Consider the following 70,852-nt stretch of genomic DNA (forward strand, 5'->3'; position numbering starts at 1 on the left):
TTATATAGAACAGGCAGGAGGCACCCCCGCTCCGCGTTACGCCGGGGAAACACAAAGGATCCAAACCCGAAGACCAACTTAGGTCTGGCAGATCCAGCAACGCGCCGGGGGTGGGGCCCGCGGTAAGCAGATGCCCCGCCCACTCCCCTAGACACCGCCCCCGCCCCGCCCCCGCCCCTCCCAGCACGGCCGTTACGCATTTCCGGCAGACCCGGAAGCGGATCCGGAGAAGTGGCAGTCTCCCTGTCTTTCCGGCTCAGGCTTGAGCCCTGTGGCCCCTCAGTCGGCCGACGTCCGAACGTGGGTGAGCGGGTCGCTAGGATACTAAAGCCCCCGCCAAACTCCGGTGGTGAGCTGCCACGTCGCAGCCACACGATCCGAGGGCTGGGATCCGCGTCCGTTGCCGGTTAAAATCGCCCCTGCTTCTGTGCCTCTGGCGTGGTGACACCACCTGCCTCGTTCTTCTGCTGGGGACCCTTGGCCGGCCGCCCTGACGTAGCCGGTGCCGTGTGACGGCCCCACTGGGTGCCGGGATTCTTCCCCCTCGAGCCAGGGCCCTCCCTGAGGGCGTCGGGCCCCTGCCGGCTTTCCTCCCTGATCCTGGGCGTCCGCACACCTCACCCGGTCCTGAGGCGCCACCCCCGCAGCATCACAGCCCGCCCCTTAACCCCGGGCTTCTCTTCACCGCGGCTCCCTCTGCGGAAGGTGACAGGCTCCTGTCCCGTGAAAAGTCCCGTTTGTTCCGTCCCTAGCCTCATCTCACGACCTGGCTGGTCGTGGTGTGGCTGGGGTGCAGCGTGCAAGAGCAGCCTGCTGTAGGAAAGATGTTAGGGTTCCAAGCCCACGGCCAAAAAAGGATCCTTGAGATGGCTTTGGTGCAAAAAGGTGGTTTAGTTACAGCCCGGGGGCAGGACCCGTGGGCGGAGGGAGATGCACTGGGGTCCTGAGGAGTGGCCCATTATACACTTTCGAGTTGGGAGGGGGTTAGGGCTAGTCCAAGTGTCTAAGGAATTGTGGAAGCAAGGTTTCCGGGACCTTGAGGGGGCTAGCTGTCGTTGGGAAAAAGTCACTTACTACCGTCTAATGAAACCTGAGTCATGAGACCCTTCAGATGTATATGGTGGGCCATATACTTGGGAGGATGGTTGCCAGCATGTATCTTGGGGGGTAGAGGTAACAGAAGCTTCCAAAGGAATTTTTGTGTGTTAAAGTAGACTTAATGGGATCCAGGGCGTCGGGCTAGGATGGCCTTTTGCCCTTAGCAAAGTGACATCGAGGCAGCTGGGTTCCTAGAGGAATGTCACTCTGCCTGTTTTAAGGACTCGTGGATGGGCTGTAGGGTAGTAAGGGAATTTTAATTTCTCTTCTGCCTCTGTCCCACATCACGGCCGAGGGCTAGGATCCGCGTCTGGTGGGGTCGCAAACAGACCAGGTTCCGCCACGCCCAGTGACAAAATTCAAAGGCAGAGAAACCAGTGGTGGTGAAAGGAGAAAAGGGATTTACTTCCTGGAGGCTGACAGTGGGAAGACAGCAGCATAGCCTCTCCAAGACTTGTCTCCAAAGTGCTAAAAATAAATACTCCCAGGTTTTTAAGGAAAATGGAGGGCAAAGGTGGGTGGGTGAGTAGTGCAGGTAGGCAGTGGAAGTCAAAGCGATGGTGTCTGTGAGTCAATCACTGATGGGCACTTGCTGTCTGGCTCAGAGCCATCCTTACTGCTTGAAGGGGTAGTTTCAGTTTCCCTTGGATGCTTTGCCCTCAGGATCTTCCAGCAGATGCAGGAAAGGCACTCTGCTTCCCCATAACTGCCCAATACACACTGGAAAGGAGAGCCTGCAACAGGAAGACAAGTATTAACCGAGGCCCCTCATCTGCATAATAGAACAATCTTGTTTTTCCAAACTTGTCTTTTCACCTTGCTAATGAGTTTTCTCCCCTACCCCTCTCCTTAGCTCAAGTAGGCTTCGTGGTGCCTTGTCTTTGGACTTTCCGGTCTGTGTGGATTCCCTGTACATTCACCTGTTAATCTGTCTCATGTCACTTTGATTCTGAGGCCAGCTAGAAGGACCACAGGGCAAGGAAAGTCTTCCTCACTGACATTCTCAATTCTCTTATTAGTCTAACAGTCAAAATAGAATCTCTGCTGTTTCAGGTATGTCATCATGCTATCCGTGAGTAATAACAGTTCTAGCCTCCTGCTTCCCTTGTCTTGTTTCCGCCTTTGCCTGTTTCCTCTGGGTCCCCGCTCAGGCATCCTGTGGTGAATGGGGAGAGCCCTGACTGGGCCCCTAGTCTCAGCCTCACTTTCATGAAAATGCTCCCAGTGTTGACTGCTGATCATAATGTTTGCTGAAACTTTCTTGCCGAAAAATAATTTTTCAAATGCCATATTTGGCATGATTTAACTATCAAATATCTTACTGAAGGATCTACAGTGCTCAAATATGTTTTCTTTAAATCTGTTATTTTGATGTATCACATTAATCAGTGTTCTAATATGGAATCTTTCATTAATGGGATAAAGTGAATTTGGCTAATATTAAGTGCTAACTGGCTAAATTTAAATGGCTAAAGTCATATTTATATCTTTACATTATGCATTTAAAGGAGATTCAAGTTAGAATTTTCTCTTTTTTCATTTTGTTCAGTTTTCTTTTTTTAAGATTTCTTTATTTGAGGTGAGAGAAAACGTGGCAGGGGAGGGGGGCAGAGGGAGAGAGAGGGGAAGCAGGCTTCCTGCTCTGTCCCAGAAGCCTGAGATCATGACCTGAGCCAAAGCAAAGAGATGGAGGCTTAACTGAGTCAGAGCCAACAGGTGCCCCTCATTTTGTTGTTTTTTTAATAGCCTAATATAATAATGTGAACAAATTTTTCTTCCTTAAAAGAGTTTACATCACATTGGAACTGTATCTGGCTTAAAATGAATCAGGCCTTATTATAGTCAGAGACCTCCAATGCCTTTTAATCTGTATATTGAAATTGGTTATTCAGATTGTTTTATTTTTTTTAAATATTTTATGTTGTTTATTTGAGAGAAAGAGTGTGATAGGAGGGGCAGAAGGAGAGGGAGAGAGAGAATCTCAAGCAGACTCCCCACTGAGCATGGAGCCTGATGCAGGGCTTGATCTCATGACCTTGAGACCATGACCTGAGCCAAAATCAAGAATTGGACGCTTAACCTACTGAGCCACCCAGATGCCCCCACATTGTTTTCTTTTTCAGTCAGGATTTGGAACATAATCTAGAAAATAATGCATTTCCCTTAAAAACATAGATGTTTTTAAAAATAGAAGGTGCTTTACAATTTTACATTCTGAGCAGAAATACTTTCGGCTTCCAGTTTCTCCACAGCCTTCATAACGATGCTTCCACTCTTTTCCACTCTTTTTTGCTTCCACCCCTTGCAGTGGGTGTAATATTGCATTATGGTTTTGATTTGCATTTTCCTAATGCCTGGTGATGGTGAGCATATTTTCATTTGCTTATGAGCCATTCATATATCTTTGGTGACATGTCTATTCAAGGCTTTTTCCCATTTCTTTTTTAGTTGGGTTGGTTTCTTCATAAGTTGTAAGAATTCTTTGCATATTTTACACCTGGAAGTGTCTTCATTTTGCCCTAATTTTTTAAAAATATTTTATTTATTTATTTGACAAAGAGAGACACAGCAAGAGAGGGAGCACAAGCAGGGGAGTGGGAGAGGGAGAAGCAGGCTTCCCGCCGAGCAGGGAGCCCGATGTGGGGCTCGATCCCAGGACCCTGGGATCATGACCTGAGCCAAACGCGACGCTTAACCACTGAGCCACCCAGGCACCCTTGCCCTAATTTTTTAATGATAGTTTTGCTGAATATAGCATTCCTGTTTGACTTTTTTTTTATTCTTTCAGCACTTTGAATATTTTATTCCACTGCCTTCAGTTGTTTACTATTGCTGATGAAGTGCCAGGCATTGGTCCTATTGTTGTTACCCTCAATGTGGATGAGTCTCTTCTGTCACTGCTTCAGAATTTTTTCTGTCTTTTGCTTTCAACACTTTATGATGTATCTCTGACAACTTCTGGATTTTGAATTGTAGTTAGAAATGATCTCCTTATTTCCCTCTTATGTACACATTTTAAGTTTATGACTTATTTTTAAAATTTTTTAAATTTAAATTCAATTTAGTTAACATATAGTGTATTATTAGTTTCAGGGGTAGAATTTAGTGACTCATCAGTTGCATAAAACACCCAGTGCTCAGGGGCGCCTGGGTGGCTCAGTCATTAAGCGTCTGCCTTCAGCTCGGTTGTGATCCCAGGTTCCTGGGATCGAGCCTCGCATCGGGCTTCCTGCTCGGCAGGGAGCCTGCTTCTCCCTCTCCCATTCCCCCTGCTTGTGTTCCCTCTCTCACTGTCTCTCTCTCTCTGTCAAATAAATAAAAAATCTTTAAAAAAAAAACAGTGCTCAATGGTGCCCTCCCTAATGCCCATCACCCAGTTACTCCATTCCCCCACACCTCCCCTCCAGCAGTTCTGTTTGTTTCCTAGAGTTATGGTTTGCCTCTCTGTTTTTATCGTATTTTCTTTTTCCTTCCCTTCCCCTATGTTCATCTGTTCTGTTTCTTAAATTCCACATATGAGTGAAACCATATGGTATTTGTCTTTATCTGACTAACTTACTTTGCTTAGTATATTACCTCCTAGTTCCATCCACGTCATTGCAAATGGCAAGATTTCATTCTTTTTGATAGCTGAGTAATATTCCATTGTAGATATATATACACACACACACACACAACACATCTTCTTTATCCATTCATCTGTCAGTGGACATCTGGGCTCTTTCCATAGTTCAGCTGTTGTGAACATTGCTGCTATAAACATTGGGGTGCATGTGCCCCTTTGAATCACTATTTTTGTATCCTGTGGATAAATACCTAGTAGTGCAATTGCTCGGTTGTAGGGTAGTTCTATTTTTAACTTTTTGAGGGCTTATTTTTTTTACATTTACATCTCTGATCCATTTGTACTTTATTCTGATACATAGTTTGAGATAGTGAATGAATTTGATCTTTCTCCAAATAACTACTCTGTCATTCCAACACAATTTTTAAATAGTTCATTACTGATGAAGAAACATTACAGTATCTTGACTTTACCCATTCTTTTTTTTTTTTTTTTAAGATTTTAGGGGCATCTGGGTGGCTCAGTCAGTTAAGCGTCTGCCTTGGGCTCCAGTCATGATCCCAGGACCCTGGGATCAAGTCCCACTAGCTCCACACCGAGCTCCATAGTGGGCTCCCTGCTCAGTGGAGAGCCTGCTTCTCCCTCTCCCTATGCCCTTCCTCACTCCCCTCACCCTCCCCCCGACTCATGCATGCTCTCTCTCAAATAAATAAAATTATTTTTCGGGGCGCCTGGGTGGCTCAGTTGGTTAAGCGACTGCCTTCAGCTCGGGTCATGATCTCAGCATCCTGGGATCAAGCCCCACATTGGGCTCCCTGCTCGGCAGGAGGCCTGCTTCTCCCTCTCCCATTCTCCCTGCTTGTGTTCCCTTACTCGCTATGTCTCTGTCTGTCAAATAAAATCTTAAAAAAAAATAAATTTATTTTTCAAATAAATTTTTTAAAAAAGTGTGGGGACACCTGGGTGGCTCAATCGGTTAAATGTCTGCCTTCAGCTCAGGTCCCTCTGCCTACTGCGCTCCCTGCTTGTGCACTCTCTCTCTCTTTCTGACAAATAAATAAAATCTTAAAAAAAAAAAAAAGGATGCCTGGGTGGCTCAATTGGTTAAACATCTGCCTTTAGCTCGGGTCATGATCCCAGGGTCCTGGGATCGAGTCCCACATCAGGCTCCCTCCTCAGCCAGGAATCTGCTTCTTCCTCTGCCTGCTAATCTCCCTGCTTGTGCTCTCTCTGACAAGTAAATAAATAAAATTTAAAAAATAAAAATAAAAAATAGTGTGCCTACAAGAAAAAGCCAGAAATAACTTATCACTCAAGGTAGCTTTTAAAAAGACCGATTTCTCTAGAATGTTTTAATTAAAGAGGCAAATATGGTGCCTTTACAAGGGATCAATACTAGAGTGGAACCACATAGTCCACCTTTATAAGGGAAAGCCTTAGTTTATAGAAATATCCCAGTTAATGGATGTAGAAGGAATGTCAGAATTAGAAAAACTTTTTAATAAATCAAATGATGATCTGAGGGACAGGTCTCAGTCACTCTAAAATCAACCGTTCAGGGCTCCTGGGTGGCTCAGTCAGTTAAGCGTCTGCCTGGGGCTCAGATCATGATCCTGGAGTCCCAGGATCAAGCCCCCCATCGGGCTCCCCCCTCAGCAAGGAGGGTCTGCTTCTCCCTCTGACCCTACCCCTCCATACTCTCTCATATCTTTCTCTCTCAAATAAATAAAATCTTTGTTTTTTAAAATTTTATTTTATTACGTTATGTTAATCACCATCATTAGTTTTTGATGTAGTGTTCCATGATTCATTGAGTATAGCACCCAGTGCTCCATTCAATACGTGCCCTCTTTAATACCCATCACCAGGCTAACCCATCCCCGACCCAAATCGTTAAAAAAATAAAATAAAATCAACCGTTTAGCAACGGGTAACATCACACAGACGACTAGCCACCCTTACGTAAGGGACGGAAATGCATGTTGGGAGCAGGGCCGGCCTCCCATTCACTACGCAATTCTTTGCCCTGAACTACATTTCCCAGAAGTCTGTGAGGCACAGGTCCTTGGGGGCCGTGTAGGGTTGCATGCCGGGGAAGTGGACGACCGGGGGGGCCCAGCTCCGTGTGTTCCCGGGCTGCTGGACTACATTTCCCAGAGGCCCGTGCGCCGCCCCCGCCCCGAGTCGGAGCGCAGCGAGGTACCTGCTGGGAGAGGTTTATTGAGCCGAGGATTGTCTGGGCGCAGCATCCCGCGGCCCCGGTCCGGAGTTGACCTCAAGCCTTGTGCCCCCTCCTCACGCCCTGTGGGTCGTGGGGCCCCGAGCGGTGAGTGGTTGGCCTCCTGGGAGGGAAGCCACGCACTCTGCGGAGGGAAGGGCGGCCAGGAGGGCGCCCCGGGGGAGGAGGCCGGACGCGAAGCCCAGGCCCGCGGCCCCGGAGAGACGTACAGGGCTGCGTGGGGGTGTCGGGGTCCGGGGCCCCCGGGGAGGCCACAGGCCCCGGCTCTGTGGCTGTGACGCACTTCGGGGAGTGTGTGGGGGCGGGGCGGCGCGGCCCGGCGGCGACTGCGCGGCGGTGGGAGGGGCCCCTGCGCCGCCGCGGGGGTGGCCGCGGCCCCGGCCGGCGCCGTACCGCCTGCAGCTCTGAGGTCGCGGCCGCTTACCCCGGCCTCGCGGGCCGACGCAGGGGCAGTGGCCCCGAGGGAGGGCAGAGAAAGTGACCAGCAGGAAGGACCCAGGCACAGTCCTGAGGTGACTGAGGACGAGAAGCGCTCCTTCCAGGCACCCTGAGTAGCAGGACGGAAAGGGGAGACGCGGGCAGGGGGCTGCTGCCCGTTTCAGAACACCTCCTCACTGCGGCCTGGTCCCCAGAAGCTCTGAGATGCTCAGATCCCAGTTCCCCCTTGTTTCCGGTAGGTTTTAGTTGGGACGTGCGGGCCTGCAGGGTGCCTTCTGATCCCGCTTGTCCCCCAGAAAGGCCCCGGTGTCTCCTCTCTCCCCCAGGCCAGCCGTCCTCCAGAGCAAGCATCCTGAGGACGAAGACTTGTTACGCATCTTAAAGTCAAGGTTCAGATGAGTTACCTTTTTTGTTCAGTAAATGTCTTGTGTTTATAGGACTTCAGAATATTTGCTTTCCTTGGCCTGAAATGTTCTCCCCAACAGTGACTAATTCTTTCCGGAGAGGTGTGATGGGGCCGTGCAGGTGTCTGCAGAGAACACAGAACAGAAGAATGCGGTGGGGAGGTTCGTGTTGTGCTTCGTTTTAGCCTGTGATTTGGTCAGGAGGATACTTGTTTTAAGGTGGGATCCGCAGTCTTTCCCACCGGCCTGACTTCCAGAGCACGGTGAGAACAGAGAAGGTTTGATTGTTTTGGCCAGTAAATGACAAAGTTACCAGCTTGGTGATGCTTTTAAAAGTGGGGTTTGAGGGACGTCCTTCTGGCCCCGTCGGTAGAGTGTGCAACTCTTAGGAAATGTGCTGCTGGAGCGAGCACTAGAGCGTGCGGCTCTTGATCCCGGGGTCGTGAGTTCCAGCCCCAGGTTCGCCATGGAGCCTACTTAAAATTAAAAAAAAAAAAAAAAAAAAGTAAAATAAAATTCAAAGGAATTGAGCCATTATTTTAATAAGTAAATAAAAGTGGGGTTTGAGCAAAGGGGTTTGTCATCAAAGGCAGGGATTTTTTTTTTTCAGTGATCAGTAGAAATTTGTTGTATTATCCACATCTTGTTGGAAGTCTGACAGCTTCAGTCTGTTTCAGTTGCATTTTTGTATGAACTGCAAGAAGCAACATGGTTGGACGTTCAGTGTGAGTTCTGGAACTAGAGCAGAGGGTTTGGCAGAGTTTCTAAAAGGTCATATATTGAATAGTTCATGCTTTGTGGGCTACATATGGTTCCATATTCTTCTTTAATTGATCTTGTTAATGTTTAGGATGGTTTTAGATTTGCAGAAAAAAATTGCAAAGTTAGTACAGAGAATTCCCAGGTACCCTGTACCCACTGTCGCCTATTATTAACAACTTACATTAGTATGGGATGTTATTTACAATTGGTGAGCCGATTCTGATACACTGTCATTAACTGAAGTCCACGCTTTATTCAGATTTCCTTAGTTTTTACAGTAACATTCTTCGTGTGTTCCAGGATGCCATCCCGGAGATCACATTACATTTCATTGTCGTGTGTCCTTAAGCTTCTCTTGGCTGTGACAGTTTCTCAGACTTCCCTTGTTTCTGATGACTTTGAAGGTTTTAAGAGGTACAGGTATTTGATAGGATGCCCCTCTCTTGGAACCTGATGCTTTTCTCGTGGTTGGACTGGGTTTACGGTTTTGGGGGTGGAAGATCACTACTTTTATCATATCTTGGCAAGAACACAAACTGTCAGCATGATTTATGATTTCTGAGTGTGAACTTGATCATTTAGCTGAGGTGGTTTGTCCGTTTTCTCTACTGTGAACTTACTCCCATTTTTCAAAGACTGGGTCTCCCCAAGTGACAGCTGTGTGTTTCAGAAGCCCTGTTACTAGAGCCTAGTCAGTCTGACCCTGCTTTGGTGGTCACGTCTTTCTCTCTTCTCACCCCCTCATGTGCTTGTAAGGACCCCTACAGTTACTTTGGGCCCACCTGGCATAATTCAGGATACCTTCCTATCTTGAGGTCAGCTGACGAGCGACTTCCAAGTCCACCTGCAACCTAACTCCCCTTTGCCGTGTAATGTAACATAGTCACAGGCTCCAGGGTTAGGATACGGACATGTTTGGGAGACAGTTGTCCTGCCTGCCACAGGCCTATCCATCCACAGTTCCCCTGATGACCAAAATATACCCACTCCCCCATAACTGTGGACTTTTTCTTTGTTGATTTGTTTTAAATTTGGGACTATCTTAAATTATATTTCTTATCATGGAATTAATATAGGCCTGCAGCAAAAGGTTCAGCTTCCTAAGGAGCTCGTAAAGAAGAAACTCGAAATTACCCATAGCTGTACCATCCAGAGATAATTGCTGTTGATATTTTGGTATGTATGTTTCCAGCCCTTCCCTCCCTCCCCCCATGCATATGTGTGTGGTTTTGTCTCCAGAGCACTGGATCCTGCTAAGCGGTACGTAATTGAGCCAAAGACTCTCCAAATCTTAGTTTATAGAGGAATCCAACTCAGCTATGGCTGACATGATACTGTGTGCTTGTGGAGAGGAGAGAGGTATACCAGTGATCCCCGTCTTGCTTTAAAAAAATCTCTGACACATTTACACCTTAAAGGATTAGAAAGACATCATTTGAAAGTAATCCCATGAATAAATAATCAGTAAAGACAGGCTTTCAAAATTTGATTTTCTGGGATTTTAACTTTTCTTTCACAGAACATGACAGGAGTCACTGACTTACTACAAGTATGAACTGTACTATAACATTTCCATGGGCAGATATATGAGTAAGATGACAGTAGTTTAAAACATTCACATAAACAGAGGCACCTGGTTGACTCAGTCAGTGGAGCATGCAACTCTTAATCTCAGAGTCATGGGTTCGAACCCCATGTTGGGTATAGAGATTGCTTTTTTTTTTTTTTTAAATTAAAGTGTTCAAAGAAATCTTCCATATCACATGGAATACAAGATCCGGCCGCTTGCTAGTGTTCTCAATTTGGTATCTTCTCAGTTTATGTTTATCTTATTTATTATTTATTTCAATTTAATTAATTTAGTTTTTCATTTTATTTTAGTTATGACAGAGTGCGAGCAGGGGAGGGCCAAAGGGAGAGGGAGAGAGAGTCTCAAGCAGACTCCACGCTCGGCATGGAGCCTGATGGGGGGCTTGATCTCACAACCCTGAGATCAGGACCTGAGCTGAAACCAAGGGTTGGATGCTTAACTGACTAAGCCACCCAGGTGCCCCTCAGTTTACATTCTTTGAGCTGGATTTTCCATGCAGAATCATGTCTGTCCCTCTCTGCTGGTGGAGAGGGAACGTTTCCTCCTTCTATGTCTTAGACTTTTTTTTTTTTTGCTACTGTTAATTTAAAAGAATTATTTTTTTTAATTTTCTTATTGTTATGTTAATCACCATATATTACATCATTAGTTTTTGATGTAGTGTTCCATGATTCATCGTTTGTTCATAACACCCAGTGCTCCACGCAGAATGTGCCCTCTTTAATACCCATCACCAGGCTAACCCAACCCCCCTCACCCTCCTCCCCTCTAGAACCCTCAGTTTGTTTTTCAGAGTCCATCATCTCTCATGGTTCCTCTCCCCCTCTGACTTACTCCCCTTCATTCTTCCTCTCCTGTTATCTTCTTTTTCTTTTTTCTTAAAATATGTTGCGTTATTTGTTTCAGAAGTACAGATCTGTGATTCAACAGTCTTGCACAATTCACAGTGCTCACCGTAGCACATACCCTCCCCAATGTCTATCACCCAGCCTCCCCATCCCTCCCACCCCCCACCACTCCAGTAACACTCAGTTTGTTTCCTGAGATTAAGAATTCCTCATATCAGTGAGGTCATATGATACATGTCTTTCTCTGATTGACTTATTTCACTCAGCATAACACCCTCCAGTTCCATCCACGTCGTTGCAAATGGCAAGATCTCATTCCTTTTGATGGCTGCATAATATTCCATTGTGTATATATACCACATCTTCTTTATCCATTCATCTGTCGATGGGCATCTTGGCTCTTTCCACAGTTTGGCTATTGTGGGCAAGAATTTTATTTTTAAGAGTCTCTGAAAGTTTTTAGTTAGTGTGGATTATATAGACAGCAGGTGTGAGAATCACAAGAAGAAAGGAAAAGGCAGGCTTGAGTTTTTTCTGTAAAATCAGATTAAGGGTTGTGTAGTGTTACTGATTTTCAATCATAACTGCTAACTTGTATTAAGTAACTGTTAATATTATTGTGTTTTATGTAGATTATCTTCCTAAGAAAAGTTTGGTGCAGTTTTACCTGGCAGGTACTCTTTCTACCCCAGTCTTAACTGTGGGGAGCAGACAGTGTGAGGTTAGTAATGGTCAGAGCTCAGATTCACATCCTGAGGGGCGCCTGGGGGGCTCAGTCGTCGAGCGTCAGTCTTCGGCTCAGGTCACGGTCCCAGGGTCCTGGGGTCGAGCCCCGCGTCGGGCTCCCTGCTCCGCGGGAAGCCTGCTTCTCCCTCTCCCACTCCCCCTGCTCGTGTTCCCTCTCTCGCTGTCTCTCTGTCAAATAAATAAAAAATCTTAAAAAAATAAAATTCACATCCTGAATCCTGAAAAGACCACAGAGCCTTACTCTTACTTTGATCAAGAGCTCTCCTCCCAGATTATGCATACACTATTAGACCTACTTTCTTCACTTAGTAATTCAGCTTAAATTTCTTTCTCAGATAGTATGAATCAGTGTCGTTGTTAGTAAGTACGTTGGATGCCGTTATAGCAGACCATAATTGGATCATAATTTATTTACTCTGTCCTCTGCCATGAGATAAAATGATTCTCTGGAAAATCTGAATAAAATTGATGGATTACGTCAGTATCAGTGTCCTGGTGGTTATATTGTACTACAGATTTGTGATGTATTGCCATTGGGGTAACTGGGTAAAGGGTGCAGGATCCTGCTGTATTATTTCTTACAACTGCATGTGAATCTACACTTATCTCAAAAAAATTTTTGGAACATAGCCCTTGAACATTCTGGTATATATATTTGTGCACTACTGTACCTATTTCCTTGGGATAAGTTTCCAAAAGCAGAATACTGCATCAAAACTATACTTCTGTTAAGTGCTTACAGTATGATAGGAGTATTTGGAACAGCAGATGACTAAGAGGACATTGTTACCTGCACATTGCTTATGAGGCAGCCAGAAAGGGAAACTGGATGGAAGCCCAGGGCAGCCTGCGGTCAAGGCCTGTAGAGACTTCTAGGTGATTGTGCCCTGAGAGGTGCTTGGAAGGGGACATCATTCTTACTGTGGCCACTGTTGTCAGGTTATGACCAGATAATTATGAACACATGGGCTCTGTGTGGCATACAACGGAATTTGTTTTCTAAGTTTTATACCTTAACATGTTTTCTCTAATGACGTTGACACAAAGTGAAGACTAACAGGGTCAGGTGGTTTAGCATTCCACAGGACACCATGGCTGGAAGGACAAGCTCAGAAGTCAAGTTCACCCTCCCACCAAGATAGCTGTCAATATGTACAGGTTGTCCCTTGGAATCTTAGTCATTTTTCCAGTCAGTGCCCTGACATATGTGGGTATAGGTAGACATCAAAGAGTTAGTTTAGGTATTAAGCAAAAAGAAACAAAGGTTGTGTATAAAATAATGCAAAGGTACCTCAAAAGGAAACTGTTTAAAGAGAAGTTTCTCTGAGAGTCTGTCATTTATGAATTGAAAAGAAATAAACGCACACACATACATATGTCAGGCCAAAGCCTGGTTCTTGTTACACACCCAGTGAGGTATATTTAAAAAAGAAAATCAAGGTCAGAGGTGTGTCAGAATCACCAGGACCGCCACCAGGTTCTGTGATTGTCTAGGTGGACTCACAGGAATGATTGTCTAGGTGGACTCACAGGATTCACCACATAGTCCTTTTCCAGGCCAGGATTTATTACAATGAAAGGACACACAGCACCATCAGAGGGAGAGGCGCAGAAGACGGGTGACATCGGGAGGAAACCAGACACACGCTTCCCAGGGCACTTTCCCAGTGCAGTCCACACAAGACATGCTTAATTCCTCCAGCAGCAAGTTACAGCAACACATGCGAAGCCTTGTCCACCAGGGAAGCTCATCTGGGCCAAGGAGGCCAGGGTTTTTATCAGCGGTCAGTCACACAGACACCCTCTCTCTGGCACATACCAAAATTCCAGATTCCCAGAGGCAAGCAAGCGCCCAGCAGTATAAACCACATCTTTTATACAAACAGTTGAAGAGCAGTGAGCCACTCTTGTCAGTTAGGGAACAGCGGGGACCTTCTGGAAGTCCAGCTAAGGGCCAGTCTTGCAAGCAGTTTCAAACCTGCTCATTACTCTTTCTGCACAAGGGATCTATCTATCTGTTGATGTTATGGTTTGCTTCTGTCTGTATGTGTCTCTTCTTTCTCTCTCTCTATATATATATATACACACACACACATGTATCCTATATACGTGCATCCTGTGTGTATATATACATAGACACATATGTTCGTATATAGAATTTTACAAGTGTATTGTTGTATCCTGTTTTGGTAGCCTGATTTCTCTGCTGACAGTGTATCTGAAGTATTACTGTCTTGTAAGGATTTCTTCAAACATTTCATGATCCTTGACTCTCTTACATCAATACTCTGCATGTATTTCTGCAGTGAGCTTTTCTGGGCGCAGGGCGCTGAATGTTGCCTGGGCCTTTGCTTCTCCACCCTGTCCATCTGCCATGTTTTGACCAACCTCACCCTACCTAGAGGCCAGGAGAGGTTCAAGTTTGGATGGTGCAGCCCCTCTTCACCCTGGGTGGTGTGGCTAGAGGGAGTGGGATGTTGCTCAGCGTCAGACCAAGCACCCTAAACACACCCCATCTCAGGTCCAGAATCACAGTGCACCTGCCCAGAGTTAGCCAGACTGAGAGGTTTGGGACCACAGTATCCACACGAGATCACCTTCAGTTCTGGCACCCAAATCCATGTTCAGGACTTTCCTGAAACCACCCTCCGGACTAGAAGGATTCCTAGAACTCACTGAGAGCCATTCTACTCACAGTTCCAGGTAATTACAGGGAGAGGATGCAGATTAACCAGCCAGGGAAACAAGCACATAAGCTAGTGTCCAGGAGTGTCCCCAACATGGAGCTTCCAGTGTCCTGTCCCCCTGGAGTTAGGACTGGATGCTCTGTCAGCGTCACGATAGGACAATATGCATAGAGTATCGCCAACTAGGGAAGCTCACCTGAGCTTCGAGGCCCAGAGTTTCCACTGCGGCTTCAGCACATAGGCACAGTTGATTGATTGAATGACTGATCGTCCAGACATGACTGACTCATTGTCCACATGTTAATCTCAATCCCCAGGCCAATTGATACCCCATGACCCAAAGCACCCACCCTGAATCACCTGGTTGGTCTTCTTGGTGTAGCCAGTTCCCACCCTAAGACTGGTTGGGGATGGCCAGCTTCACCCAAAACAAAGACATTCCTATCAGGTACAATGTAGATTACCTCTTAGAAGTTGGGGGCAAAAGACAAAAAAGAAGGAGATCTTGCCATTTGCAACAAGATGGATGCACCTAGAGAATATTAGGCTAAACGAAAAGAGAGAAAAACCATATGACTTAACTAAATAATAAAGCATATGAACAAACAGAAACAAACCCATAAATCCAGAGAACAGACTAACATAGTTGCCAGAGGGGAGGGAGGCCCAGGCTTCCAGTTATGGAGTGAGTCACGGGGAAGAAAGTCACAGCATAGGGAACATAGTCCGTGGTACCGTGATAGCATCGTGTGGTGACAGGTGGCAGTACCCCTGTGGTGCACACAGCATAACATACAGACTTGTGGAATCGCCGTGTTGTACGCCTGACACTAACATAACATCATGTGTCCGCATACTTCAGTTAAAGAAACTATGTTGAGGGGCTCTCGATCTTAGGGTCATGAGTTCAAGCCCAATGTGGGGGATAGAGCCTACTTTAAAAAAAAATTTTTTTTTTTAAGTCATACGGAGAAATGACAGATGAAAGGTCTGACTTCAAGGCAAAAACAAATAAATAAAAACTCTTCTGTGCGCACAGCTGGGTTCCATAGGGCTTCAGGGAGAGCTTTTTTCCCTTTTGTCCAGATCCCTCTTCATCCTCTCCGATGTGTCACGTTGATGTGTGCGTGTTGGGGAGGAGGAAACGGCTAGGGTGGGGGGGTTTGGAAGCAAAGATGGAGGAACAAGAAGCTTGTATGAAGTCATTTTGGGACCAAGGTGCACTTATTTTAATGCCTCTTTTTTTCTCATATATCTCTGGCTTCTCTGGATTTTGTGTCTTTGGTAAAAGAAACCCCAAGAGGACTGATCAGTTCTTGATTCTAAAACTATGGCGCACGTAAGTATGTATTTCTCTTTCCTTCTTGAAATGTGATATTTAGATCTTGTGGCTATTTTTGTGAATTATCCTGAAGCCTCCTGCCATATAATTACCCACTGCCTGGTTCTTCCTGTTCTGGCGAACAACAATGCCGTATAGCCCTGTGCCCACCTGTGTGGCTAATGCCCACTTCACCACTGAGCTGGGGATTCAGGTTCTCCTCTGTGCTCACCTTGTCAAGAGTAGTGCTGGAGCAGTGGGGGTGGAGAGTCCTTTGAGAGAAATACTTGAGTCACGTGTGTGGCTTATGAGTTGCAGATGGTGGTCCCATTTGACCACATGCAAAAACTAAAACTCCCTGCTGTTCTCCACGGATGTTTTTCCCAGGCAGAGAGGAGGGAGTGCTCACGTTGTTTGGTCTCTGTGTCAGCTCCATGAGGCTCTTGGGATTGGATAGGGGTGTGGTTGGGGCCAGAGCACTGAGAGGCCATGATGTTACTAGGTGATCTAAGGGGTGCGTGTTGTCGAGCAGACCCTCCAGACCTCTGTGTGCAACCACATCATTTGACACCAGTATCCTAAATCAGAAGCAGAGAAAAGGCAGGGGTGGTGGGTCGTAATGGGTAAGAAGGTCACTCAGTATGTAAGTCCCAGGTGATCATACACCCCCAGAACTGGGGAAAACCTTAGATGTTTGGTTTTACCTAAGTGTACAACTATAAGAATGAAGTCCAGTTCATCCCTATGATGGAATAAGAAAATGCTTTTGTCGTTACATAGAAGACTGCTTAAAACCTTGGCAAAATGATGACCTTGAGGCTGAGAACATTCAGACACGTAAACCCTAGTTTCAAAACTAAAAGATCTCACTTCACACAACAGAAACAAAACCCTAGGCATTTTCCTTCCCTTGAAGGATGGAAAAGGTGCCACAGGCATCCACACTTGCCAAGATGTTGCCAGGTGGCGGGCTCTTCAGGAACATGAGGAGTTCTGCTCAGTCCCAGTCCCCGCTGTGCCCTCTGCGTGTCACAGGCCTGTGGTCTGCTGCCGTGTGCAGCCCAGCCCAGAGCAGGAGAGCCCTCTCTGTGCTGTCCTTCATCTCCGGGACGTGTGGGTTTGTGTTTTCAGGGTTTGGTGACATTCTCAGATGTAGCCATCGACTTCTCTCAGGAGGAGTGGGCATGCCTGGACTCCACGCAGAGGGACCTGTACTGGGATGTGATGTTGGAGAACTACAGTAACCTGGTCTCCCTGGGTGAGTTGCCTGCCCCCTGGAATGTCAGCTCCCTCCACTGGGATGTCAGGACTGACTTCCAAGAAATGAATTTCTTCTTCTTCTCAAGAAGTGTCTTGAGCCTTGTCCCATCTAAAATGGGCATCACGCACCTTCATCTCCTCGCCCCCTTCCCACCTTTGTCTGGCCCTTCCTGTAATCGTCTCTCCTCCTTAGTGACCAAAGGGTGGATTCAGATTCTGGGCTGTGGATTTCACACCCATCCTCAAAGAGCTGAACTTCATACTGTGATAGTATGTTCATGCCCAGACTGCTGCTGATGGCCTGTGGTTCTCTGGGGACCCCCCTTCAGGGAACTTGATTGCCTTCAGTAAACCAGCCTGCATTTGATGTGGATTGAATGGACAGCATTCACGTAAAACCAAAGCAAGCATTGTACCTGGAGTGAGGTTGAAAGTTACAATTCCTGAATTCTGAGTTACACGTTGGATGACATCTTGTAAATGTCTCCGGTTACGTCTTGTCTCTCTGTTAGAGAAATGACAGCCATAATAGTAACGGCTAATGCTGTGCTCACCCTGTACCAGGCATTGGCAGCACTGTGTGTGTGAGCAAATACACTTCACCTCAATCCCACCAGTTTATGAGGTAGGCACGATTGCTGAGTCTAATCTGTAGGTGAGTATACTCAGGCACGGAGTGACTTGATCAGACAGGGGAGGCCGGACCAAGAATGCACACTGTCACCTACCCTCTTGTACTTGCCTCCACGGGTAAGGCCCTCGGAAGCTTAAAATAAGACCTTTCCTGTCAGGTTTCCTGTTCTTTAATCCTTTCTCTTTTCTGAAGTCTTATCATATTGACTTTCAGCTTGTCATAAATTTGACTGTCTCCATCAAAAGTTTTTTTGTTGTTTTTTTTTTTAAGACTTTATTTATTCATTTGAGAGCACGACGGGGGCAGTGCAGGGAGAGGGAGAAGGAGACTCCCCGCTGAGCAGAGAGCTTGACCTGGGGCTCGATCCCAAGACCTGGAGATCACGACCTGAGCCAAGGGCAGACACTTAACTGACTGAGCCACCCAGATGCCCCTACAATGAATTTTTGAGCATATAATTTTTTTTTTTAAATTCTGCACCAGGTGGCATTTCTTTTTTCGAAAGCAGGACCTTCCATTTCTAAGCCAGATGTGACTTGCTGAGGAGCAAAGGAAAGAGCCGTGATGGTTGAGAGGGAGGACAGTACAGAGGAGAGTGACAGCCAGACTGGCTGGGACAAGCCGTCGCTGCAGTAAGCAGCCAGGCAAGGCAGGGAGCAGGTGTCCCCCTGGGGCATGGAAAGCTCCCTAAGAAGGCCATGGACAGCTTCTGGGGAAGAAGTCACCACCGTGAACCTGATCTTTGCCCCAGTCCCTCCCACTGGTCTCCTTATTTTGCTCCTGCTTCACATGCTGCTGATGCTGCTGGTCCGTGGACCACACCTTGAGTAGCAGGGGTATAGATAATGTGACCCCGTGCCCTTTGTAGCTCCTGCAAGTTCGTTGGCATCCTAGCTTCGAATGCTTTTTTCCTTTTATCTAATTTTCGCTAGTACTTCTTCCTGGGTGCTGTTACGTTCTAATATCACAAGATGTTATCCGGTATGGCTCACTGACACTCAGTGCCTAGATCCACTGCTCAGTGGGCATTCACCATGGCGATCTTCTATCTCTCCTTTATTTGTTTGCTCTACTAATGCTTTATGGAGAAACTGTGCTCCGTTGGCTGGTTGGCCATGTAGTGACACTGTTCATCGTGGATAAAAACATTTTGAAGGGAAAAATTATTAGTTCTCATAATAAAGGGCTGGTTGGCCAGCATGCTCCAAAGCTGATCACCTAACACTTCCTAGCATCATTACGAACTCGTGAATTTAAGCATGTTGCAGGTTTTGCAGCCCGTTGGAGTTAGCGTCCTCACTGATGGTCAGATCCTCCTAAACATTCCCTCACAGGCGTTTACCGTGTTTGTTACAGTTAATCCTACACATTGTCCCTTTTATCGCCTTTGATGATGGGTCTTTTTGTCCAGAATCACTTTTCATTATATGACTGACATATATATTAATTTAAGAATATTAATTTTATACCCAGGTAATCAGCTGTATATTCTTGTTTTTCACATTTGTTCTATATTTGATTTTCCTGGGTTTCCCAGGTATGGCATCACATCATCTGCAAATTGTGCCCATTTTCGTCTTTAGCTTTGAGATCTGCCCCCCCATTTGCTTTTTGCTTAGTTGTGTCAGGTGATGGTAAATAGTAGGGCTAAGACGCAGTTCCTTTTCCTTGTCTGACTTTAGCAGGAGTGTCCCTGGTGTTTCCTCATTAAGTATTGTGGTGCCAGAAGCAGACTGTACATTTAACAGGAGCCTAGGTGATTCGTGTTTGTTCTCCTGGAGAAGTTTTATTTCTGTTTGAGAAGTTTTTGGTTTGTGGTTAGATTCGTTTGTGTTTTCAGTTTCCTTAAAAGGAAACAAAATGTTATTTTTTTCCAGATTTAGAGTCACCATATGGGACCAAGAGTTTACCTACGGAAAAGGGCATTTATGAAATAAATTTATCCAAATGGAACTCAAATGGAAAAAGTAAATCCCTTGGCCTTGACTGGATGTGTGAAGGTGAGTTTGAAGGACCACGGGGCCCTCAAGAGGGCTGTTTCAATCAAATGATAATCAACTGTGAGAAAACGCCCACTTGTAGAGAAAATACCTCTGTTAGACCACATCAAAGACTTCATACTAGGGAGAATTCCTATGAATGTAAGGAATGTGGGAAGGCCTTTAGTCGTGGCTACCAGCTCACTCAGCATCAGAAAATTCACACGGGTGAGAAACCCTACGAATGTAAGGAATGTAAAAAGGCCTTCCGTTGGGGTAATCAACTCACTCAGCATCAGAAAATCCACACGGGTGAGAAACCCTATGAATGTAAGGACTGCGGGAAGGCCTTCAGGTGGGGTTCAAGCCTCGTCATTCATAAGAGAATCCACACGGGTGAGAAACCCTACGAATGTAAGGACTGCGGGAAGGCCTTTAGACGTGGTGACGAGCTCACTCAGCATCAGAGGTTTCACACTGGGGAGAAAGACTATGAATGCAAAGACTGTGGCAAGACCTTCAGCCGTGTGTATAAACTCCTGCAGCACAAGAGAATTCACAGTGGTGAGAAGCCCTATGAATGTAAGGACTGTGGGAAGGCCTTTATCTGTGGCTCGAGCCTCGTTCAGCACAAGAGAATTCATACTGGTGAGAAGCCCTATGAATGCCAGGAATGTGGGAAGGCCTTTACTCGAGTCAATTATCTCACTCAGCATCAGAAGATCCACACTGGTGAGAAACCTCACGAATGTAAGGAGTGTGGGAAGGCCTTTCGCTGGGGTTCGAGCCTTGTTAAACATGAGAGAATTCATACCGGTGAGAAGCCGTATAAGTGCACAGAATGTGGGAAGGCCTTTAATTGTGGCTACCACCTCACCCAGCATGAAAGAATCCACACCGGTGAAACGCCTTACAAATGCAAGGAGTGTGGGAAGGCCTTCATTTATGGGTCAAGCCTTGTTAAACACGAGAGGATTCATACAGGGGAGAAACCGTATGAATGTAAAGAGTGTGGGAAGGCCTTTAGTCATGGCCATCAACTTACACAGCACCAGAAAATTCACGCTGGCGAGAAATCCTTTGAGTGTAAGGAATGTGGGAAGGCATGTAACCACGTGAACCACCAGAGAGTTCACACTGCCGAAAAACCTATTGAACAAAAAGAAGGTGCAGAAGCTTCTATACAACATTCATTCCTTCCACAGCACAAGGAAAATCCATGATACAGTTTAACATAAGAAAGCCTTCACTGGTCACTCTCCTGCTTATAAGCATCTCAGAATAGTCATGCTCCAGACAAATTTGGGAGAATAGAGAAATCAATTTATCTTAGTGATCACAACACACTCAATGTAGACTTGTTTTTTCGTTTTGCCGAATTGGTTTAATGAGTGGATAGAAGCCTCCCGCTACCATTTGAGCTCCGTCTCACCTCAGATTTGTTCTAGGGAATAACTCGTGTAACATATGTGGGAAATCCTCTCGCCATGGTACACACCCTCCCTGTTAACCATCACCATCCCACCTCTTTACTCCTGTGACACACTGGGGAAATGACCTGTTACCCCTGTGTGTTGTGTGTGAAATGGGGATAATCACACCTATCTAATACTGCTATTGTGGTGACTGAGTTTGGTACATGTAAACTCTCTGGAGGTGTATCTGGAATGTTGTGTAAGCTCAATAAATATTAGCTGCTGTTGTTCTTACTATCCTTACCGTTAGTGCTGCTCTTGTGAATTCCTACAGGAATACTCCCTGTGGGTACAAAGAATTAGAAAAGACGGTCAGGCTCGTAGAAGAAAATACAGGAGATTATGGTCACAGCCCCGGGTGGACGGTGTTTCTTAGTACACAGAAGACGCTAAACATAAAATAGAAGGTTTATATGTTGGACTCTGTCGAAAGTACAAAGTTCTGTTCATCAAGTGACCCCATGAAGACTGAAAAAAAGCAAGAGGCACACTGGGAGAAGTAATACTTACTCTCCACGCACCAGGTAAAGGACTCACGTAGAAAACAGAATCCCCCAAGTCAGTAATAAATCCGTTTTAAAGGGGTGAGGGGACTTAAATAAGCACTTACAAGAGAAGACGGCCAAATGGTCAGTGAGCAAGTAGGAAACGCAAAGTAAAACCACCATGCGGTTTCGCTAGACAATCACTAGAATAGCTAACATTAAAATCACGTATGAGCCTTGTACTTTGTTGGGTGGTCACATGCGACCCGTTCAGGAAGGAATGGGGCCAGCACACGGGACCTCGGCCAGATCCTGGAGGTCCTGCAGCAAGGGCAAAGAGGTGATGCTTGAGGAGGGCGAGTGACTGTGTCCTGGGGGAGGGGCCGGAGCCCGGGATCCAGTCCTGGAAGGGTTGAGGCAGCAGTTAGACTTAGGAGGGGCCCAAGCCATCTCAAGTGGTCAGTCCTGGAGGGAAGTGAGTGGGTCCTTTTGTGGAAAGGACCAGAGCTCACAAGAGTGAGCGGAGAAGCTGGGGGAGGAATGGCTAGTGCTCAGAGAGGTCCTGGGAGACTGAAGAAAAGGAGAGTCCAGGGAGCCTTCAAGAGCTGGAAGACTTGAAGGCTCATGAGTGTGGCCTGGGAGACTGAAGAGAGCCTTGGCACTGGGCTGGAAGTGCAGTTAGAGCACAGAGGAGCGTCCTGCAAAGGCCCACGGGATCCAGAGTCGGGGCTCAAAGTAGGGCTTCCGTGTGGTTTGCCTCAAGAGTTGGCGTGCCAGTATCCACAGACTACAGGTGTGGGTGGGTGCTGTCCTGAATAAATGGAGGAGGGGGAGGGGCGAGGGCAAGGGGAGGAGTATGATGGGGGAGGGACGTGAGGGGGCAGAACTGGAAGGGTAGTGGGGGGGCCATAAAGAGGAACACGAGAGTCACAGTGGAGAAAACATTGACAAACTGGAAGCCCCAGGGGGAGAGGCAGTACTCTGCAGGCCTCGGGTGAACACTGCCTGGATGCACAGGGGCGATCCACAGAAGGAAATGGGAAGAGCGTCTATCTGTCAAGACTCCTGGTTCAAGGAGCAAAAACCTAATTCAAAGTAGCCGAAGGGAGTAGGGTGGGGAGAATAAAAATTGACTTGTGCAGAGGAATCACTCCGTTTTAGCCTCAGGTGGACCCAGGCTCACGTAAAACGTCAAGATCTGCCTTGAGTTTGGCCTCTGCTTTCTTAGGGTAGCTTTTATGCTGAGGCTGCACACGGTGGTCCTGACCACACTAGGTTCTGTCATACTTAGGACTTGCAGTACCGGCTAGAAGAAATCTCCCAAACACTTCCACAGCTTTTGCAGAATGGAGTCTTGCTGACTGGCTGGTTCATGAGTCTATCCTGAAAACTCTGCCCATGGCAGGGTGGATTGGAAACATCTCAGGTGCCAGCTAAGCCTTATAACCATGCTGGAGCTTGCCTAAGGCTCACAGACGGGGTGGGGCTGGGGGATTTTAACATCAGGGGCTCTCGTGAACAGTGACCGGATACCGGGCAGGCAGAGTCAGCAGCTGTCCACACCAGGCCAGGAGAACATTCCTGCAACCAGATGAAGGCATGGATTCAGGAGAGGCCAACCGCCCCCCTGCTGGTCTGTGTAGGAGTGGGTGGGGTGGGTGGAGGCAGCATCTCAGCTCTTCTATCCCTCATCAATTTTAAAATTACCCTTACAAAGAGCAGTACAACACTGGATCTGGGGATGGAGGGAGGTCCATAAATCCAAGAGTTGAGGTCGAGAGTGGCATGCTGCAACCTGGGCCTGGCCTCCTTTTCTCTTTACTAGCACTCCAGAGTTTGTCATAAAATTGCCTGCAACTTCCAATTTACACAGAACAGTTCATGTTCTCCACTAGTCCATCAAGAGGTTAGAAGCATATGCTGTCTGAGTGTCCTGTGTAATTTCTAACACCATACTTTATACTTTCTAAGTGTCATCTGAAAGTGGGCCTCCTTTCTTGGCCTCCAGCACACTGTATTACTTTGTTAGCAGCATCCTGCATGCGGTTCAGATTCTTCTAGTGCTTGCACAGCTTGCCTGAAAATTGCCAAAGTTCCCAGTATCGTGCCATTCAACCAGGGTTTCCATTTTTTGCCTGGTAGCCAGTCCCATCCCAGCATTTCATCCTCTACATCTGACCTCCATTCCCTTTACAACAAAGGCCTCCTTTGTTCCACAATTACAACATTAAAAACCTTCAAACTCTGCTTTCTTTGGACTGTTTTCTTAATCTCGTTTTGAAGACTGTAATCTCCCAGTGGTTGTCACTCTGGCATCAGAGTTCTGACAAGTTTTTTCTTGCTGCCCATCAACGTGTCAGTACATAATCCTTGCTTCAGGCTCAGTTTTTGAGAGAATAAGGTTTAAAGCATCTTCATGCAGCTCTGTTAAATCACTATTCGTTTGCTTCTGGTGCATATCCAAAACTGAAGTTTCTTCTGGTTCACTGGTTTATTGTCTGTGCTATCTGTTTGAGTGAGTTCTTGAATCCTGTGACCCTTTTTGGCTTGTTCACTTCTGACTCCTAACCCCTTTGAACAGCAAGCACCATGTACATTGTAGGCAGTCAAGAGATGTCTGTTGAACAAATGAGTTTTATTGAGCCTCAGTGATGCATTAATTGATGATTCCCGTCTCAAATATATGAGCATAAGACATTATCATTAAGGATATGTCTAAAAGTTGTTGCAAGTCTTCATGAGATCTCATGGCAGGGAGGGATGATAAGGTGCTGAAAGGAAAGGTTTCCAATCAAGAATTCTTTATCTGTCAAAACCGTCCTTCAAAAACGAGAGAAATTAAGACAAAAGGTGAAGGAGTGGCTTGCTAACAGATCTGCCCTACAAGAAATGCCGAAGGGAGTCCTTCAGGGTGAAATGAAAGGACCTTCAACCATAACTTGAAGACATACAAAGAAATAGTCACTACACAGGGAAGTATAAAAGCCAGTGCGTGATAGGCCTTTTGTTTATCATCCCTCTTATTTCCTACATGATTTAAAGGATAAATGCGTAAGAAATGACCAGCCCGTGTTAATGGGCACAAACTATATAAAGCTGTAACTGACCACGATAAGCAGGAATTGGGTAAGAGCTGGGTGGGAGCACAGTGTCTCTGTTACTGATTCGAGGTTGGGGTCGGTTCAAATAGATTGTTATGAATTTAGGATGTCAGTTATCCCCATGGTAATCATTAAGAAAATAGCTTCATAAACATGAATTCTTTCCTTGTCCTTTAGATAGCTAGAGTGGCTACATTAATCAGACAAAACAGGCTGAAGCCTTGAAAGTCTAAAACTTTTACAGGAAACAAGGACATCATATATTAATAAAATTCATATACCAAGTATATACACACCAAAGGAACCTCAAAATACGTGAACATTGACAAATGAAAAGAGAAATAATTCTGCAGTCATAGTTAAAGATTTCAGTACCCCCACTTTAAATCATGGTTAGAACATCTGGACGAGAGATTGATTTGAAAAAATAGAAGACCCACACCTGGGTGTCTCAGTCGGTTAAGCATCTGACTATTGGTTTTGGCTCAGGTCATGATCTCAAGAGTTGTGGGATTGAGCCCAACATCAGGCTCCACACTGAGCAGGGAGTCTGCTTAAGGATTCTCTCTCCCTCTGCCACACACTCATAAATCAATCTATTTAAAAATAACGAAAAAATAAGAGTACACTACAGCCCCAAGTAGACCTAACAGACACACCACTACCAGCAACAGAGCACAAAGAGAACATTCTCCAGGATAAGACCATATGTTAGGCTGCAAAGCAAGTCTCAACAAACTGAAAAGCACTGGAATCCTAGCATCTACTCCACCCACTGTGGAATCAAACTAGAAATCAACAGAAGGAAAGGAAAATCGAATGGAAATTAAACCACACGCTACGACAAACAGGTCAAAGAAGAGCTCACAAGGAAACTAGAAAACGAGCGAAAATTACGTGTGGGATGCCATGAAAGCAGTGCTCAGAAGGACACTTAGAACAGTAAACACCTACATTTGAAAAGATAGGAAACCAGGAAAAGCTAACAGAAGGAAGAAAATTATAGGGACTGGAGTGGAGGAAAAATGAAATGGAGAATAGAAAAATGGTACAAAGGGGCACCTGGGTGGCTCAGTTGGTTGAGCGTCCGACTCTTGATCTCAGGGTCGTGAATTTAGGCCCTGTGTTGGGCTCCATCCTGGACATGGAGCCTACTTTAAAAAAATAAGGTACAAAGAATTAATGGAACCAAAAGTTGGTTCTTTGAAAAAAGTCACCAAAATTGACAAGCCTTTGGCTAGGTTGACTAAGAGAAGAAAGTAATAATTATACAAAGAAAAGCCAGAAATCACTAGCGATCCTTCTGGTCTCTTGTAGGCATAGGTGGCTAAAGTGAAGCTCCTCAAAACATGAGGTGAATCTGAACGCATCAACACAGCAGATGCACAGAATAAACCTGAGCACGTTCCGTTCCACCAAACCCAGGGCTTTGCCTACCAAGAACCAAATAGTAAATATTTTAGGTTTTGCAGGCCACATATGCTCTGAGCCACATATTCCTTTTTTTTTTTACAAGCTTTTAAAAACAATAACCACTCTTAGCCTCTAGACCATACAAAAATAGGGCCACAAGCAATATTTAGGCCATGGACTATAGTTTACCTGAGTGCTGCACTACACCAACGTGTGAGCATGGGAGAAGATTCAAGAGCATCATCCAGCATGGTAGCCAGTAGCTACATACCATTATCGGGCTCTTGAAATGTGGCTAGGTGGTAAATTAAGTGTAAAAATATATACTGGAATTTGCAGACTGTCCAGAAATAAAAAAGCAAAATACTTCATTAATTTTTACATTTGGGGCGCCTGGGTGGCTCAGGTCATGATCCCAGGGTCCTGGGATCAAGCCCCGTGTCAGGTTCCTTGCTCCCTCTGCCTCTCCTCCCCCCTTGTTGTCTCTCTTTCAAATAATCTTTAAAAAATATAATTTTTACATTTATTACATGTTGAAATAACATTTTGGATATATTGAGCTAAATAAAATCTATTACTAAAATTAATTTCACCTGTTTTTTCTTTTTCTTTTTCTTTTTTTTTACGTGATACTAGAACATTTTAAATTACCTATGTGGCTCTCTTTATATGTTTGGACAGCACTATGCTGCTGCAATTTGGCAATATTTGCCAGAACTTTTAAGTGTATATGCTTTGACTCAGCATTTCCACTTAGAAGAATGTGTTTTTATAGCATTACACATAGCAACTTTCCCAGAGAACCTCCTCTTATTCTCAGGGTCTCCTTGGTGAAAATTACATTGATCCTTGACTTCCCCTAGAGAATTGTGGGAGGGGGCATTGAAGCATCGGTATGAGGCAAACTCACGGACAGGTCCATCAAACATTTCCATGTCTGGTTATACCTGGTTACTTGGAAGGACAACCTATGCACTGTCTTTTGCTAGACAGATTTCATATCCTTTCAGCTACTATATAATGAGTAAACTAGCCAAATGTGAATTTCAAATAAACAAAATTAGAGCATTTAAATACACTGGCAAATCTCTAGCAAGGTTTAGTAACCTACCCAACAGTCCTACAGCTAAAATGGAGCCAAAACAGAGCTGGACACCAAAGCCTGTGTTTCTAACCACTGCTCTCATCAGTGCCCAACCCAGTGCTAGGTCTTAAGAAGCCCTTAAGGGACTCCTATACTTTTCTGTACAACTTCTACGTCAGAAGAGCAGAACTGGATTGTAGATGAGAGGGTTGGGAACTCACAGCCTGAGTGGTATATCGGCTCAAGAAGTATGTTTTAGGGGGGGCGGAGCAAGATGGCAGAGGAGTAGGAGACCTGGATTTCGTCTGGTCTCAGGAATTCAGCTGAATAGGGATCAAACCATTCTGAACACCTACGAACTCAACAGGAGATCGAAGATGAGAATAGTAACAACACTCTGAACAGAAAAGCGACCACTTTCTAGAAGGTAGGGCCTTTGGGAAGTGATCAGGTCATGAAAGTGGAATCCGCCTGAATGGGATTAGCACCTTATACAAAACATCCAAGAATTCTCATACTCCTTCCATCATGTGAGGACACAGCTGTAACCTCTATGAACCAAGAAGCAAGACCTCATCAGACATCGAATCTGCCAGTGGCATGCTCTTGAACTTACTGGCCTCCAGAACTCAGAGAAATGAATGGTTGTTTCCAAGTCACCCAGTCTATGTTTAAAGGGAGCAGGGATGCTGCTGGTATCTACAGGCTAGAGACCAGAGACGCTACTAAACACAGGACAAGGCACAGAAGAGCCCCCAACCAGAAAGAATTACCCAGAGTAAAATGTCCATCATGTCACTCGTAAGAAATGCTGTTCTGTACTTGCTTTTCATTTGTGTATCCTCACTTATTTTTAAGCTATTAAAAAAAAGTATGTTTTATTTGGCTAAAAGCTTTTTTTTTTTTTTTAAGATTTATTTATTTATTTGAGAGAAAGCATATGTGTGCGTGATCGAGTTGGGTGAAGGGCGGAGGGAGAAGATCCCGGGACTCCGGGATCATGACCTGAGCTGAAGGCAGACGCCTAACTGACTGAGCCACCCAGGTGTCCCTAAAAAGCTTTTTAAACAATTTTTTAGTCAAGAAAAATTTACGTGTTTTTTTTTTTAAGATTTTATTTATTTGACAGAGATAGCGAGAGCAGGAACACAAGCAGGGGGAGTGGAGGAGGGAGAAGCAGGCTTCCCGCCGAGCCGGGAGCCCAATGCGGGGCTCAATCCCAGGACCCTGGGACTATGACCTGAGCCGAAGGCAGACACTTAACGACTGAGCCACCCAGGAGCCCCAAGAAAAATACTTTGATAGACTTGTCGAATCAATACATTGTACACCTGAAACTAATGTCACATTGTCAACTACAATCTAAACACACACACACTTTGACAAGTCTGGGCTTGGACCAAAAGGTCTGCAGGCAGGACCTCAGTGGGAGACCAAAAGCATGAGCGGAGGAGGGCCTCATGCTTCTAGCCTTGCTGGTAAACAAGAGACACTGCTGTAGATGGGGAGGGAGATCGAGGGAGTCTGCAATTTGGGATCTTTTCAGGACATACAGGGGAGGCTTCACTGAGAATGTGGCTTTTGAGTAAATGCGAGATAGATGCCAGTGTCCCAAGAAAAGGTTTCAGAGAATGTTTGTAGAAAACAAAAATGCAGATACAGTGTTAAACTTTGATAGAGATGAATCACAGCCACATGCTCAGCACACATCTCATCACTAGTTCTCCCCACAGTGATCCTGAGCATGTTTTTAACCTACAGGTCAAGGGCATTACCCACAGCTCCCGTGTAAGACCCTTCGGTTGCTCTGCACCACACTGGCACCAGAATCCACATTACTCATCCCTGCAGCCATGTCTTTAAAACTCACATTCAATAACGATTACAGTAACACTATGACGTAGGTATCATTCTTCCGATTTGCCATGAGGACACAGAGATGCAGTTAAGGTTAATTAACTTGCCCAAGGTCACACCAATACTGCGCAGTGACTCTGGGCTCAACCCCAGCCAGTCTGCCTCGAGATCACATCCTTAGTCATTGTGCTCAGTGACCACAGTGAGGGCACCATGTGCCAGATGCCATGTGGGGGGCTTTGTGTGGACTGACTAAATCCTGAGGCAGCCCTAGGTTGTAGACACTCTCTGTCCCCTCGTTCTGGTGGGGATGCCGAGGCACGGGCAGGGCCAATAGGACGCCATGAAGGGAGAGCTGCATATATCTCTGAGCATTGCACCATCGGCCAAATCCCCTACGTGAAGGAAACGTACCTTGAAGTGATGATCGTGGCTCTCATGTTCAGCACTGCATTCCCAGCACCATCGTGAGCAGTTAACACTTGCAAAAGGGAAACTGCCACCATCAATGTCCGCTCCTTACGGCTGCATTTGTCAGCCAGCTGCCCTCCACGTTCCTTTCCACGGCACCTATGAAGTCCTCCACCCACCGCACCCTGGCTGTCGCCTGCAGAACCGCACAGAACCACAAGAGCCCTTTCAAGAACCCTGGGCGTAAGCACGGTATTCATGTCTACGAAGCTTGTCACCGCTACTCTCAACACAAGATGCTGTTGACCTCCAGCAACCACTGTTACATGTCTTAGAAATTTACAATACTCAGCTCTTTAATATCGTCTAATTCAAATTTGCACAACCATCTCTTAGTCTTTATCAAACAGTGAACTTGTTCTAAATCAGATCGACAGTGCTTTCCCACCCCCTCCCCTGCCACCCCCATGGCTGAGGTCTTATAAAGCACACCCAAAATCTGACACACATTTTAAAAACAGCCCCAATACCTTTATCAGACCCTACAAAATTGGGTGATAGAATATGACTCCTGCCTGGCAAAAGACAAGGTAGACGGATCCTCCAAATGTCAGCATCTGGCTCTCCTGTCTCATAAATACTCATTCTGAAACAATCAACTCTCCGGTTTGAATCCTATCATTTCTTTTTTCCTGGAGAATTGTCCGCGTTCTGGTTTTGGCTGATTGCGTTTTCAGTAGCCATGTGACCCTATCCCTTAGGTCCTCTATTAGCTGATGGTTGCTAGAGGCTTGATTATGTTCTGATTCATTTTGTCACCAACCCTTCATGGGTAACACTCTGTTGCCTGTTGCAGCCCGCTGGGATGCCCGTGTATCTGGTTGTCCCACGTTCGTGGTAACAATGATAATCAACCTTTTTCCATCAGACTTTCACCTCAATTTGTCTCCATTAACTAACACCGCCTAGCCCTGTCGTTTCGCTAGGACTGGCAAAACGGCAATATTTCTAACACTGTTAATCCTCCTCCATCTATGTTTTTAAATTCACCAAATAACTTTGGTACTCAGTTTCTTGACCTCCACCCCTGCAGTCGTCACTCTCCTGGAGTTGTTCACCCCACAGACAATCCTGTCCTTGGCTATTACCGACACCTTCAGCATCTAGAATCTCAGTTTCAAGCGTTGTGTTCTGCTGTCTTGTCTTTCAGTTCCACCCAATGGCACCCACTGATCAACCACCATTACTTCCCACACCGCCCCCACTCTGGCAATGCTGTTTTCTTCAACTCACAACTTTTCCTCATCATCCCTACTGTGTAGGGTTGCTTACTCCCTGGTGTAAGCCATCCCACCTTCACATTCCATAGAGGCTCAAAGTCTCCCTTGAACCAGAAGATACCTCCAGTGTATGGAGGGATTCCATAGAGCATCTATTTCCTGTGGTTAAGCTAATTCAGCACTCGGGATGTTTTTGTCAAGAGTGTGGGAGCTGGAGACTGGTGGCTGTTGATCACTGTCCTTTTCCAAGCTATGTCGGATCCCATATCGAAAGTATATGGCAAATCCTAGTAGAGAAATGAGACAAACTGATGGAAAAGTAGGTACGCCCCCCACTTAGAAGTACACAACAGGCCTTCTTCTAAGAGTACCACGGAAACATAAAGAAAGATGATCACTTACACAAGGTTATAAATCAATCATATCTCAATAAAGCTGGCGGGAAAATAAAAATGACCAGTTCTCTTGGACATTTTGAAATGATCCACTTCATCTGATATTATGCTCTTTCTTAGAGTCTCCTTTGTCTAATATTAACATAGCTATGCCAGCTTCCCGTGACCACTTGCAAGATGTGTCTTCCCTTCCTTTTACTTCCAATCTGTTTGGGTCCTAATATTTAAAGTACAATTCTTCAGGGGCGCCCGGCTGCCTCAGTCGGTAGATCACATGAGTCTTGATCTCGGGGCGGTGGGGAGGTGAGTTTGAGCCCCGCGTTGGGGATAGAGATTATTTTTTAATTAAATTTAAAAAATAAAAAATAAAGTACAATTCTTGACACAACATAGAGGTGAAACCTGCATTTTCTTCCCATGTGGCAATCTGTGTTTTTGCTGGAAATAGGCACAAGAAGGCACCTATTATGTGCAGGTAATATTTTATTCCTTCCTCTGGTTGCTGGTTACATTGCTGGTACCTTGTGAAAATGCATCTTGCTGCATATTTATGAAGTATGCAATTTTATGTATATTATGCTTTTAAAAGTTTACTTAAAAATTAAACAAGATTAAAGGCATTTTTGTCCAATGACAATAAACACAGTGCTCTAAATGCATCCCACCTTCACATTCCATAGAGGCTCAAAGTCTCCCTTGAACCAGAAGATACCTCCAGTGTATGGAGTGATTCCACAGAGCATCTATTTCCTGTGGTTAAGCTAATTCAGCACTCGGGATGCTTTTGTCAAGAGTTTGGGAGCTGGAGACTGGTGGCTGTTGATCACTGTCCTTCTCCAAACTGTGTCGGATCCCATATCCAAAGTATATGGCAAATCCTAGTAGAGAAATGAAACAAACTGATGGAAAAGTAGGTACTCCCCACACTTAGAAGTACCCAACAGGACTTCAACTATGGCCTCTGAGACAGTTTTGCGGAAAGGTAGTAGGAAGAGGGTTGAGTTGCAGCCCTTGAGAAGCCTCTTTTCCCCAGAAAGCCACTTACCAATCACCATCCAGATGCCAAATCGGGCCCAGGTCCCAGCGGTCATCTGCATCATCAAGTAAACATTCACAAAGATGCTCAGCAGTGGGAGCACAGGCAAAGCGGGGACCTGTGGGCAAAGTCAGTTAATCGCTGGACACAGCACGGATGTCTGCAAGGGAGATCCCCACCCCACCTGGGTGGGAAGGAAGACTCCACTCCTACGCTGCGCCTTCAGTGCCTGCTCATAGCCCACTGAGTGTTCCCGAAGGAGTGGGAGTTGGCAAATGGAGGTAACCAAATACTGAGTGTGGGTCAGATCAGGAAATAGTTCATTGTTTTAGCAACTGACCCATTGTCTTCCCAGCCAAGAGTGGTAGACTTCAAAGCATACAGAGTTCATTCACTCAAGGTGGAGAGTCTGGGGGACATAAGGTCACCTACCTTGAAGTGAAGGGGAGTGGGGTTCTGGGGCTGTCTCCAGATGATGAAAGTGAGCCCAATAATGAGCATCAGGAGCAACACAGCCCCTGTGGTATACACCGGGTCTGCAGACAGCAGATGGCTGGGCCACTGGACCAGTATCAGGCACAGGATCGTCAGCAGGAGAGCTACAAGGGTCAAGTTGCAGGAGAACAGGTCCAACTCTAGAAGCCAAATATGTCAAGACCTTGGTTCACACCCCACCCCAAAACTGCCCTCGTCAAGAAGGGTCACCATCTCTCTGAGCCTCCTCCTCAGCTGCCAAAGACACACACTCCCACCCCATCCCGCCACAGACCGAAACCCCACTGCTCACCAAGCAGTAAGGTACATGTACAGACAATGCGGCTAGATTTCAGAGTCGGGGTGGTGTTGACCCGGTTATGCAGACTCGGCAGATCCTGTGTGGTTCCTGCTTCAGGTACAGATTGTGAAGAACCTGCTTGAGGTGCAGACTTTATCTCACTTATTTCCACCTCTGTTTTCTCGTTCTTGCTTAAATTCTCGTCTGGCTGGTACCTGAATGAGAGGTATTTAGGCAATATGAACACCAGCCCCTACTCATCCAACATCAGGTAGCCCGATCCACCTTTTCCCGCTCTGAATGCCATAGGACACTTAGGAGGCAGCGTGGAGCAGAGGAAGATTAGCTCCTCATCAATCCCCATGAGTCCAAGAAGCCCCAGTCAAGATTCAGTGGAGTCTCACCTGAGAACAAGAACGGAAAAGACCACCAGGGAGTAAGCAAGCAGGGTCCCAATTGACATGAGGTCCACAAGATCACTGAGCTCGAAGAGGCATGCCATGAATGCTAGAATGAGGCACAAACGAGGTGGGGGAGGGGGATGAGGAACCCCTGGAAATATCCAAGGTAAGGAAACTGATTGAAGGAATGGGTTTTGTTTCCTTACCTGCAAAAGTTCCAGACACTATGGTGGCCATGATAGGGGTGTGTGTGCGGGGATGAATCCAGGCGAGTCCCCGGAAAAGGAGCCCATCATCTGCCATTGCGTAGATCACTCGAGGCATGGGGAACATGGTACCCAGGAGGCTGGAGGAGAAAATGGGAAAGTACGTGAGCTCGTGGAGGAGCACGACAGACCCCAGCCGGCGTGGGGTCAGGTGTCTCTCCCTCTCATCTCTCAAGCCCAAGGGCTGGGATACCTGAGAATCTCCCAGACACGGAGAAGGCAGACACCGACCTGGATGAAAGAGCACAGAGGGTTCCAGTAGCCACGGTGTATCTGGCAGGGGCCCATCCCACATGGAGAAATGCCTGTGGCAAGGGGCTCCTGGGATGGACCTGGTAGTAGGGCATCATGAGGGTAAGTGCAGCCGAGACACCAAGATACGCCAAAAAGCAGATGAAGAGTGAGATTATGATGCTTAAGGGGATGGAACGCTGAGGATTATGGGCTTCTTCCCCTGCGGGATGGGTGGATATACTGGGTCAGGAAAACCCTGGGATGAAGGCACAAAATCCTCTTTCCTCTTCCACCTTCAGAAGCAGACTACCCTCCTACCAACCCTCTGCCCAAGGGCAGCCCAGCTGTGCCCAAACCCCTGATGGGGCAGAATGACCTCGTTACCTGTAGTGGCAATGCAATCAAAACCAATGAATGCGTAGAAACACATCGCTGCTCCATGGAGTATCCCCTCAAAGCCAAAAGGCATAAACCCTCCAGAACCCAGAGGGCCCAAGCTGTGGTGAGAAGGAACAAGGAAGGACACGGGGGTGAGTGTTCAGCCATCTCTACTGACGGTTCAGTCAATACCCTAAGTCCTGGGCTCCGTTCCCCTCGCTCAGCATCTGGATCCACCAGCCCACCATATTCCTCTTTATTCCCCACCGCATTCCCAGTTGTACTCCCCACACTCTCTACTGTGACCAAGAGTGCCCGCCTAACCTAGAAGAGTCATTGGATGCAGACATGGCCAGTTTGTAGTCCTGTTCAGTGAGCTGCCAATGGTGCAGATCTCCCTTCATGAAGCCAGAGAGGATGACGAAGCTAAGAACCAAAAGGTTCACGCCCGTGAACACCTTGGTAACCAGGGCCGACTCGCTAGCTCCCAGGACCAGGAGTCCTGTGGGAAAGATGGAATATGAAATATGCAAAATCACTAAACCCCTACAGACAGCAGACCGGTGGTCGCCAGGGGCTGGGGGGACAGGGGATGGGCAGTGCCTGCTTAGTAGGTACGAGCGTTCCTTCTTGGGGTTACTGGTCCTTCTGGGGTTTGGAACGACATGCCCTCTAAGATGGTTAATTTCTTATTGTGGTAATCAGCCTGTGATATACATGTGCACCAAAGCATCATGTTGTACACCTTGAACTTGCACTGTATGTCAATTAAATCTCAGTAAAGCTGGGAACAATAAAATGAAGTGGCTAATTGGATGTTATGTGAATTTCACCTCAATTGAAAAAACCTTTGGTCTCAGTACAAAGGAAGAAACGTGTCTAAGTGAATGATTCTCAGCTGGGGGTGACTTTGTTACCCAAGGGCCATCTGGCAATGTCTCGAGACATTCTGACTGTCATACTTTGGGGGGTGGGTGCCATCGGCATCTAGTGAGTAGAGGCCAGAGACACTACTCAACATCCTACAATGATTAAAACACACACACACGTACACACACACCCGTAATGCACAGGACATCCCTCCACACCAAAGACACTGATCCAGCCCAAAACATCAGTGACGCCCAGGGACAGAAGGGGTGGTCTAAGACTTGCCTTCCCGTTTCTCAGCGCGGACCCTCCCTTCCAGGGCTGTCCACCATTCTTTGCACGGCTCCCCCTCCACACCCCGCTCTTCCCATCCTAGACGATGCTGGCCTCACCAGTGAGGAGCAACACCAGGCCCAGCGCGAAGAAGTCCAGGTGTGTGGCCAGCACGTGGGGGACGTGCAGTGAGAAACCTCCCTTCAGGAGCCGAGAGACCTGGTCCCCAATCAAGTCGTCGAAGGCGGAGCTCCAGGCCCTGGCCACGCTGGCGGCACCTGCGGGCGTAGGACGAGGTATGTTCACTGACAAACGTAAACTGAACTCCTACTATGCGCCATGGGATATCTTTGAGGGGGGGGCAGGAAGAAACCAGACAAAATACCTAATCTCTAAGAGTTTCCTTTCATGGGGTGGGGAGAGCAGACACAGATGATTCATAAAATAGGTCAACTATTTAATATGGTTAGAAAGAGATCGAGGTTATGCCAGGCAAGAAAACAGGGAAGCTGGGAGTGGGGAGGATGAGCCTTCCCAAACTTGTCTCCCTCCCTCCCACCGGAGCTCCGCCTCCCCCCATCCTAGGGTCCCCATTCCTTCCTGGCTCCCGGTCCTATCATTCTACGAAAGCTGGACAGAGTTGAGTAGAATGAAGTTTTGGGGTTTTCCTGCGCTATGACCCACCTCCCCCCGACAAGGCGGATAACAAAGTGCTCACGACGGAGTGAAGCCTCTTTTCCCGACCTTGAGTCCCTTGCTCCCCCCACTTTCCCCCGCCACCTCACCGATGACATAGGAGAGTATGAGGTTCCAGCCAGTGACGAAAGCACACAATTGTCCCACCGTGACATAGCTGTAGAGATACGCAGAGCCAGAGCCCGGCACGCGGGCCCCAAACTCCGCATAACAGAGCCCGGACAGCACAGAAGACAGGGCAGCCACCAGGAAGCAGACGGTGATGGCCGGCCCGGCTTTGTCCCTGGCCACTTCGCCCGCCAGGATGTACACACCCGCTCCCAGGGTGCTGCCCACGCCCAAGGCCACCAGATCGAGAGTGCTCAGGCACCGGGCCAAGCGACTCTCAGCCCCCTCCCTCGGCCCCAGGGGCCGCCTGCGCACCAGCTTCTGGCCAAACCAGCAAACATGCTGACACAGCATCCTCGGTGGAGTTGAGCACTGGAGGTGGAGGCCAAGATCTGCGGAGAAAAGAGAACGCCGTCTAGAACGTCCATCCGCCATGGCCCTGGGAGTCGTCGGGCAGAAGATCAATCCCGCAGAGAAGTGGTAACAGGACATCCTGGGCCAGTCACCCATCTCTGCGCCTCCGTTTCCTGTTTCCTCAAATATAAGAAGACTTTTAATATGTTTCAAAGTTACCGGGAGGGTTACTTGAAAAGAAGCAAGCAAAAGCTTGCAGGACGGTAAAGCTCATCCCCATGAGCTGAGGGCACAAGAGCCCTGACCTTCGAAGCCAGACCATCCAGGTTCTCACATCAGCCGTCTGATCTCGCACGAGCTACCTGCCACTCTTAGCCCTCCCCTCCGTAAAACAGGGAAAAATCATCATGATTGTCCTTCCTCCCTCCCTCGTTACGTGTGAAGCGACGCTTGGCAGGGCTTGGTGATCAGAGAGGTTCACACTCCACACATTTCTACACCAAGGATCCTGCAACCTGTCTGCTTTGCCTCCGTCGCCTGCAGAGCAACACGGAATTGGAATTTTGAGCTGGGGCAGAATGAGACGGAATTTGCAGGGAGGGAGAGACTAGCCTGGCTCAGGCAGAGCAGGAAACCTGAGGGACCTCCCAGTTGCCTGGAGGGAGGGAGGACTGACCTCTCCAAGGCAGAAGAGACAGGCCTGCTGCTTGCTCCTCTGGGGCAACGGAAGGTCTCCTCACTGCTCTGCTCTGCAGGGCAAGGCTGAGCCAGTCAATGCCCAGTATCATCAAGGGCTTCTGTCGATGATAATCCAAAGTACAAGTTTAGCGTGCTGGTGAAGAGCAAGAACTCAAGAGCCAAGAACCAGATTAGAAGAATCTTGGCACCACGTGGCCATCTCCTTCTTCCTTCCCTAATGCTGCAGATGAACCCGCGTGCACCGTTACTGGGAACGTGAGAGGGTCCAGCTGCAGTGGGTAAGGTGTGGCTCTTCAAACAATTAAAAACGGAACTACCGTATGATCCAGCATTTCCACTTGGGTATATGTATCCAAACGAAAGTAGAATTGTGATTGCCCCAGGTTAGAGGGAGCGGGGGTAGGCGCTGTTTAATGGGTACAGAGTTTAATTTTGCAAGATGAAAAGAGTCCTGGAGATTGGTTGCCCAATGTACATTTAAAAAATGGCTTAAGGTGGTAAATTTTATGTGTATTTTACCACCATTTTTTTTTTTTAATGCTGCTCATAGGGTGCCTGGGTGGCTCAGTCAGTGAAGCGTCTGCCTTCGGCTCAGGTCATGATCTCAGGGTCCTGGGATCGAGTCCCGCATCGGGCTCCCTGCTCAGCCTCAGCGGGGAGTCTGCTTCTCCCTCTCCCTCTGCCTCTCCACCAGCTTGTGCTCTCTCTCTCTCAAACAAACAAATAAAATCTAAAAATAAATAAACAAATGAAATAAAGTGCTGCCAATGGTAATAATGCAGGCAGCCTCACCACATTTCTGTGTGTACCAAACGAATGACCAAATGTGAGGCTAAAATCACAAACCCCTATAGGGTTTAATCTTTAATACTGTTGGAACACAAGTCAAAGAAAGCAAGTCTTAGAGCCTCCAGACACCTATCCAGTCTCCCCCACCCCCATCCCTTACACACACAGCCCCCAGCTCCTTCTTTCCATATGGAAAACGGGTTCTTCCACCCTCCACCCGGAGCCTAGCCAAGCAACCCCACAGCTGGGCTGCAGGTCTCTTTAGGAGTATCTGCACTGTGCGCCCAGTCCCCTACAGAAGAGGGGTCACCCAAAGCTTACCCGGGTGGTGGGAGCAGACCCTGGAGCGCGGGGTCGGTCAGCAGAGCGGAGTTCAGCGGAGCTGGGCTGGAGCTGATCTAGCCCTAACACCGAAGTTGGGAGCCCACAGGCACAAAAGACAACTCTTACTGCTGGGTAGGTGGGGTGGGGACGGGTGGGGCAGAGCGCTTCCGCAACAATGCAGTCCGACAGGGATGTCCCATGGTTCCACAGAGTTTTAAAGACCTTTTTTTTTCCAACTGTGGTTTGGAAAATTTGCCATCTGAACTATTTTTAAATGTACGGTTCAGTCTTGTTGAGTACATTCATATTCTGTACAACCGTCACCACCATCTGTCTCCAGAACTCTTCATCTTGCAAAACTGAAACTCTGTCCCCATTAAGCAATAATTCACATGCCCCCCTCCCCCAGGCCCTGGCAGTCACCGTTCAGCTTATTCAAGTTTCTGTCTCTATGAGGTTGACCTCTAGCTGTTTCATAGAAGTGGAATCATACAATAATTGTCCTTTGTGTCTGGCTTATTTCCCTTAGTAGAATGTCCTCAAGGCTCATGCATGTTTTACCGTGTGTCAGAATTTCCTTCCTTTTCAATGCTGTGTAATATTCCTTTGTATGTGCATGCCACATTTTGCTTATCCATTCATTGGTCAATGGACACTTGAGGAACTTCCATGTTTTAGGTATTGACAATAATACTACTATAAACACAAGTGTACAAATATCTTTTCCAGACCTTGCTTTCCATTCTTTAGGATATGTAACCAGAAGTGGAATTTCTGGGTCATAGTGTTGGAAAGCAAGAATTCCTGTCCCTTTCAAGAGTCCTTCTAGATGGACTAAGAAGCAAATTGACATGAGACAGATTAACAGGACAACATCAGATTTAACAGCATAGGCATCCACACACACATGGAAATTCCAAAAACAGGCAAGATGAGGCGTCTGTATCATCCTGAATGAAGGAGGAGGGAGTAGGAGTCTGGGATTTCAGAGGGAAGGGGTATAGTTCACGGGGCAATAAGAAGAGCAGGTGTTTTGGGATGCCTGGGTGTCTCAGTCAGTTAAGCATCTGATTCTTGATATCGGCTCAGGTCATGATCTCAGGGTCATGAGATCGAGCCCTCCATTGGGCTCCGCACTGAGTGGGGAGTCTGCTTAAGATTCTCTCTTTGCCCCTACCCCTGCTTGGGCATGCTTTTTCTCTCCGCACCCCCTCCCCAAAAAAGAACTGCAGAAGAGCAGATGTTTGGTAACTAGATGTTTGCCTTGCCATCCAGATGGGTCACTCAGATAAAACTTATCTTTTTTAAGATTTTATTTATTCACTTGACAGAGAGAGACACAGTGAGAGAGGGAACACAAGCAGGGGGAGTGGGAGAGGGAGAAGCAGGCTTCCCGCTGAGCAGGGAGCCTGATGCGGGGCTCGATCCCAGGACCCTGGGATCCTGACGTGAGCTGAAGGCAGACACTTAACAACTGACCCACCCACGCACCCCAGATAAAATTTATCTTTACTAATAACCTTTATTCTGGAAAGACCCTCCAATTTAGATTCTTCTATGTAGTTGTAGGGGGGCTGTCCTGGACCCCTTCAATATATTTCTAAGATGTTTAAATGCTTGAATCCATTTGATCATCAAGGCCCCCGAGAAGTAGGGGCTGTATAACACGGACCATGTTCACAACCCTCTTCCCTCCCAGTCTTCTTTGGCTCCTTGACTGTCCACCATCTGCCCATGCCTGGGCACTCGAGTGCAGGGGACCCCCAAGCCGAGCTGGGCCCCAACCAGAAGAAGGGGAGCTCTGATGTCTGTTAATTCACACAGCCAAAGCATGTAACAAGCATCATGCATGCACCCAGCCTAGCACATGGGGACGGGAAAAGACAGATGAGTGTGACTTGATCCTGTTCTTCAAGGAGCTCGGTTCACTGGGAAAGCAGAGCATGCAGAGCATGCAGGCCGAGAAAGGAGAGACCTGGGTGCAGGAACGGGCATGCAGTGGAGAGGCCGCTGGTGAAGGACTGACAGACCAGATTACAACATGCCCAACATGTTGAAAAATCAAATCCCCAACATGTTGAAACACAGGGTACGAGCCACCAAAAGGGGATTTAAATGCAGTAACTCTTTCACTGACTCTCAAAAAGCCAGCCACACAAGATGGAGTGAAGTGGCTTACGCTGTTGTGGAGAGTTGTGCTTGGTTGTGTGGAAACCAACTCAGAACCCCAGGATCGAAGATTATTTTAAAGGGAAGCATCTGAGACTCAATAGATGGCAGAAAGAAGCCTTCTTGGCACTTCCCTTAACTGACTCAAAGCAGAATATTCTACAATATAAGGCAGGGAAGAGCTGCTCCCAAAGAAGGAAAGTAAACTTATGACTATAATTCCCTGAAGATCAAAAGACCATTCAAACCTGCATAGACAAACACGATCACAAAGTTTCTGATCTTCTGTTTGTTCTCTTAAAAACCTATTTGCCTTTTTTGAAGAAACCAATTTGTTCTTTCCATAAAAGCCTTTTCTCCCTACTCCCTTCCCCTACTAAGTTAGGTGTTTTGTTTTGTTTTTAATTTTATTTATTTGTCAGAGAGAGAGAGCACACAAGCAGGGGGAGCAGCAGGAAGAGCCCGATGTGGGACTCCATCCCAGGACCCTGGGATCATGACCTGAGCTGAAGGCAGATGCTTAACCGACTAAGCCACCCAGGCATCCCCTAAGTTAGGTGTATAAGCCTCTAACTTACCATTTAGCAAGGTAACTACTTTTGTTAGCTCCAGTCTAATCTTTTTTTCTCCTGTTAATCTGTCTTTTGTCTCTTTTGCCGGACCCTACTCATAGGACCTAAAAGGATAGAGGAAAAGCTTTTCCACTCGACAGCAGCAAGGTTTAAAATGTTTCAACAGGGCGCCTGGGTGGCTCATTTGGTTAGGCGACTGCCTTCGGCTCAGGTCATGATCCTGGAGTCCCGGGATCGAGTCCCGCATCAGGCTCCCTGCTGAGTAGGAAGTCTGCTTCTCCCTCTGACCCTCCCCCCTCTCATGCTCTCTCTATCTTATTCTCTCTCTCAAATAAATAAATAAATAAAATATTAAAAAAATAAAATAAAACGTTTCAACAGTGTAACTCACCAATAAACATATCTTCAGTCAAGATTTGGTAGGGAAGTATCCAGAAAATCTGTTCTGGATGTGGCTAGTTCTCAAACTACAGAAACACAATCATGAGATCCTCTTTCATTGGATAAGGAAAATAAAGTTACTTGACTAAGTGTCAAAGCAGCGTATAGTCATTTACAAAAGAGAAGAAGAAACATACTTGATTAATATCACCTAGAAGGAAAATACTGAATTTAGCTAGGAAAAGGAACTCTTCTGCATATAGTACCACTGGGTAAAATTATTATCCTAGTACAAGATCCAAAGATGCTTCCAACCACCCACAACTGCTGAGCAATGAGGATCAGTTTGGATAGAGATCAAGGGAGTGGCTATAATAGGTCTTTGATGTGCGCCATGACATGGAGTTTATACCACAAGATCACGGGCAAATCTTTCATGTATATACAAAAAGAAAGGTTTATGATACTCAGGACACCTCTGTAAGTGGTACCGAAAGAGATATTTTTAGATTACTGTAGGCTTTTCCAGGTTGGGTTCCATGGGAGTGGTTCTGAATGGTTTTAGTCAAATTACACACACCTTCCCAATTCAGAAAAGCTTGGCACCCATTGTATACAATTCCCATTTAATTCCTGAAATCATCTTAAATACCTACGGTGGCTGGTCTTGGGCAAGTGTTCTTTATTGAGAAAGAACTTACACATTAACATTGTGTGAATTTAAGGTGTACAATTTCAGGGGTTGATTTGATTCATTTATATACTGCTGTCTTGAATTCTTTATCAAGGGGATCACAGAATTCTGCGCCCTGGAGCTCAGATACTGGAGAATTATCATTTTTTCTTTATGTTGGCATATTTCCTTGATTTTTCATGTTCCTTGTAGTTTGCGTTGGTGCTTTCACATTTGAATTCGCACACACCTTTTTCATCTTCTGTTCGATGGCACTGTTACCGTTTGGGGTCTTCTGTCTCTGTATGGATGCACCTGCCCCACTCTTCTTGCTCTCTCCTGGGGCAGAATTCCTAAGCTTTATGGGGTCCTTTCAACTCAGCAGGCGGGCTCCTGGAAGGCGTTCCCTCGTGTTCCTAAAGGCGGCGCCGTGGCTCGAGCTGCGGTCCCCCTCCGGAGCCGGCGCGAGGCCGGTTCTCCGAGCGCGCTCCGGGTCCGTGGGACCGGCCTCGGCGCGCTTCGCCGCGCGCGGAGCTGGGAGGTTTGGGGTTGGCGCCGGGGCCCGGGGGCTCCCTGAGAACACTCCCTCCAATGCCCCTGAAGTCTGGTCAGGGAAGTCCCACCGCGCGCCCGGAGCGGCTCCGGAGACACCCCCCCGCCCGCGCGCGCGCGGCGTCCTGCGCTCCAGCCACCCCCGCACCCCTGCCGCGCGCCTCCCACCGGGAAGGCCGCACTTGTGCAGATTCTCGCTGGTGGCGACACTCTACCCAGGTCTGCACGCTCCCGGGTTCCCCAAGATGCGCTGGCTCCGCAGGTGTCCGTCTCCTGAGGCGTAGGTGAGCGAGGCTCTCCCGGCCTGGGCCTAGCGACAGCGTGGATCCTGCAGCACCCACAGAGGCGCCTCGGTTCCCGGGTGGGTGTCTAACTCGTGGTCACAGGGGGATGAAAGGGAGGGACTGCTTTCGCCGCCGCGATGCCGTGACGTCACCCACTCTTGCCTTCTTTTTCTCTGGCCACGGCTTTTGCTCATTTTTGTGCCGAATTGTCTTTTTTCGTATTGATTTGCAAATTCTTTATATGCTGTTGCCTGTGTGTTTTCCCACACCGTGGATTGCCTTTCCCCTTTCTCAAGGCTGTTTTTGTTTTTGTTTTAAGGACGGAAATCCTTAATTTTAATATATTCTAATTTTTGTATCTTCACTGTAAAACTTTGTTATGTCCTTTTCAGTAAATCTTAGCTTACTCCTAGATCATCAAAATGTTCTTTATGTTATTTTCTAAAAACATACTGTCTGCCTTCTGACTTTAGGTTTGTAAATCATTCGTATTGGATTTTTGTGTAAGGGGAAAGATAGGGTCAAGATTCTTTTGTTATGCCCTAAAGTGTGGCAAGGGGTGATTTTATTGGTTCTGCTGATCTCATTTTTATTTTTTAAGATTTTATTTATTTATTTGAGAGAGAGAGAGAATGAGAGATAGAGAGCACGAGAGGGAAGAGGGTCAGAGGGAGAAGCAGACTCCCCGCTGAGCAGGGAGCCCGATGCGGGACTCGATCCCGGGACTCCAGGATCATGACCTGAGCCAAAGGCAGTCGCTTAACCAACTGAGCCACCCAGGCGCCCCTGCTGATCTCATTTTTAAAGGATGTATGGAGAGTCAGCTTTAGGTGCTTACCATTATGCTATAGGGAATGTCTTAAATAGTCTTAACATAAATGCTTAATTTTAACATAAGAAAGTGTTTCAGTCTTTTTCCTTTATGGTTAATATTTTGCCTTCTGTTTAAGAGATGGTTCCCTAGTTCTGAAGTCAGGAAGCTCTTCTGTAAGCTTTCATGTCCTGCCTTTCATATTTAAGGTATACAACCAACTAGAATTAATTTTGTGGGTAGGGTGAGGTAGAGGTCCAATACCTTTTTCCCCTAGTGTGGATATTCCGTTGTCCCAGCACCACTTACTAGAAAGACCATCCTTCTCCATTCCAGCAGTGTTTTTTCAAAAAGCTCACCATGACAAATCAGTGGATCATGAAGTCAGTGTTAGTTATATTAAGGCTTTTTGAAACATAGGCAAAGTGTAGATTAGAAACATCAAAGCACAATTGTCAAAGTGTGTGGTTATGCATGCATTTGTGTACTGGGTCATATTGGAAAATATGTTTATTAGGAGACCCAGGCAAAAGAATCTGAAAACCACTGATAGACAGGCTCACCAGTTATTTCTGTGCTCCTGTGGATTCTGTTCAACCAGGGTGTTTTCAACTACCAAGATGCTTTGAGTACACAGTCTGTTCCCACTAGGGGTCTATCGAATTCAGTCTTGACCCCATCGCAGGGATTTCCTCAGGGTCTCTCCAAGGCCCCAAAACCCTTTAAGATAATCCCTGAGGACCCCAGACTCCAGATCCCATTCAGAGTTCTCTAAGCTGGATCCTGCTGACCGCACCACAGAGCCCTTACTGAACACGGCCCAGAAGAGCCTCTGGGACGGATTCATCTTTCTTTCTTTCCATCTTCCTGCAGAGCTCTTGATCTTTCCCCTTCCTTGCAGTCTCTTCACTTCTACTTCCTGTCTCCTTTACTCCTTCTGGAAATACCTAGCTAGGGGCAAGTGTGGAGGGGTCCTCTTCATTTCATCTGGGATGAAGAGATGTGCACCAAATGTCGGTGCCCGGCGGCGGCTGCCTCCTGAAGGATGAGGAGAACTCTGTGGATGCAGCCCACCCTCTGCACATTCTCCAGTCCTGATCTAAAAGGATGCGGACTCCATCCGGATAGAGGAGGGGCGTAAAAGCTGTTGCGGGAAGAACAGCAGTAAATACTTGGATGGTGAGTCAAGACCAAGGCAAATATTTCACCCACATAGTCTACACCTCCTGCCCCAGAAATATCCCCCCACCACACATTCTGTTACACCTGCACACACACCTTTTCTGCCTTCACTTCTGTGGACACTGCTGTCTGTTTCATGGCCACGGGATCCCTGGAGGCCAGCCTGGGAGCCACCAGACCTCACGTTTGGTTCCCGGCTCCACAGTGTGTAACACCCTAGCCCCGGCTTTTTTTATTTTTATTTTTTAATTATTATTATTTTCTTTTACCCCTGGCATTTTGAACTCCTAAGTTCTACTATTGATTTGCGATCTCACCTGTGAACTGCATTATCTTCAATCAGAACAGGAATCACCATAGATAGGTTTTCTGGAACTGACTTGCAGAAGGATGCACGGACAGACTGGGGGCTGCTGGGGGAACTTTGTCATTTCCATATAAACAGTTCTTGTCTTCACCATATATACGTCAATAGACTCCTGATGCACTGAATCTTTCCCTTAGAGGAATTATTTTTAAGTATGGTGTAAGAATTCACAGGCAGTATGAACAACTGGGGAGAAAGAAGAGAGTTGCAAAAGCAATTGCACTAACCCATTTCTTTACATTTTTCTGTCCCCGAGTCTTTTGTACTCTGGTGATTTTATCCATAACTGATTTTTTTTTTTAAGGGAGATGGAGATCTTTCACTTTTTTTTTTTTTAAGATTTTATTTATTTGACAGAGAGACACAGCTAAAGAGGGAACACAAGCAGGGGGAGTGGGAGAGGGAGAAGCAGGCTCTTGGCTGAACAGGGAGCCCGATGCGGGGCTCGATCCCAGGACCCTGGGATCATGACCTGAGCCGAAGACAGATGCTTAACGACTGAGCCACCCAGGCGCCCCTCACTTCTGTTTCTTGTGTCTCTTCCTCATCCTTTTTATCAGAATGATACTGCCTTAATCTGGATTCCCCAAATCAGAGCCTGATACAGGGACTTGAGTTCAAGATGTTTATTTGGAAAATGATCCTCCAAAACAGGAAGGAGGTAGGAAGGAGAGTAAGATGGGGCAGGAAGGGAGCCAATGTAAGGATAAGTGATTGGAATCCATGGTGTGAGCGATGGTGGGGCAGTTCATGCCTTTGAATCCTACTGTAGAGCATATATGATGCCTCATATAATCCCCTGCCGGAAAGATGGGAGTTTGGGGCATTTATGTGCCAAGTTTAACCCCTCCCCCATTGGCTAGGAGTTTTCCTCAGAGGCACTGACTTCCTGCAGTTCTGGGCTAATATTTTCTGTGGGGTAAGGAGCACCAGAAAAGACTCCAGGGACGAATACAGAAGGATGAATGCCCCATGCTTGAGGTGAGATCGTGGCAAAATAAGGGGAGTCTGTGTTTGCATGAGAATGCACCTCGAAGCCCAGACTGATGTTCCAGGTGCACCAAGGGGGTACCATGTGACATCTACAACTGCACAAGCCTTGCACTTCTCAAATACACTCATTTCCACCTTCAGTCCACCCAGCTGTTGAGTCCTTAAGGATCCAGCCACAGTCTACATGGAATTCTTATTTCAGTACGGTTAGTGGAACAAGCCACGGTCCCCACAGCACCTTGGACCCAAGACCACTCATCTCTCTCTTTTCTGCCACGCCTTCTAGATTCTTGTGGTGGGTCAGCACTGTATTTTTTGTCTAAGTCGTTTGTCTGGTGGGGTGATTTGGGCTTCCTCTTTTTAAATTTAATGTATTTAATTTTATTTAATTTTATTTAAATTCAATTAATTAACACATAGTGTATTATTAGTTTCAAAGGTTGAGTTTAGTGATTCATCAGGTGCGTATAACACCCAGTGCTGATTATATCATGTGTCCCTCCTTAATGCCCATCACGCAGTTACCTCATGTCCCGCCCTTCCAGGAACCCTCAGTTTGTTTCCTGTAGTTGAGTGTGTCTTACGCTTTGTCTCCCTCTCTGATTTTGTCTTTTCTCCCTCCCTTCTCCTGTATTCATCTGTCTTGTTTCTTAAATTCCACATGTGAGTGAGATCATATAATAATGGTCTTTCTCTGATTAACTTATTTCGCTTAGCATCATACCCTCTAGTTCCATCAACGTTGTTGCAAATAGCAAGATTTCTATTTTTTGATGGCTGAGTACTATTCCATCGTGCATATACATCTTTATTCATTCATCTGTCAATGGACTATCTGGGCCCTTCCCATAGTTTGGCTATGGGCCTTCCTTTCCGGAAGGTCTGAATCGTGGGCTGCTAGGAAGGAAGAGTTAGCAGCTGGTCTATAATCCACTCTTCCTATCCTGGCTTGTAAACACGCTAATCAGACCTCCTCGTGGTATCAGAGGAAACCCAACTAGACTCCTTATCTATGAAATGCTTTTCACAGGACATACCTGGGCTTTCTAGACGGCTTATCGTTAACACAACAGAGATGTGTGGGTTTACGGGGCAGCAACCCTTGGAAAATGTGACTTCTATTTAATTGTCAGAGAATGGGAGGGGTGGGAGAGAAAGTCATTGATCAAAGGAACTCCTTTGTGTAACTTAAGCCCCAGTATACATCACTTGAATGAGGACCTCATATCTGAAATCAGGGGTCGTTCTAATGTGCTGAGGAAGGCTGGAGCAGCTGTGTTGGTTGCCTGTGACATTCTCCGTGTGCTTTGCCTGTGTCTTGCAATTATCTGTATCCTTGGAATTTTAAAGTTTGATGCCAGGTATCAAAAATCTCTGATTCACGCGAGTCTTATTTCACCATCCCTTGGGGTTATCTCAGTAACTTTGCTTGTATTGGGTCGCAGGCGTGCAGTCTCCTTGTCCCCATGACTGTAGGGCACAGGGCATCCTCTGGGCCCCAGACAGAGGCCTTTTTGCTGACCCCATTATGTAGCAGTAATCCTAGTCCCCGGTAGTCGTCATCGTTCTCACGATCCATGCCAGTCAAGTAACTCATTTCTCTGCCTGCTGGTTAATCAGCACGGAAAGCCCAAAGTAACCAGGCAGGAGCCCTTCCTGGTTCCCGGCAGAAGGGTCACCCTTCTGAAAATGAAGACACCTCACCCAACAGAGCCTGAGGTTGGAGGACAGGAAGCACAAATTCTTCAAGTGAGACCTTAGAAATGAGAGTGATGAAAGCCAATTCTATTTTCACCCCTTGAGAGCTAGAGTTGCGTATTCCAGCTATGAGGAACACAGCACCTTACACTGAGCCTTGTCAGTTCAATGCACAGAGCACCCCACCCCCACAAGATGTCACCCCTGAGCCGGCACCTGAGCCAAGCCTTTCACAGGCCACTCCTCCATGGCAGCTGGTTCTGTAGAATGCACTCCGTGACGTGAACGGTGGATTCAGTCACACATGTACCGATGCACCCTCTGCAGCACAAAATGAATCCCTCGGCGTGAGCTGGTGTTTTGTCAGATCCCACATCGGGGCTCAAGACGCAAGCAGTGGTCTGAGGAAGGAGACGACCATACACCTGCTAGGTAGAGCGCCATCTCTACCCGGTTGTTGAGGGCCTTCTCTGCAGTGAATGCCCCCTGGAGGGCATGAACAGGAGACACAAAGTTCTACACGCTCTGTGTGCTTTCTCACAGGTCACTGACCTGCCTTGTCCACAGACCGCTCTGACTCCCATCTTTCAGCCATCTTCCTTTCCCTGACCAATAAGCGGGGCAATTTTCCACGTCCCAGAAGTCCATATATAACCTGATTTCAGGCCAGGTCTCCCTCCATACAGAGTGGGAAGCCAAGGGTACTACTGCTCACAGCTCTAGCCGCTCGGAGAATTCCCTATGGAATCCCCTCTGTGAGCCAGGCTGCAGTTTTCCCCTCCCTCAGCTGCTCTTAGGAAAACCCGGTGGGTTTTAAGAAAACCCCGTGAGGCCATGGTGTGTGCTGAGAAAGAGGCACCAATGTAACTGCCTTAGAAACCCCGGGATCCATTGCCAATTTTTCATGTGACTAACCTGTGCCCTCGGGACCTTCTCCACTCAGTTGCTCAATGCACCTCTTCCGCGGCGCAAGCAACAGCGGCCGCACCGATCCGGTTTGGACCCAGTCGTCGGGGGGGGGGGGGGCGGGAGGGGGGAGAGTCTAACCGCACCCAAATCATGATGGGCATTTCTGGCCTCGTTCAGAGGCGCAGGATCGATCAGGACTCAGCATTCCAGGAGCGGCGTCTCCAACAGTGAGGAGTTGCGTCGTGGAAGGCACGGCCTTGCTCCAGAATCTAGAATCCCTGGGTAAGGGCTCTGTAACCGACGCTTGCCAGAGACGCCCGCCTGGGAGTGTCCTCACGACCACAGACACCACCGGACATGGCTGGAGATGCTGGAGCACAGAAGCAGCAAGGAGCTCGTGCCACCAGCCTGGACACAGTGCAGGGTCTGTCCCAAACCAGCAGGCTTCGCGTCACCCTAGAAATGAACTGGCGGAGACTTTCCAAATGGGACCATCTTAAGGGGTCCTTTGGTACCAATTATTTGAGGAAGCGTAGGATCCAGTATATGCATCAGGATATATCCTTCTCCCCAACCTTCGATTCTCTCCTGTGAGGGGCGTCCTTGATAAGCACAGAATACTGCCCTGACGCCACACTCCGTCCTGGGCATGCTCCATCGCTTCATCCTGCTCTGTTCTCCCCGGCACTCGTCACTTTGTAAAACTATGAATTTCCGAACATTTATTAACTTATCAACAGAGTGCCCCACCAGGAAGTAGAAAGCCGCCATGAGGACAAGGACTCTGATCCTTCTGTCTCCCCAGATACTTGCGTCCGGAGCTCATTAATTACTGAAGAGCACATGGACGAGTTAACTGCTTGCTTGAATCAGCTCAGAACATTCCGGTCCTTTCGTTGCATTCGCCCTTAAAATAGGACGCAGTCTCCTTAAACCGTAAACTGACGTGGGTTTGTCTGTGTGTTCTGGATCTCTGGTGTCTTCAATAGTGACAGGTATCATCAGCCAGTTAATATCTGTTGAATTCAGTGGGAAACAAAAGAGATCCTGATTTCATAGATATTACATTCCGGTAAACAAGACAGGCAATGAAGAGATATAAAATATCATGCCAAGAAATGATAAATGTGCTAAAGAAAAATAAGGCAGGGCAGAGGGATGAAGACTGATGGATGCTGTTAAGATAGGATGCTTCCCTGAGCATTTACTTGGTTTGGTTTGGAGATGGAGGGGGACCTGTTGTCATTTTTATTTTGAGGAAGTGATAGAGATTTGGATGAAGTTGAGAGAAGCCATGTGACTGTCCGGTAGAACATTCTAGTCTTCAGTCTATAGACAGAGGTAATCAAGATGAGGCTAGAGAACCTCACTAAGGAAGTCCAGTGGATGGTAGAATCTAAGGCAGAGTTTCTCAGCCTTGTTACTACTGACACTTGGGGACATGATTCTTCCCTGTGGGGGGGTGTATTGTGCATTGTGGGATGTTTAGCATCATCCTTGGCTTCTAACCCACTAGATGGCAGTCGAATCCTCCCCTCCCTGGGTGTCACAACCAGACATGTCTCCAGACATCACCGAAGGTCTACCCAAGGACAAGATTTACCAAGAGCCATTGGTCTAGGCAGCAGATCTAATGGCATGTTTCAGATTCGTGGGCTCTGTTTAAGGATGAAGGATGAACAATACTCAGACTTCAGCACTGAAGAGCAGTGAGTACATATCCCACCCACCAACGGGATGTGGACGGATAAATACCCTCCACTCAGTTTGGAGGGAAAACCAAATCTTGGGGAACTTTAGAACAAGAGTGTGAAAGATTAGTCAGAGAAGAGGGTTGAAAATACCAGTGGGGGTAGTTGAAGTTCAGGCGTGGGGAAATGGTTTACTGGGAAAGGTGGGCAGAGGATTGCCTCAGATTATAAAAGATCTGAGAGCCATGATAAGATTAGAGACAAGCCAGGCACTGATAAGAGCTTAATCCCATTGATTTGGGGGAGTAGTGGCCAGCCTCCTTTCCTGGGACTGGTCCTTAAGGTAGGCAATGAGTGTTAGCTAGGGGGACTCCTGGGTGGCACAGTCGGTTACGTGTCTCCCTTCCGCTCAGGTCATGATCCCAGGGTCCTGGGATCGAGTCCCGCATCGGGCTCCTTGCTCCGTGGGAAGCCTGCTTCTCCCTCTGCTGCTCCCCTTGCTTGTGCGCTCTCTCACAAATAAAATCTTTAAATTAATTAAATTAAATAAATTAAAAAACAAAAATGAGTGCTAGCTAGAGAGTGATGCGGTCACAGGGCGTCCCAAGTACTCTGTGGCACACCTCGATTCCCCAGGCTCCAAGGTGAATTCCTGGACACCAGCTTAATCCTTCTAAAGATTAAGCAATTTCCAGTCCTACCGGGGCTCTAGAAGCATTTGAGGATTGCATGCAAATCTTTATGCTCAGGTCCCACCTGCAGAGATTTGGGTTTACTGACCCTGGGGTGGAGCCCCTAAAACTCCGCAGAAGATGACAATATACAGCCATAGGTGAAAACGCCACTAAATCAATTTCATTAATGTCTTCCTGTCTCCCCCTGAAGCTGCAGACTTATCCTTGAGGGGGTGCCTTTTCAGACTCAGGTGGAATTTCTGAAACCATTTAATTTAAAAAAATTTAGGCCCTTTGCTCCTCCCATTCGGCAGGCCACCAAGTCTTCTTGTGTGGTACCAGCAGCCGTCTCTGAGATGTGTGACTTTCGCACAATGGTGAAGGTCAGAGCGAATGGATTTGACCATATTGGGCGTCTGGCCACCAGCTCTGCTTTTAACTCTGGCAGGGTGGATACTGTCACCATCAATGACCCCTTCATTGACCTCAACCACATGGGCTACACAATATGCAATATGATTCCACCCATGGCCCGCTCAATGGCACAATCAAGGCTTGTCATCAATGAAAAGCCCATCTCCATCTTTCAGGATCAAGAGCATCATATGGGGTGAATCTGGTGCCAAACAAATTGTGGAGTCTGCCAGAGTCCTCACTGCCCTGGAGGAGGCTGGGGCTCACTTGAAGTGTGGAGCCAAGAGGGTCATCCTCTCTGCCCCATCTGCTGATGCCCCATGTTTGTGATGGTCATGAACCATAAGAAGTAGGAAAACCCCCTGAAGATTGTCAGCAATGCCTCCTGCACCACCAACGATTTGGCCCCCTCCCCAGGCCAAGGTCACCCATGACAACTCTGGCATCACGGAGGGACTCATGGCCACAGTCTGTGCCATCACTCCCACCCAGGAGACCGTGGGGGGCCCCTCTAGGAAGCTGTGGTGCATAATGAGCAAAGGGCTTCCCAGAATATCCTCCCTGCTTCTGCCAGCACTGCCAAGACTGTTGGCAGGGTCACCCCTGAGCTGAATGCGAAGCTCGTTCATGGCCAGCTGTCGTGGGTCCTGGATCTGACCTGCCGTCTGAAGAAAGCTGTTCAACGTGAAGACATCCAGAAAGTGGTGGAGTCAGCATCGGCGAGCCCCCTCAGGGGCATTCTGGGTTACACAGAGGACCAGCTTGTCTCCTGCGTCTTTAAAAGGGACACCCACTCCTCCACCTCTGCTGTGGGGTCTGGCACCTGTTAAGCTCATTCATTTCCTGGTACGACAACGAATTTGAGTATAGTGTGGCCTCCAAGGCGTCAGAGCCCCAGACCACTGGCCCTAGCAAGAGCTCAAAAGGAAGACAGAGGCCCTCGGCTGCTGGGAAGTCCTTGCCCCAGTTCAATCCCCCAACACACAGAGAATCTCCATCCTTCACAGTTTCCATCCCAGACACCCTGGAGCGGGGGAGGGGCGTAGGGTTTGCCACCTTGTCACTGCCATCAATAAAGTACCCGTAAATAAATCACATATGACATTAAAATACAAGTGAAATTTTTAAAAATATAAAATACAATAAATAAAATATTAAATTCAAGATAAAATAAAACAAATAAACAGAATATAAAATATGAAGTGAAATAAATAAATAAATGCAGGGAAACCTCTGAAAAGAGGAGTGAGCTACTTCAAGAAAGGCTTGGAATATAAAGATTATCTTCCTTTTGAGTTTATCTTTTTTTTACTTATCTCTACAGCCAACGTGGGGCTCAAATTCACCACCCTGAGATCAAGAGCTGCATGCTCTTCTGACTGAGCCAGTCAGGTGCCCCTTTCCTTTAAAAAATAAAAGCAAGTTTTCTGTAGCATTTGGGTTCTCCTGAGGCCAACCTAGAACAGTTGCTCCTTTCCCAAGAGAGGGAGGAAATTGTCTCCAAAGACAGAAACAAGCAAGCTATGGGTTTAGCCCCTTTGATTGGACTGATGGTAGCCACTTGAGGGAAAGCAAGCTTTTGCACCTCCGGTAACTGGACTTTATGTGACACTTTTTTTTTTTTTTAAGATTTTTTTTATTTATTTGACAGAGAGAGAATGAGAGATAGAGAGCACAAGAGGGAAGAGGGTCAGAGGGAGAAGCAGACTCCCTGCTGAGCAGGGAGCCCGATGTGGGACTCGATCCCGGGACTCCAGGATCATGACCTGAGCCGAAGGCAGTCGCTTAACCAACTGAGCCACCCAGGCGCCCCGTGACACTTTTTTTTTTTTAAGCTTTATTTATTTAAGTAATCTCTACACCTGACTTGGGGCTCAAACTCACGACCCCGAGATCGAGCCGCACACTCCTCCAACTGAGCCAGCCAGGCACCCCTATGTGACAATTTCTTAGTGGCTTTTTTTTTTTTATTGAGGTGAACTGCACTTAAGTAAAATTAACCATTTTATTTTGAAGATTTTATTTATTTGAAAGAGAGCACGAGGTGGAGGGGGGAAGGCAGAGGAAGAGGGACAAGCAAACTCCCCTCTGAGCAGGGAGCCCGACTCGGGGCTCGATCCCAGGACCCGGGGATCCTGACCTGAGCCGAAGGCGGACATTTAATTGACTAAGCCACCCAGGTGCCTCCAAGTTAACCGTTTTAAAGTTCACAATTAGCAGCATTTAGTGCAACCACCTGTACCTAGTTTCAAAATGCTTTCACGACCCCAAAATAATCCCTGTGCTCATTAAGCAGTTCCTGCCCATTCCCTCTGGCCCCAGCCCATCCATCAACAGATGAATAAAGAAACAAATTATGGCAGATCCGTGCAATGGAGTATAATTCAGCCACAAAAGGAAATGAAGGATCCCCCTTGAAAACAGTATGCTCAGTGAAAGCTGGGACACAAGAGGTCACATGGCGTATGATCCCATTTATGCGAAATACCCTCAATATGTAAATCCAGAAAAACAAAGCAGAATGGTGGCTCTTTTAAAATTGGTTTGAGGGCACCTGGGTGGCTCAGTAGAGGTTGAGCGTCTGCCTTCGGCTCAGGTCATGGTCCCAGGGTCCTGGGATTGAGCCCCGCGTCGGGCTCCCTGCTCAGCGGGAAGCCTGCTTCTCCCTCTCCCACTCCCCCTGCTTGTGTTCCCACTCTCTCTGTGTCTCTCCCTCTCAGATAAATAAAATCTTCAGAAAAATAAATAAATAAAATAAAACCAGTTTGACACTACCAGAAGATGAAAAATTATGGCTTATAAACTATGGCTCGGTGTGTCTCATTTACCACTAAAGACGTATTCACTGCCTCTCAGATACATTATTTGCTAATCTGGTTAACAGGAGATGAGGCTGATTATCTGATGATAATGATGATGATTATTTCTCATTGTCTGGTCATCATATCTCATCATGCCATTTTTTTTTTTTTTTTGAGAGGATAGGTCAATTGGTTGGATGCTTTCTGGTCCAAAACACAAAACCCAAGACACAAGGGAGGCAGAAATCTAGTTATAAGAAGTAGGCTTACTAGAAACGCTATTTCTTTTTTTTTTATTAACATTTGTATCAGGGGTACAGGTCTGTGATTCATCAGTCTTACACAGTTCACAGCGAGAAGCACTACTTCTAACGCATCGTTAGCCCCTTTATTTTAGCATGTTTCTTTCTATGCAATTATCCGTGTTAAATCACTGTTCTTTGCTTACTTGTGGGTCCCCTCGGCTCCCCCAACTTGATTTAGGGGCAATAGCACCTCACTGGCTAAAGCAGGGTAACCAGAGCAAGATGGCCTGGGAAAATACCACCTCTGCCACTTACTGGTTATGGGACACTGGCCAAATCAATTAAATTTCTTATCGGTTTCCTCGTCTGTAAAATGAGATTAAGTGGATTAAATAAATTCGAACATGTAGGTGCTTAGAACAATGTCAGGCATATCCTAACCACTCCGCATGCTACCAGAGTGACTCTGTTATTGACAGCCACCTAACCAGTCCCCATCATCGAGCACCATCACCTGGGAGCTCTTCAGGTAACATAATCCTCAGGCCCCAGCAACCTGTGTTTCAGCAAGGGCTCCGGGTGATCCTGAGCTCCCTCCTGCACAGACGCACTGATCTGAGGCACGGCGATGCTCCTCGGTCTCTATGGTGCACTCAAATCACCTGGGCTCTTGGGAAAGGCAGACTCAGACTTGGCAGCTCTGCAAAATCGGCCTTTGTTTCCGGTTTCATTGAGATGTGCTCTAACCCGTGTATAAGTTTCGAAAAGTTGCAACGTGACTCCTTAGCCATGGACAGTAGCTAAGCCCTCCATCCTGTCACATACTTACCATTTCTTTTTTTGTGGTGGGAACATTTAAGATCTACTCATTCAGCAACTATCAAGTCTATAATACAGCATTTTTAGCTCTAGTCACCATGCGGTACTTTAGATTACCAGAACTTGGGCGCCTGGGTGGCTCAGTTGGTTAAGCGACTCCCTTAACCTTTTAAGGTCATGCCTTCGGCTCAGGTCATGATCCTGGAGTCCCGGGATCGAGTACCGCATCGGGCTCCCTGCTCAGCGGGGAGTCTGCTTCTCCCTCTGACCCTCACCCCTCTCATTCTCTCTCTCTGTCATTCTCTCTCAAAAATAAATAAAATTAAAAAAAATAATTACCAGAACTTGTTCATCTTATAACGGGAAGTTCGCACCCTTTGACCAATAGGCGAAGATTCTGCATTGAGCAAGTTCCCAGGTGACGATGACGCTGCTGGGTGTGGACTTCACATCAAATAGCAGACAACCAGGGGCTTGAGGACCCAGGGATCAGATTAATGGATTGGCGGGGGGGGGGGGGGGGGGGAGGGGTGGGACTGGGGTGTGGCTGGCTGCCGAGGAATATATTTAAGTCTCCATGCCACCTTTGCCAGCTCTTGACACAGGACCAGAGCATGGGGATCCAGCTAGATGGGATGGCAGGCACAGGGGACCTTCCTAAAGGTAAGCCGGGGATGGGAACTGAAGGACATTATGTGAAGGCGTGGAGAGCAGCTGACTCGGGTAGTAGAGACGAGGCTGTCCTCCAAGGGCAAAGCCAGTAGAGGGAAACCCAATTCTGTCTTTGAATTGCAAATCTTCCCCTTGTTAGCTGTCTCACATTTCCGCTGATCCTTCGGAAATGGGGCCTCTGATCCCTACTGGGATGATTAAGTCAAAGAATGGAGGCTTAACCGAGCAGTCTGGTTAAGATTTCTGGAAGTCTCCTCATTTCATCAAGCATTTACTTGATTCCCCGGGCTTGTGCTAAACCACTTTCAGGCACAACCAACCATTAAAATCTTTTAAAGTGGTTACAACCAGGGGCGCCTGGCTGGCTCAGTCGGTGGTGCAGCGTATATGACTCTTGATCTCAGGGTCGTGAGTTCCAGCCCCACATTGGTGTAGAGATTACTTACAAATAAAATATTTTTAAAGATTTTATTTATTTATTTGACAGAGAGATAGCGAGAGCAGGAACACAAGGAGGGGGAGTGGGAGAGGGAGAAGCAGGCTTCCCGCGGAGCAGGGAGCCCGATGCGGGGCTCGATCTCAGGACCCTGGGATCATGACCCGAGCCGAAGGCAGACACTTAACGACTGAGCCACCCAGGCGCCCACAAATAAAATATTTTTTAAAATAATAAAGCGGTTACAGACGAAAGTCTCAATTTTACAGAGAACGTTGAGGGAGATGATATGCTTGCGCCAAAGCCACACACAGCAGGTAAACAGAAACGCTAGGACTCTCTGTCATAAACACTGGAGCCCAATGCAATAAACCGCACTAGTAAGTATGTGTTGGCCACTGGTTCTCGAGAGACGGAGCAGAGCACAGCCTCAAAGCCATCACTTAGTCTCCCGGTGCCTCAGTTTACACATCTGTACCAACCACATGGGGAACGATGAGAATTGAGTCAGTTAATATTCACAAAGCACTTAGAAAAGTGCCTGGTATGCAGTGAGGCTTTGGATTTGTTTGTTTTTGAGGAATGAAATAATGGACATACAACATTGTGTTGTACAATGCACTGATTTGATATGTTTATACATTTGATATGATGACCACCACCTCTTAGGAACACCTCTATCACAACACATAATTACCCTTTTTGTGGTGAGAACATTTCAGATCTAGTCACTTAGCAATTTTGCAGTTTATACTAGAGTACTGTTGACTGTAATCACTGTACTGGGCATTTGATCGCCAGGACTTACTTATCTATTAGTTGCAAGTTTGTACCCTATAAGAGGGTCTCCCCAACCCACCCACCACCCCCTGTGCCTGGGAACCACCATTCTGTTTCTACAAGGTCAGCTTTTTTAGATCCCACGTATAAGTGGTACCATACAGTATTTGTCTTTCTGATTTATTTCACTTAACATAATGCCCTCAAGATCCATCCGTGTTGTTGCAAACGGCGGGATTTCCTTCTTTCTCTTGGATGAAGACTCCATTCCACTGATGAATGTATATAAATATTTATATTCATATACCTTCTGTATCCATGTAGCTGTCAACAGGTTGTTTCCATGTCTTGGCCATTGTGAATAAGGCTGCAGTGAACCCAGGGGTGCAGACTTCTTTTTGACATAGCGTTTGTTTCCCTCAGATATATTCGCAGAAGTGCAACAGCTAGATCATATGGCAGTTCTATTTTTATTTTTTTGAGGAACCTCCTACCTTTTTCTCAGATTCACAAGTCTGGTTTCACTCACGAGACCACAGCTAAGATAATTTTGCTAGTTCTACTTATTACAAAGATCTTCTTCCCAGTTGGAATCACTCCCTTAAGGAAACTTTGAATAAAATTTCTTAATTATGAGGTAGTCAAATGTATCCTTTTCTCTTTCATGGTTTGCTCATGTTGTGTCTAATTTCGAAATCCTTCCCTAGTCAGAGGTCATAAAGATAAGTATCCAAAAAAATGTCCTTGAACGGTTTTAAGCTGTGACTTTCTCACTCAGGCCCCTGGGGTCTTATGTCCTCTTGGTTAATTTCATCCTTAGATATCTTGGAGTTTTGGGTTGCTTTTGTGAATGTCGTTTTTTCTTCTTCACTTTTATTTCAAGTTGAACATGGCTTGTACAGAGAAATGTTGTAGGTGTTTTAACTAGCAAAATTGCTTAACTCTTCAATCGTTCTAAAAGCCCGCCTGTTGATTCTGATGGATTTTTTAGTAAATAATCATATTACCTACAAAGATCCCTTTTATCTCTTCCCTTCTGATCTTAATACATTTTTCCTTTCCTTCTAGTGGAACTACATTACACTGTCAGGGTGCTTATAAATATCTCTTTCATGCTCCTGACGCTAAAAAGAAATGCAGATGTTTTTTCCATTAGGTATATAATGTTTGCCAGAGGGATTTGGTATATAACTTTCAAAGTGTAGCAAGATATTTTACTCCTTGATTTGTTAAGATTTTCTTTTCCAGGTTAAAAAAAAACCCAACTCTATTGATGTGTAATTTATAATAGAGTCTACCCATTTTAATTGTACAATTCAGTAAGTTTTGACAAATGTGTATGCCTATGAATCACCATCCCAGTGGAAACACAGAACATCTCCATCACCCTAAAACGGTCCACATCCCAATGTGGCCATCATTGCCCACCCCATCCCAACCACAACACAACACGACACCTCCACCACCAGCCCCAAGCACTATCTGATCTGCTTTCTTGCCCCTACAGATTAGTACTCTTGCCTGCCTAGGATTGCATGTAAAATCAACATATAGAGTATAGGCTCTTTTGTACCTGCCTTCTTTGGCTCAGCATGTTTTGGGGATACATTTGTGTTGTATGTAGCAGTAGCTTCTTTTTAATAGGTGAGTGCTATTCTATTATAGGAATAAAACACAATTTGGCTAGCCATTACTTGCTGATGAATATGGGATTTTTCCCCCCCAAATTTTGGGCTACTATGAATAAACTGGTAGGAAATTCATATACTATAAGCCTTTTATGGATTTTTTTTTACTTCTCTTACATAACTAGGTGTATATCTAGGAGTAGAATTGTGAGGTCATAGGATTATTTGTATATTCTGGACACAAATTTGTCTGATACACGTGTTATGAGTATTTTCTTCCATTATGTGCTCTCCATTTCCTTAAGGCGGTCTGTTGAAGAACAAACGTTTTATTTTTGATAAACCCAATTCATCCATTTTTACTTTTATGCTTTTTGTTCTTGACAGCTTTGCCTGACCCAAAGTTTTCTCTGAAGATTTCTCCCAGAAGTTTTAGAGTTAGACTTTATATTTGTGTCTGAAATCTTCCTGGAATTCATTTTTGCATATGGCTTAAGATGAGGGTGAGGTTCATTTTTTTTTTCCCATATGGATATCCAGTTGATCCAACACCATTTGATTTCTTCTTTGTCGCATGTTTGATTCAGAAATGTGTTTAATCTCCAGACACCGGGGGAGAGATGTTATTTTGTTACATATTTCTATCTTAACTCCACTATTTTCAGAGAACATATTTTGGATGACTTAAATCATTTAAAATGTCCTGAGACTTGATTTGCGGCACAGCATACACTCTCTCCGGATGAATGAACCATATGCACTGGAAAGAATACAACTTCTGCCATTGCTGGATATAGTGTCCTATAAATATAAATAATCAAGCTGGCTCCTAAGATTTTCATAAAATTTCCCTTATCTCAGGGATCACAGCCCTGCACATCTGAAAATAGTTTCCTACGTTTGTCCAATTTTGCTTTTTAAAATCATAAATAGGTGGTGAATCTTCACAGAAAAAAAATTTTGCATCGATCATGATAATTATATTATTTTTATGCCTTCATGTATTAACATGGTGAATTTTCTGATATTTTTCTTTCTGATACTAAATATCCTTTCCCTTCTGAGATAAAACTTACTTGCTCTTGATATATTTACTTTAAAACAATGTTGGGTTCAATTCACATAGTTTAAGGACTTTTGAAACTATGTTCCTAAGTGAAATTGGCCTATATTCATCTTTTCCTTTTTCCTGTTCTTTATTTCTTTATCTTTCCTTATTGTCCTTAACTGGTAGGGAGTCAAGGCCACATTGACCTGAGAAAATCAGGTGGATGACTTTGAAAAGGATGAGAGGAAACAGGATTAGATGGGTATATGCATCATCTTGATTGTGGAGATGACTTCTTGAGTGTGTCAATATACACATAAAATGTACTGAGATTGCATACTTTAAATATGGAGTTTATGATATGTCAGTTCAGGGTCTCATGTGGTTGCCAACAAGCCGTCAACAAGGAATGCAGTCAGCTAAGGCTGAACTGAGCCTGGACGATCGATCCACTTCCAAGATGGCTCATTCACAACGTTGTTGGCTAGGGGCGTCGGTTCCTCACTGACTTTAGACCTCCGGTCCTTGCCAAGAGGGCCTTGCCGCAGGGATGGTCAATCAATATGGTTTCCCCTGAAGCAAGTGATCCAAAAGAGGGAAAGTGTCCAAGACAGAAGGCATAGATACTTTTATAAGCTCAGAAGCAACATCCCATGGCATTTTCTGTACTCTTATAGGATACCCAGACCAAGTCGGGTACCATGTTGGATGGAAGTGCTCCTCCCCTATGCAATAATATTCATCTCTTTATTGTTCCTCAGGGATTCTGCACTTCCCTTCCTGCAGATAAGCACATGGCTCACTCCCTCACCTCCTCCAGAAAGACCTTCACTCATAGGTCATTAAAACTAAAACCCCCTTACACAAATTCCTTATGCCCTGCCCCTAATTTTTTTCTCTATAAGAGTACTTAGCACTACATAATGTACTGTACTTTAACACTTTTGGTTTGTGTATATGTAGGTCCTCACTAAATGATATCCATGACAGCAACGATTTATTACTATTAATGCACTATTTTTGGAGCAGTTTTAGCTTCACAGCAAAACTGAGCATAAGGTACAGAGATTTCCCTTATACCCCTCTCCCCACCACACACACACACACACACACACACAGAATCTAAGAGTGGACACACAAGGGGTCCTTATTTAAATAACCCTTTCCTGTGGCACTTGGCTAGTTTAGTCGGCAGACCATGCGACTCTTGATCTCAGGGTTTTAAGTTCAAGCCCCAGGTTGGATATAGAGAATACTTAAAAATCTTTTAAATACCTTAAATAAATAAATACATAACCCTTTTCTATGCTGAATAGATGGAGGAGCAACAAAATAAGGCTTAGGAAACCTGGCAGGAAAGTCATCCAGGCCATGCCTAAGTATCTCGGTATCTTCATCACTTGACAGCCAAGCTTGACCTCTGTGGAGAGGGAGGGGAGTTCTGGTTTTTGATGATGGAACTCTCTTAGCACCTCATCCGTGCCCTTCTCTCCTTCCCAGGAAAGGATCAGAAACATTCACAAAGGAAACGAACCATGTTCACTGAGAAACAACTGGCAGATTTAGAATTCTTGTTCAGCAAGAACCCATACCCCGCTCCCAGCCTTCAGAAAGAAATGGCCTCGAAACTGGAGATACATCCCACCGTACTGCAGGTTGGAAAATCAAAGCCCCACCCTGCCATGCCACCTTCCCAGAAGACAATTCCTGAAGCTTCATACCACTCCAGTCCCCAAGACTCCAAAGACCCAGACTCCTACCCTAAAACCCTCTCCCTGACCCCCGAGAGCAAGGATCAGCAAACTTTTCCTGTAAAGGGCCAGGCAGTAAATATTTTAGGATTTGTGGGCCATATGGTCTCCGCCAAAAATTATTCAACTCTGCAGGCATCAACCATATGCAGAGAAATGGGTGTACCTGCTACATCCCTATAAAATTTTATGGACACACATTTGAAGTTCATATAACTTTCACCTGTCCCAAATATTCTTATTGTGGGTTTTATTTCTTCCCCTCAACCATTTAAAAATGTAAAACCTGTCCTTTGGGGCACCTGGCTGGCTCTGTCAGAAGAGCACATGACTCTTGATCTCAGGGTCATGAGTTCGAGCCCCACTGGGTAGGTGTGGATGTTACTTTAATAAATAAAAACCTTGTGGGGGGAAAAACAACCAAAAAACCTGTTCTTAGTTCATGGGCCATACGAAATTACAGTTGCAGATCCGACCTGGCCATGAGCCTAAGTGTGCTGACATCAGTCTCTCCTGCTCTGGGGGTTCTGATCCCTGCCTCACTCTGTCCCCATCACCCCTCATTTCCACTCCCTCCTGGGCGTAGGCTGGGAGAGTGTCCAGCAAAAGGATCTAAGTGGCAGAAAAGTGGAGCTAACTGTTCTCACCGAGCAGTAGCCACGGTATCAGGTAAAATGAAAACATCTGGAGCCTCATTTGCATTCATCAACCCACTGTTCCTCTTGCCTCCTTAGGTTTGGTTCAAGAACCACAGAGCAAAAGTCAAGAAAGCCAAACAACAGCAATTAGCTGGGGCGGAAGTCAAGGCCCGCTCTTCCAAGAGACACACGGATGCCGCTCCAGGAGCCCCCGATGGTGCCTACCCCGCTTCCCTAGTTTATACAGATCACCCCATACCTTCCTTCCAACTCAGCATATGCTCCAATTTTAAGGCTCTCTCAGACCATCCTTCTGGCCACAAAATAGTCCATTTCGGCTGCTGCCGAGATCCTAACATCTACTCCCTATGTCCCATTACGGAATCCCAAATTCTTTCCACAAGCTTCACTGCTAATTCTTTGGGTTCTTCATCTCCACAAAGAACTTAGTGAGCAAAGCCAGACACAAAAGGTCACCTACTGTAACGATTCTCAGTGATTCCAGACAAGAGACAGAGTCAGGATCTACGCAACATGGAGGCATTTCAGAAACGGGCTTCGTGAAAAAAAAAAAAGACCCACAAGTGCCCGTGGGGTGGAACTGAGTGGCAAGAGTCGCTCAACAAAGTATTGCGATGGGGATGTTTCATGTTGTAATTCAGATGGCAGGAACCTGCATGTATAAATTCATCCAAAGACACAACTGTAATATTGTATAACATACACCACAAAAAAAAAATCATGTGACAGGACGGAAGCATCAGCTAATGCCACTGGCAGTAACCATTTTGCAATATATAAATGTATCAAATCAACACATCATACACCTTACACTTATATCTCAGTAAAGCTGGAGACAACTTTTAAATTATATCTCAATAAATATATACAATGAGACTACTAAGGACAGTTTGGGTTTTTTTTTTTCCTCCTTCATCTTGATTTGTTTTCTTCACCATTGTTCAGCTAAAAAGACTTAGTCAATGTCCGTAAGTGGGCAGTTGGCTTATTTTTCTACTTTCTAGTTTTTCTTTTTTTTTTTTTTCTGGTCACTTCCCCAGGCATCATTTTATGTCCTGATCACCCAAATACCTCCATTCCCCTAATCCTCCAATTTCTTTTTTTTTCATCTTCTCTTTTTTTTTTAAGATTTTTTTTTTGTCAGAAGAGAATACAGTGTGTGCTCCCCTCCTGGGGCAGATGTGGCTTTAGGAGGATTACAGTCTTCCCCCCCTCATTGTCTTCCTGCCAGAGACAACCATTCCAGCATGCATTGTCATGTGCCTCATCCCAGGGTGTGTGTGCTTCCACAGTGTGCTCTCCTAAGCCCTCTATGGCACCCCCCCCACCCCAGAAGGAATGGCTGCTTTGGATTTTTTGCCCGATCAGAAATTCCACATGACTGAAACATTCTGCAGGAACCCTTCCATGTGGCTTCCATCACTTACATGTTATAAATGAAGTCCATGCATATTGTGGACAGTACAGGGTTAACATAAGGACTCCTGGTCTAACACAGCGGTTCCCAACCAGGGGTGGGGTGACATCTGGCAGGAGACATTTTGGGTTGTCCCACGAGGAAGGAGCGGCACCCTCTGGCATGTATCCAAAAGGATGCTGAGCATCTCACAACTCACAGGTCGGTCCCCCCACCACAAACAGTTACCCCGCCCAAAGTGTCCATAGTGCCAGGCTGAGAAGCTCAGGGACAGCCTGACAGACTGGCTATGAAAGTGGACAGGAGCCAGAACAGAGCTGAGAAGAGAACTCTGACTCATAACCTCTGTAGCCATCAGCCCACAAGGGCCCCAAGCCACCAGGACCAGGTCAATGACAGAGAGGTTTCCTAATGTTTGCCACTACCCTCACTTTCACCATAGGACCGACCAGAAAAAGCCAAATAGGTCCCTCTCACTAATCACATAGGGTACCCATAATTAATTAGATAATTGGGGTGTTAAATAATTCTGCCACTCCTCCCACAATCAGCAGAGAGATACTTCTACTTGTGGGACATTTCTCATTAACACAAATAATGATAGCTGATGGAGAAGTAGAATCCATACAGAACTACCGGTTAAAAACTTAATTCTTGGGCGCCCGGGTGGCTCAGTTGGTTAAGCGACTGCCTTCGGCTCAGGTCATGGTCCCAGGGTCCTGGGATCGAGCCCCATGTCGGGCTCCCCGCTCCGCGGGAAGCCTGCTTCTCCCTCTCCCGCTCCCCCTGCTTGTGTTCCCTCTCTCGCTGTCTCTCTCTGTCAAATAAATAAATAAAATCTTAAAAAAAAAACTTAATTCTTCCTTTTTTTTTTTAAGATTTATTTGGGAGAGAGAAAGCAAGTGCCCAAGCCGGGGAGAGAGGCAGAGGGAGAGGGAGAAATAGGCTCCCCACTGAGCAGGAAGCCCATGGGGCTCAATCCCAGGACCCTGAGATCATGACCTGAGCCAAAGGCAGTCACTCAACTGAGCCACCCAGGCGCCCCCAAAACTTAATTCTTTCTTGGTCAGAATAAAGAACTCTACATCCTTGTTTATTCCAATGATGAAAAATGAGTTCAATTATTCTTTTTCGGGTTTTTTTTTTTCAGTTTCATTTGGAACCCACAGATTTTTATGTTCTTTTTTTTAAGATTTTATTTATTTTTTTTTTAAGATTTATTTATTATTTATTTTGAGAGAGTGAGAATGAGAGAGTACATGAGAGGGGGGAGGGTCAGAGGGAGAAGCAGACTCCCTGCTGAGCAGGGACCCCGATGCGGGACTCGATCCTGGGACTCCAGGATCATGACCTGAGCCGAAGACAGTCGCTTAACCAACTGAGCCACCCAGGCGCCCAAGATTTTATTTATTTATTGGACAGAGAGAGACAGCGAGAGCAGGAACACAAGCAGGGGGAGTGGGAGAGGGAGAAGCAGGCTTCCTGCTGAGCAGGGAGCCCGATGTGGGACTCGATCCCAGGACCCTGGGATCATGACCTGAGCCGAAGGCAGACGCTTAACGACTGAGCCACCCAGGCGCCCAGATTTTTATATGTTCTTCGAGCGCAGGTAGCCACTGATTGCCTGGGACCTCACTCCAGAGTGCAAGCTGACCATGAGCAGGAGCTCCCTTCCGCGTTCCGCCCTACCCCAGTTCGTAGAACAGAGCCTGCCACCAAGCAGGTTTTCGAAATGTTTTTGAAAGAAAAACAGGAGGAGAGGGAGATTGGTGGAGGCAATGAGTGGCTTTTTACTGCCTTCAGATAAGAGTCCTTTCTTATAACTGAGCCCCTCCCACCACCTGCCAGCCCGGCAGGGCCCAAAGCTGCTGATGGGATAAGGAACACCTGAGGAGTTTTCAAAGCCCAGACTGCAGGAATGGAAGAAGTGCCGTCCCCAGAAGTGGGCGCTATTTAAACGACGGTCCAAAGTCAAGAGACACACCCACGCCTGAAGGGTCCAGAGAGATGCACCTCTTGAGAAGAATCAGAGACATCCCCAGAGGAAGTCCCTATGGTGAGCTAGAGGGGAGGGCTAAGGCTGGAGCCCACCAGGTGGGTGCAAGGCTAGGACCCCTGGGGTTGGGGGGCTCAGTGCCAGAAGCTTCTCGAAGCCCCAAGGCTGGGAACACTTGGAGACCCGACGCTGGGCTTTGCATCCTGCCTTCTAACCCCTGGTAAATGATGAGTGGAGGAGACCGTCTCCACTGTGGGGATTTGCTTACCCTATTGTAGGCGTTTGCATAAACTGTGTGCTCAGATGTTCTCTCCATCAGCCCAGATGGAGCCACTGTTCATCTCCACTCACTGCGTGCTTTGCCTGTGGCTGAACTTGCAAAAAACCGAACCACAACATGGGAACTCATGTGTGTCTGTGTGTGTGTGGCTTCTTTCACTCACCATCTCACTGGTGAGACTCATTCATGTTAAAGTGAGGACAGTAAAAAGAACCCTTGGTAGGGACGCCTGGGTGGCTCAGTCAGTAGAGAATGTTACTCTTGATCTCAGGGTGATGAGTTCGAACCCCACGCTGGGTGTACAGTTTACTTAAAAAAAAATTAGGGGCGCCCGGGTGGCTCAGTCGTTAAGCGTCTGCCTTCGGCTCAAGTCATGGTCCCAGGGTCCTGGGATCGAGCCCCGCATCGGGCTCCGTGCTCCGCGGGAAGCCTGCTTCTCCCTCTCCCGCTCCCCCTGCTTGTGTTCCCGCTCTCGCCGTGTCTCTGTCTGTCAAATAAATAAAATCTTTAAAAAAATAAAAATAGAAACAGCCCTTGGTAAACCTAATGCCAGATGATTTTCAGATTTCCCTGATGGTCCCCAAAGCAACTTCTTAAAGCTAGTGTGGGTTTTTGGTTTTGTTTTTTGTTTTGGTGCAAAAAGGTGGTTTTATCAAAGCACAGGGACAGGACCCGTGGGCAGAAAGTGCTCCCAAAGCTGGTTGTTTAAATCAATATGCAAGTAATGTGTGTCAGGGCTTAAATGCATGGAAACAGATTCAATCGTTCCTTCCACAATTCCTAGATTGCTTCTGCTTGTAAGAACTTTTCCTCGTCACTTATCACTAATAGTAATAATTGATGAGGCCGTAGAATTCACACAGGAAATAGAATGTCACAAAGTAAGTTTTCTTTTTTTTTCTTTTTTTTTAATTTTTTTAAATTTTTTATTGTTATGTTAATCACCATATATTACATCATTAGTTTTTGGTGCAGTGTTCCATGATTCATTGTTTGTTCATAACACCCAGTGCTCCATGCAGAACGTGCCCTCCTTAATACCCATCACCAGGCTAACCCATCCCCCCACCCCCCTCCCCTCCAGAACCCTCAGTTTGTTTTTCAGAGTCCATCATCTCTCATGGTTCGTCTCCCCCTCTGACATACTCCCCTTTTCTTCCTCTCCTGTTATCTTCTTCTTTTTCTTTTTTCTTAAAATATGTTGCGTTATTTGTTTCAGAAGTACAGATCTGTGATTCAGCAGTCTTGCACAACTCACAGCGCTCACTGTAGCACATACCCTCCCCAATGTCTATCACCCAGCCACCCCATCCCTCCCACCCCCAACCACTCCAGTAACACTCAGTTTCTTTCCTGAGATTAAGAATTCCTCATATCAGTGAGGTCATGTGATACATGTCTTTCTCTGATTGACTTATTTCACTCAGCATAACACCCTCCAGTTCCATCCACGTCGTTGCAAATGGCAAGATCTCATTCCTTTTGATGGCTGCATAATATTCCATTGTGTATATATACCACATCTTCTTTATCCATTCATCTGTCGATGGGCATCTTGGCTCTTTCCACAGTTTGGCTATGGTGGACATTGCTGCTATAAACATTGGGGTACACGTACCCCTTCGGGTCCCTACATTTGTATCTTTGGGGTAAATACCCAGTAGTGCAATTGCTGGATCGAACGGTAGCTCTAATTTCAACTGTTTGAGGAACCTCCATACTGTTTTCCAGAGTGGTTGCACCAGCTTGCATTCCCACCAACAGTGTAGGAGGGTTCCCCTTTCTCCACATCCTCGCCAACATCTGTCGTTCCCTGACTTGTTAATTTTAGCCATTCTGACGGGTGTGAGGTGGTATCTCATTGAGGTTTTGATTTGGATTTCCCTGATGCCAAGCGATGTTGAGCACTTTTTCATGTGCCTGTTGGCCATTTGGATGTCTTCTTTGGAGAAATGTCTGTTCATGTCTTCTGCCCATTTCTTGATTGGATTATTTGTTCTTTGGGTGTTGAGTTTGATAAGTTCTTTATAGATTTTGGATACTAGCCCTTTATCTGATATGTCATTTGCAAATATTTTCTCCCATTCTGTCGGTTGTCTTTTGGTTTTGTGGACTGTTTCTTTTGCTGTGCAGAAGCTTTTTATCTTGATGAAATCCCAATAGTTCATTTTTGCCCTGGCTTCCCGTGCCTTTGGCGATGTTTCTAGGAAGAAGTTGCTGCAGCTAAGGTCGAAAAGGTTGCTACCTGTGTTCTCCTTTAGGATTTGGATGGACTCCTGTCTCACGTTTAGGTCTTTCAACCATTTGGAGTCTATTTTTGTGTGTGGTGTAAGGAAATGGTCCAGTTTCATTCTTCTGCATGTGGCTGTCCAATTTTCCCAACACCATTTGTTGAAGAGACTGTCTTTTTGCCATTGGACATTCTTTCCTGCTTTGTCAAAAATAAGTTGACCATAGAGTTGAGGGTCCATTTCTGGGCTCTCGATTCTGTTCCATTGATCTATGTGTCTGTTTTTGTGCCAGTACCATACTGTCTTGATGATGACAGATTTGTAATAGAGCTGGAAGTCCGGAATTGTGATGCCGCCAGCTTTGCTTTTCTTTTTCAGTATTCCTCTGGCTATTCTGGGTCTCTTCTGGTTCCATACAAATTTTAGGATTATTTGTTCCATTTACAAAGTAAGTTTTCAAGGAATATTCTAGAAAGGAAGGAAAGAATGGTTTCCTAGCATCCTCAGAATGAGAGCCTTTCTTTTGCATCAAATCCTGCTCCATCCCTTTCTACCACCTTCTAATGCAGTCTTCCCAAAACTGCCTGATGATGAGAATCACCTGGAGAGCTTCTGAAACCAGATTCCGGGACGTCTCACCTGCAGGGGGGCTCCGGGTGTGTGTTACATATGTGAGTGCACAGACACTAACAGGTACTGGGAACTCTCAGAAGCTCTCGTTAAGATACAGGCCACCCATGTTTTCACTTAGCTTCACAGGTATACCAAGCTCTGTCCAGGTTTTTCCTATTGCCCCAAATTCTCTTCTCACGGACCGTCCCTCTCTGCCCTTTCGGTAGAAATGGTGATGCCTAAGGGAGCTTCCTTACCATTCTATGTGCACTGTCTCTCCATTTCCAGACCCATCCTCACCTCCCTGATCGCTCGCACCTGCTGATGAAGGCTAGTTGGAAGGCAGGCAGGCAGGGACATGGGGCCCCACCCTAAGAGGAAACCACCCTTGAAAGGATTTTGCACCACCTCATGAGCCCTCCACCCTTTCCCTTGTGTTAGATAGATGACAAAAATCTGATTGGATGACAGGCGCAGGGAGGGTTAATCAGATTAAAACAGCCGGTGAACATGCCCATAAAAACCCCTAGACTGAGAACCTCTAGTGGTAACCCCTCTGGGTCCACTCCGTCTTCACGAGGTTTGTACAATTGCTTTGCTGCCCACCGCTCTGGTTGTCTGGTCTACCTCTTCATTCTTTGAAGTGGCGTGACCAAGAAAATCCTGTAACAATTGCCGTGTTTGAACCGGGTTTATCGGGTAGTCTGGAGAGAGGGGGAAATTCACAGAGCAAGTCATCAGGGTGACCAGGACTGGAGAGGATTAAGGATGGAAGAAAGTCTGGCTAGGTGTGGGCCGTGAACCGGGGGCTGGCGGACTCGGGCCCGGGTACCCGAGGCTCCCAGCAGGCCAGTGGTCTCATGACAAGAGCAGTGCCTGTATCTGAGTCCAGCACCCCTCACGCAGGGCTTAAGCCCTCTTTACCCAACTTTCTCAGCTGATAAATGGGAATCATGATCCTCACTGGCAGGACCGACTTGGAACAGCTTACTCTGGGCTGACAACAGAAGGACGGTGTGGATCTCAATGAGAAGCACCTATTAACACCCCCACACCAAGAGGAACTAAAGCTCAGGAAGGTGACCTTGATCCAAGGACAAGGAACTGGTGGGTGCTGGATTCCTCGGGCTCTGTCCATGCTGCCCCTTAAAGGAGTCACAAGGGGCGTCTGCCTTCAGCCCAGGTCGTGATCTCAGGGTCCCGGGGTTCTGGGATCGAGCCCCACGTCGGGCTCCCTGCTCCGCGGGAAGCCTGCTTCTCCCTCTCCACTCCCCCTGCTTGTGTTCCCTCTCTTGCTGTCTGTCAAATAAATAAAATCTTTTTTTTTTAAGATTTTATTTATTTATTTGGGAGAGAATGAGAGATAGAGAGCACGAGAGGGAAGAGGGTCAGAGGGAGAAGCAGACTCCCCGCGGAGCAGGGAGCCCGATGCGGGACTCGATCCCGGGACTCCAGGATCATGACCTGAGCCGAAGGCAGTCGCTTAACCAACTGAGCCACCCAGGCGCCCCAAAATCTTAAAAAGCCAACAGCCCGTCTGTCCCATAGGCCACTCGCATGCCATCCAGTCCTCAAGGACACCTGCCCCGTCCGAAGGCCATCACGGCGGTTCTGTGGCTCCGGGCGCAACCCCAGCAGGAAAGCCCTCCCATCCTTCCAGTGAGTCTGAGCTGCTCGGGCTTCCGTTCTCCCCTCTGTTGCCTGCACCCACCCTCAGCTGGGGCTCCAACTCTTAACCAGTCAGATGGTAAGTATTTTAAGCTTTCTCTGCCGTGTGCGATCTGTCCGATATTCTTGTCCCCTCCTCAGCCCCCAGTCTGTCCCCACCCT

General features: G+C 46.6%; 3 protein-coding genes across 3 annotated transcripts; 2 read left to right on the forward strand and 1 right to left on the reverse strand.

Annotated features, from left to right (window-relative positions):
- The first annotated feature begins 6,836 nt into the window (after nt 1–6,836).
- ZNF331 (zinc finger protein 331) lies at nt 6,837–21,287 on the forward strand. Its single transcript, XM_028094678.2, has 5 exons — nt 6,837–6,989; nt 7,667–9,682; nt 15,671–15,718; nt 16,832–16,958; nt 19,472–21,287. Exons 3-5 carry the CDS (start codon nt 15,710–15,712, stop codon nt 20,794–20,796), a joined length of 1,461 nt encoding a protein of 486 aa, XP_027950479.1. The 5' UTR covers nt 6,837–6,989; nt 7,667–9,682; nt 15,671–15,709; the 3' UTR covers nt 20,797–21,287.
- A 10,543-nt stretch (nt 21,288–31,830) lies between these two features.
- Nucleotides 31,831–36,474, reverse strand: LOC114201825 (cationic amino acid transporter 3-like). Its single transcript, XM_088027218.1, has 11 exons — nt 36,093–36,474; nt 35,427–35,585; nt 34,489–34,666; nt 34,171–34,283; nt 33,784–34,006; nt 33,493–33,632; nt 33,290–33,392; nt 32,898–33,100; nt 32,543–32,709; nt 32,120–32,228; nt 31,831–31,952 (listed from the first exon to the last, which is right to left on the reverse strand). The coding sequence occupies exons 1-11, from the start codon at nt 36,463–36,465 to the stop codon at nt 31,831–31,833; spliced, it is 1,890 nt and encodes a 629-aa protein (XP_087883344.1). The 5' UTR covers nt 36,466–36,474.
- A 19,673-nt stretch (nt 36,475–56,147) lies between these two features.
- DPRX (divergent-paired related homeobox) lies at nt 56,148–62,966 on the forward strand. Its single transcript, XM_028094673.2, has 3 exons — nt 56,148–56,175; nt 61,577–61,731; nt 62,562–62,966. The coding sequence occupies exons 1-3, from the start codon at nt 56,148–56,150 to the stop codon at nt 62,913–62,915; spliced, it is 537 nt and encodes a 178-aa protein (XP_027950474.2). The 3' UTR covers nt 62,916–62,966.
- Nucleotides 62,967–70,852: the final 7,886 nt, after the last annotated feature.

This window comes from Eumetopias jubatus, unplaced genomic scaffold, assembly GCF_037043125.1.
Source record: "Eumetopias jubatus isolate StellerSeaLion01/CBP00866 unplaced genomic scaffold, mEumJub1_p1.0 scaffold_10, whole genome shotgun sequence".
NCBI lineage: Eukaryota > Metazoa > Chordata > Mammalia > Carnivora > Otariidae > Eumetopias > Eumetopias jubatus.

What these genes read in the sequence shown, in the direction of transcription:
- LOC114201825 (XM_088027218.1), bottom strand. Translation starts at nt 36,465, where the DNA reads ATGCTGTGTCAGCATGTTTGCTGGTTTGGCCAGAAGCTGGTGCGCAGG. An exon ending in GCATCCAATGACTCTTCTAG is followed by an intron (nt 34,284 to 34,488) that starts GTTAGGCGGGCA and finishes TTCTCACCACAG; the next exon opens with CTTGGGCCCTCTGGGTTCTG. An exon ending in TGATTGCATTGCCACTACAG is followed by an intron (nt 34,007 to 34,170) that starts GTAACGAGGTCA and finishes CCCATCCCGCAG; the next exon opens with GGGAAGAAGCCCATAATCCT.
- DPRX (XM_028094673.2), top strand. Translation starts at nt 56,148, where the DNA reads ATGGCAGGCACAGGGGACCTTCCTAAAG. An exon ending in CACAGGGGACCTTCCTAAAG is followed by an intron (nt 56,176 to 61,576) that starts GTAAGCCGGGGA and finishes TCTCCTTCCCAG; the next exon opens with GAAAGGATCAGAAACATTCA. An exon ending in TACATCCCACCGTACTGCAG is followed by an intron (nt 61,732 to 62,561) that starts GTTGGAAAATCA and finishes TTGCCTCCTTAG; the next exon opens with GTTTGGTTCAAGAACCACAG.
- ZNF331 (XM_028094678.2), top strand. An exon ending in CAGTAACCTGGTCTCCCTGG is followed by an intron (nt 16,959 to 19,471) that starts GTGAGTTGCCTG and finishes ATTTTTTTCCAG; the next exon opens with ATTTAGAGTCACCATATGGG.